Source organism: Taudactylus pleione, unplaced genomic scaffold, assembly GCF_031769625.1.
Source record: "Taudactylus pleione unplaced genomic scaffold, aTauple2 ptg001117l, whole genome shotgun sequence".
NCBI classification, from domain to species: domain Eukaryota; kingdom Metazoa; phylum Chordata; class Amphibia; order Anura; family Myobatrachidae; genus Taudactylus; species Taudactylus pleione.
Window position 1 is genome coordinate 135,935 of NW_028285518.1, and position 60,948 is coordinate 196,882.

The window sequence follows — 60,948 nt, forward strand, 5'->3', positions numbered from 1 at the left end:
CAAGTTGTGATTTAACTGCAGAGTTTCAGATTTAATTTGAGGGTAATTACATCCAAATCAGGTGAACGGTGTAGGAATTACAACGGTTTCTATATGTGCCTCTCTTTTTTTAAGGGGCCAAAAGTAATGGGACAAACTAAACAATCCTAAATCTAACTTTCACTTTTTAATACTTTGTTGTAAATCCTTTGCAGGCAATTACAGCCTGAAGTCTGGAACGCATAGACATAACCAGACGCTGGGTTTCATCCCTGGTGATGCTCTGCCAGGCCTCTACTGCAAATGTCTTCAGTTCCTGCTTGTTCTTGGGGCATTTTCCCTTCAGTTTTGTCTTCATCAAGTGAAATGCATGCTCAATCGGATTCAGGTCAGGGGATTGACTTGACCATTGCATAACATTCCACTTTTTAGCCTTAAAAAACTCTGGTTGCTTTTGCAGTATGCTTCGGGTCATTGTCCATCTGCACTGTGAAGCGCCGTCCAATGATTTCTGAAGCATTTGACTGAATATGAGCATATAATATTGCCCGAAACACTTCAGAATTCATTCTGCTGCTTTTGTCAGCAGTCACATCACCAATAAATACAAGGGAACCAGTTCCATTGGCAGCCATACATGCCCACGCCATGACACTACCACCACCATGCTTCAACGATGAGGTGGTATGTTTTGGATCATGAGTTCCTTTCCTTCTGCATACTCTTCTCTTCTCATCACTCTGGTACAAGTTGATCTTTGTCTCATCTGTCCATAGGATGTTGTTCCAGAACTGTAATGGCTTTTTTAGATGTTGTTGGCAAACTCTAATCTGGTCTTCCTGTTTTTGTGGCTCACCAATGGTTTGCATCTTGTGGTGAACCCTCTATATTCACTCTTGTGAAGTCTTCTCTTGATTGTTGACTTTGACACATGTACATCTACCTCCTGGAGAGTGTTCTTGATTTGGCCAACTGTTGTGAAGGGGTTTTTCTTCACCAGGGAAATAATTATTTTGTCATCTACCACAGTTGTTTTCCGTGGTCTTCCGCATCTTTTGGTGTTGCTGAGCTCTCCGGTGCGTTCTTTCTTTCTTTTTAAGAATGTTCCAAACAGTTGATTTGGCCACACCTAATGTTTTTGCTATCTCTCTGATGGGTTTGTTTTGATTTTTCAGCCTAATGATGGCTTGCTTCACTGATAGTGACAGCTCTTTGGATCTCATATTGAGAGTCGACAGCAACTGATTCCAAATGTCACACCTAGAATCAACTCCAGACCTTTTACCTGCTTAATTGATAATGAAATAACGAGGGAATAGCCCACACCTGTCCATGAAATAGCTTTTGAGTTGATAGTCCCATTACTTGTGTCCCCTTAAAAAGTGGGAGGCACATATAGAAACCATTGTAATTCATACACCGTTCACCCGATTTGGATGTAATTACCCTCAAATTAAATCTGAAAGTCTGCAGGTAAAGCACATCTTGTTTGTTTCATTTCAAAGCCACTGTGGTGGTGAATAGAGGCCAAAATCTGAAAATTCTGTCAATGTCCCAAAATTTATGCACCTGACTGTATGTGTGTGTGTGTATATATATATATATATATATATATATATATATATATATATATGTAAGTTCAGGTGCACATGGCCAAAGAGTGGGTGTGGTTATTCATCCTATGCTGCCTCCCTCTTTTTGTGGCTTCAACAGGAAATAAGGATTTTATGTTCTAAGAAAAACATAGGTGCGCACAGTTGTAGAATGGAAAGTATTTTCTAAACACATAATCTGTCATGTACTGTACATTGCAATAAACATTAATCAGCACTTAACCAGCCTGATCCCACTTGTAATGCTCCGATCAGTCGGTATGACACAGACCGCTCTCCGACAACTCTCAGTGTCGGATAATGGCAAAGACTCCCGAACGCCCGCTGACTGCGGCAAAATCTTTTACATCCTACAACTGTGCGCACCTGTTTTTCCTAGAAAAAAATAAATTAATAAAATATGTGCCAAGAACATATATTCACATATACAGTATATACATTTATACACATATGAATATACACATGCATATTTATTCAAATCTATGCATATTTAGTTATTAAAACATTTTGTGTGCTTTCATACACACATGTGATCAGCCAGCAACACTCTGGATGTAGTTAGGAAGCTGACGTTCGAAATGCCGACCGCCGACTTCCCGACTGTCAAATCCTGGCAGGGGTCTAATGACTGGCATCAAAATACCGAGCGATGACGGGCAGCGGGCACGAACAGCTGCGGGGAGGGGGGGGGTTTGGGTAGGGTTAGGGGCTCCTAGGGGGGCTTAGGGTTCGGCACCCCTAAAGGAGGGTTGGGAGAGGGTTAGAAATAGTTCATTTACTTGCCTTGTCGGGATCTTCACTGCCGGTTTTCCGGCGTCGGGATTTCAGCCGCCGGACTTAGGCGGTTCATACTGATCCGGTTGTGAGCCTGACACCTCTTGGTGGATCAGTCACTCACCCTTCACAGAGCTCATGCTCCTCAGCTCACACTGACAGGTCGCTTTGGTGTTGGACAAGGTTCTTTCTAGCAAGGCTGCTACATCTCAGCACGACCGGTAAAGGGGCGGTACTTATGTGACATCATGCATTGTGATGCAGCATGGAGCGGAGACGCGTAAGTGGCGCAGGGAGGGCTAGAGATCGTTTTCACTACGCTTCCATAGTGTCAGTGTAATATACCAGATGGACAGGACAACAACACAACAGCAGCCACAGGTAACTGACAGGACAAGTGACACAGCAGCACCCACTGAGGAAAGCCCCCCTTTATATACTGCAGCCTAAGCCCCTTTATGGACAACACAGCAGCAGCCTTCAGCCCAAGACCCCGACTGGACACACACACTGAGTGTCTGACAGTGACTGACTACACGTCTGCTAGCTTCTCTCTCCACAGCCAGAGTGAAAATGGCGCCGATCGCAGGGACCTTTATATAATCCAAAACCCACGAAAATCCGACAGCGGGAGGATGACGTTTTGAGATCCGAGTCAAGCGGGAAACCTCGAGCCGCGTTCGGATCTCGGCCCGGACTCAAAGTTCAGGTGGGTCCGGTTCTAGGGGAAGCGGACCAGCTCATCTCTGATTAGGACATTATGTATTACAGGCCCTCCTCTGATGGAGGTATATTAGGACATTATGTATTACAGGTCCTCCTCTGATGGAGGTATATTAGGACATTATGTATTACAGGCCCTCCTCTGATGGAGGTATATTAGGACATTATGTATTACAGGCCCTGCCCTGATGGAGGTATATTAGGACATTATGTATTACAGGCCCTGCCCTGATGGAGGTATATTAGGACATTATGCATTACAGGCCCTGCCCTGATGGAGGTATATTAGGACATTATGCATTACAGTCCCTGCCCTGATGGAGGTATATTAGGACATGATGTATTACAGGCCCTCCTCTGATGGAGGTATATTAGGACATTATGTATTACAGGCCCTCCTCTGATCGAGTATATTAGGACATTATGTATTACAGGCCCTCCTCTGATGGAGGTATATTAGGACATTATGTATTACAGGCCCTCCTCTGATGGAGGTATATTAGGACAGTATGTATTACATGCCCTGCCCTGATGGAGGTATATTAGGACATTATGCATTACAGACCCTCCTCTGATGGAGGTATATTAGGACATTATGTATTACAGGCCCTGCCCTGATGGAGGTATATTAGGGCATTATGTATTACAGGCCCTCCTCTGATGGAGGTATATTAGGACATTATGTATTACAGGCCCTCCCCTGATGGAGGTATATTAGGACATTATGTATTACAGGCCCTCTCCTGATGGAGGTATATTAGGACATTATGTATTACAGGCCCTCCCCTGATGGAGGTATATTAGGACATTATGTATTACAGGCACTGCCCTGATGGAGGTATATTAGGACATTATGCATTACAGACCCTCCTCTGATGGAGGTATATTAGGACATTATGTATTACAGGCCTTCCCCTGATGGAGGTATATATTAGGACATTATGTATTACAGGCCCTCCCCTGATGGAGGTATATTAGGACATTATGTATTACAGGCCCTCTCCTGATGGAGGTATATTAGGACATTATGTATTACAGGCCCTCCCCTGATGGAGGTATATTAGGGCATTATGTATTACAGGCCCTCCTCTGATGGAGGTATATTAGGGCATTATGTATTACAGGCCCTCCTCTGATGGAGGTATATTAGGACATTATGCATTACAGGCCCTCCTCTGATGGAGGTATATTAGGGCATTATGTATTACAGGCCCTCCTCTGATGGAGGTATATTAGGACATTATGCATTACAGGCCCTACCCTGATGGAGGTATATTAGGACATTATGTATTCCAGGCCCTGCCCTGATGGAGGTATATTAGGACATTATGTATTACAGGCCCTGCCCTGATGGAGGTATATTAGGACATTATGTATTACAGGCCCTCCCCTGATGGAGGTATATTAGGACATTATGTATTACAGGCCTTCCCCTGATGGAGGTATATTAGGACACTATGTATTACAGGCACTGCTCTGATGGAGGTATATTAGGACTTTATGTATTACAGGCCCTCCACTGATGGAGGTATATTAGGACATTATGTATTACAGGCCCTCCTCTGATGGAGGTATATTAGGACATTATGTATTACAGGCCCTGCCCTGATGGAGGTATATATTAGGACATGATGTATTACAGGCCTTCCCCTGATGGAGGTATATTAGGACATTATGTATTACAGGCCCTCCTCTGATGGAGGTATATTAGGACATTATGTATTACAAGCCCTCCCCTGATGGAGGTATATTAGGACATTATGTATTACAGGCCTTCCCCTGATGGAGGTATATTAGGACATTATGTATTACAGGCCCTCCTCTGATGGAGGTATATTAGGACATTATGTATTACAGGCCCTGCCCTGATGGAGGTATATTAGGACATTATGTATTACAGGCACTGCTCTGATGGAGGTATATTAGGATATTATGTATTACAGGCCCTCCTCTGATGGAGGTATATTAGGGCATTATGTATTACAGGCCCTCCTCTCATGGAGGTATATTAGGACTTACAGGGGTTTTCAATTTGGAGAAAAAAATTCGGAATCGGCGATAAATTATCGCTGATGATGTCATTTTCGCCAATTTCAATTATCCCCGTATTCAATTTCAAAGACTTTTCCCAGGTTCGAAGTCTTTGAAAAAAAACGGGGATAACGTTTCACCACTGAATAGGTGGCAAAAAAAGTGCAGAATTGGGGTTTAGGGGTGCAGCCTTAAAAAAAATAGCCTGCACCCCTGGGAATGACATTTTAAAAATAACTGTGTCAAAAAAGTTTAATAAAAAAAATAGGGACACCCCAAAAAATTAATTTAAAAATTGGGGTGAAAAAAAAATAAAAAGGGAAAAAAATGTGAGAGGACAGTGAGGGTGAGTAAGGGGCAGTGAGGGTGAGAGGAGGGCAGTGAGGGTGAGGGGAGGGCAGTGTGTGTGGAGGGCAGTGAGGGTGAGAGCAGTGTGTGTGGAGGGCAGTGAGGGTGAGAGGACGGCAGTGTGTGTGGAGGGCAGTGAGGGTGAGAGGAGGGCAGTGAGGGTGAGTAATAGGCAGTGAGGGGTGAGAGGAGGGCAGTGAGTGTGAGTAAAGGGCAGTGAGTGTGAGAGGAGGGCAGTGAGGGTGAGAGGAGGGCAGTGAGGGTGAGAGGAGGGCAGTGAGTGTGAGAGGAGGGTAATGAGGGTAAGTAAAGGGCAGTGAGTGTGAGAGGAGGGCAGTGTGTGTGGAGGGCAGTGAGTGTGTGTGGAGGGCAGTGAGGGTGAGAGGAGGGCAGTGTGTGGAGGGCAGTGTGTGTGGAGGGCAGTGAGTGTGTGTGGAGGGCAGTGAGGGTGAGAGGAGGGCAGTGTGTTTGGAGGGCAGTGAAGGTGAGAGGAGAGCAGTGAGGGTGAGTAAAGGGCAGTGAGTGTGAGGAGGGCAGTGAGGGTGAGGAGGGCAGTGAGGGTGAGAGGAGGGCAGGAAGGGTGAGAGGAGGGCAGTGAGGGTGAGAGGTGGGCAGTGAGGGGTGAGAGGAGGGCAGTAAGGGTGAGAGGAGGGCAGTGAGTGTGAGTAAAGGGCAGTGAGTGTGAGAGGAGGGCAGTGAGTGTGAGAGGAGGGCAGTGAGTGTGAGAGGAGGGTAATGAGGGTGAGTAAAGGGCAATGAGGGTGAGTAAAGGGCAATGAGGGTGAGAGGAGGGCAGTGAGTGTGAGTAAAGGGCAGTGAGCGTGAGAGGAGGGCAGTGAGTGAGAGAAGGGCAGTGAGTGAGAGAGAAGGGCAGTGAGGGTGAGTAAAGGGCAGTGAGTGAGAGAGAAGGGCAGTGAGGGTGAGTAAAGGGCAGTGAGTGTGAGTAAAGGGCAGTGAGGGTGAGAGGAGGGCAGTGAGGGTGAGAGGAGGGCAGTGAGGGTGAGAGGAGGGTAATGAGGGTGAGTAAAGGGCAGTGAGGGTGAGAGGAGGGCAGTGAGTGTGAGTAAAGGGCAGTGAGTGTGAGCGGAGGGCAGTGAGGGTGAGTAAAGGGCAGTGAGGGTGAGAGGAGGAGGATACCAGCTGTTACTATGGTAACCTGTGTTGTGCCTGAGAGGGTGAAGGGGAGGGGGGGGAGGGGGTGAGCGGCCATTTTACTTTCTCCCAACTTCTTACTCGGCCAGACCGTGACAGCGCCGCCCGGGGCAGGTGACTCAAGAGGGCGCCTTTCTCAGGCCGTGCCCCCGGCGGTGCTGAGGTACAATAGCCGGAGAGCGGGCGGGCGGCTGCCTGGTAACCGCTGGTTGGCATCAGAGAGAGCAACGACCTCTGAGGGGCGGGATGTGGGCGGCCCGGGAGGGGGCGGAGCTAGGACGGGGCGTGTGGTGACGTCACGGCCGCCGCCGGGGGAGGGTCAGTATCGGCCTGTGTGTCCGCAGCGCTCAGTCACCTCCGTCACACACACAAAGCTGGGGACACCGGGAGAGACGGGGCTCTACTACCGGTGCCAGCAGGTGGGTTACAGCGGCCGAATCCACCCTGTTACCGGTGACAGCGGGGCCCGGACTGTGATCACTCCCGGGACTTGTACAGAGCACTATAGGAGAGGGGTGGTCTAACTGGTACAGAGCACTATAGGGAGGGGGGGAGGGGGGTGTCTGACTGGTACAGAACACTATAGGGAGGGGGGGAGGGGGGTGTCTGACTGGTACAGAACACTATAGGGAGGGGGGGAGGGGGGTGTCTGACTGGTACAGAACACTATAGGGAGGGGGTGGTCTAACTGGTACTGAGCACTATAGGAGGGGGGTCTGACTGGTTCAGAGCACTATAGGAGGGGGGTCTGACTGGTACGGAGCACTATAGGAGGGGGGGGCTGACTGGTACGGAGCACTATAGGAGGGGGGTCTGACTGGTACGGAGCACTATAGGAGGGGGGGTCTGACTGGTACGGAGCACTATAGGAGGGGGGGTCTGACTGGTTCAGAGCACTATAGGAGGGGGGGTCTGACTGGTTCAGAGCACTATAGGAGGGGGGTCTGACTGGTACGGAGCACTATAGGAGGGGGGTCTGACTGGTACGGAGCACTATAGGAGGGGGGGGCTGACTGGTACGGAGCACTATAGGAGGGGGGGGCTGACTGGTACGGAGCCATATCGGGGGGGTTGTCTGACTGGCGCGGAGCACTATAGGAGGGGGGTCTGACTGGTACGGAGCACTATAGGAGGGGGGTCTGACTGGTACGGAGCACTATAGGAGGGGGGTCTGACTGGTACGGAGCACTATAGGAGGGGGGTCTGACTGGTACGGAGCACTATAGGAGGGGGGTCTGACTGGTACGGAGCACTATAGGAGGGGCCGGGCTCTGACTGGGACAGAGCACCATGGGGGTGTGGGTGGATGGGGACACAGAAGGGGGGAGGTCTGACTGGCATAGAGCACTTTTGGGAGTACTGACTGGTACAGCGCACTATGGAGGGGTAGTGAAAAGCAGACAAGGTGGGTGCTGTCTGACATGGCAGTGGGCGCAAGTTGGCAGGCAGGCTGATAGAACAACAGGCACCAGGTTGGGTGCTGACTGGTAGAGACAATGGGCATAAGGTGGAGTACGGTTGACAGAGTACAGCTGGCACAGTCGACACAAGATTGGCAGTGATCATTTGATAACACCGAATTCAAATTGGTTGACATAAGCTCCAGACTATCTTTCCACAAAGGCTGAGGGACATGTCTATGAAGACCTGGGGGTACAGGGTCTCTGTGAGAAAGGCAGATGGGTACATGCACAGAGTAGGGGGTTATACAGGAGGTACCGGGAATGTTATTTATGCATCCACTTGTACAATCATAGGTCCCTGCCCCATCAGCAATCCTGTGCTTGTGTTTACACTGTGCATCGTGGTCTGAACTCGTCCAACACATCTCTGCTGGTCCCGGCCTCTGGCTTCCATCCTCTGCTTAAATGCGGTACGGACCCAAAATGATGCCGGTAAGTAACTTGTTTCCATCCCGTATACCTATGCTGTTTATTGGTGGCGGTTTCATAGTATAGGTAAAGCCATTGCAGTAGTTATTCCTGTATGGAGACCAGGCCTGTAGTGGGTGATTGGTGAAGTTTCAATGAAATGTAAACGTTTGTAATTGTGCAAGCAGCTGCAGAGAGAGCGCGTTTTCATCTGGTTCGCCGACAGTCGCGTCGGATTGTTCACATGGGAGATTTCGCATTCACCTGGTCACTACGCCGGAGGTGAATACTGTTGTATATCTCAGAGGTGTGATTTACATGTGGGAACCATTATTTTGTAAGGCGCCCACCCTGTGCTGACCGGTTGGCAGGTCGCCCGACTTTTTATCCTCTCTCCATTTATCTGCTCCTTTATACCACCCACCCCCTATAACGCCACCTTCCCATGCCAAACGTGATTGCTCTGGGATTGTGGTGGTAGTGAACGCTTCTGTTTGTGGTGACATGTTGGGTTAATAAGCAACACTCCAATGGCCCCCCTCCGCGCGTTCTCTTGGGGTCAATGCAAATAACTGTCATATGCAGCGCCCAGAATTTAATTGTGAATAGCAAGCGCCAATGAGTACGGGAAACTCTGGCTTCCATTTTCTTCCCTGTTTACACGCTTTCATAAGCATTTATAACCTTCCCACTTGTGCTGTCACTTTTTTGTTTTTGAGCGGTATAGTTCAAATTTCTTGCCGTTCAGTGTAAAGTTCATTCTTGTAGCAATAAAATGGAGTAGGAGGAAAACGGACGTAACTGTTGCGACACCTCGTGTTCATTGTGAGTTTTCCGTGTGATCTGACGGCTCTGGTAATTCTCACGTGCCCACTCGTACCTGTAATTGCTGGAGCGCTGCTCCTTCAGATTTTTATTTTTAGTAGATGTGATATTTTTGATAAATTATTATTTCAAATATTTTTTGTTTTAATAATTTTGGTAAAGTGTAACAGGCCCTTGTATACCTCTGAGATGCCCCAGGGTTACAAATTCCACATGTTTAAGGACCATAAGGTATTCGCTGACTGACCTGATTCATACAGTATAGTAATTTTGATAGTACATATCGTCATAGGATATTACATATAGCCTAGTCAAGGTTATATGGAATCTAATAAAAATTGATGTGCCACCGCTGCGCACACATCGGGCACTTACGGTATCGCCGACTTTGCAAGTTTTTCCTCGCACCTCTATGGGGTCAGCTGGAAAATTTGCGATGCCTGCGGGTGCGATGTTCCTTTCCGGAATGACGCATCGCATCCATTGCTTATAATTTAATTCACCCCCATGGACTTTATATTCCTCCTTAAAAATGCTGTGGATGTTGGTCTTAACTATTTACATAATTTGCAGGTTATTCAGGGAATTTTTAGCAACATTACAGACCAAATAGTCCAATTCGTGGAATGCACATGTATATTAATATAAGTCCAAATTAATTATTTAAAACATAACCTTTATTGGATATCTTTAATAAGTAATAGTATTAAAATCCCCTGTTTGTTTTGTTTTGAAACAGTTGAAATTGGCCTCCTCTAATTGTCGGACAAGTAGACTTTATGTTGGCCTGTTAATTAAGGGACAATGATGGAGAATAAGAATAGCGTTTTCACTTTTTTAATAGCCTGGTTGTATTGTGCGGACCGGTGATACATTACATAACTCAGTGTGTTTCCGTGATTTGATTGGTGTTTGAAGGTTTGTGAATTGTCAGTAGGAGGACTGTAATGTGTGATGTACAGAATGAGCCTGTCTCTGTAGCCGTGACTCCATAATGTAGGCTGTGCCGTCATCCCATAGCAAGTATCGTATACTGGTCTCGCAGGATAAATGCCGTAATCATGGTCCATAGACAAAGGGTTACCTGAAACTGGCAGGTATTGCTGAAGTATCCCCCATTTATATGCTAAGAGGGCTTCGTGCCTCATGCCTCAGTGATCTCATTAGTTTCTGCATCTAATACATATTGTTTCAGCCCTTAACAGAGGATGCGTTTGTATTGCAGGAAATATTTACTACCGCTGAGTAATGCGATCCCTCACCGCTGTCTGACCCTCATAAGTGGATGTTAGGAGATGCAGGCAGCTCTGGAATGACTCTCGCTTTATCTCAGTCTCCAGCAATGTTTGTGTGGCTTAATGCTGTGTACACGCCAACTATTTACCACCTAACAGGCCCTTATCTATGAGGAGTTCTAAGTGGGAGATGGGTTCTAGTAATGTTGTGTACACAACAAATAACAAAAGTCAGAGCCTGTAATTACCTATATCCAGTCAGAGCCTCAAATTACCTGTACCCTGGTCAGAGCCTCTAATTACCTATATCTACTCAGGGGATTCTGACTGACCCCCTGTGGCCCGATCTGGTTGGCCCTGTGGCCCGATCTGGTTGGCCCTGTGGCCCGGTCTGGTTGGCCCTGTGGCCCGGTCTGGTTGGCCCTGTGGCCCGGTCTGGTTGGCCCTGTGGCCCGGTCTGGTTGGTTCTGGTTGGCCCTGTGGCCCGTTCTGGTTGGCCCTGTGGCCCGTTCTGGTTGGCCCTGTGGCCCGTTCTGGTTGGCTCTGTGGCCCGTTCTGGTTGGCTCTGTGGCCTCTCATGGAGCGGTTCTGTACTCTCTGGTGATGCTGTGTACACAGGGCCAGCCATATCCTTGCCCTTATCTTTGTGGCCTGCCAAATAAGAGCTATACACTATAAGCAGTGATGTCAGGCTGACATAAAGCAGGGCTGGAATGAGTGAGTGAAACACAGTCAGGCTGCATGCATTTTAAGTGGGGGGGTCGGCATTATTTATTAACCTTTTTTCATTTTATTGTGTTGTAAATGTATCATTTTAATGACTTGAATATCGGATTACTGCAATTTGCTGCTTTATGTCAACCTGGAAATTGTAATCACTGTCTCACGTTCTATATAGTATCCTCGCCCCATATAGAGCCAATAGAAATCCCTTTCCATGTTTGTCTACTGTCAGTGAAGCTAATCAGCTCTGTGGGCTGATGTACTATGCGAATACGTCCCATCCGTTCGCTAGGAAGCGGCGACATGACCCTGTGTGTTGCCGGCTCCCCCGCGGTCTGGCAGTGGTGGCTGTTTTAATGTGACATTTGTTTATTAGCATTATGTGATGATTTTACTGCTATGAAATCCTATACCTCAAGCTCACTTATGTTTTATGGGTTTCTTCGCTGTGCGCTGCGTAACGCCCGCTGTCTTTCTATAGCCCTTGGCCACAGACTGGAAACACTGCTGCCCGGCGTGAGGTCCTATTGGGCCTGGCGATAGGTCACTTCCAGCCTGGCTGGTAGTGGGCACCTGCGGTGATATTCTGACCTCATTTACCAACATGCCCGATAAGGATTCAATGCATTTTGTAAATATTAGTCTTGTAGATGTTTCCATGTCACGCGCTGCCATGTTGGGCCGATATTCTGATATATATGTTGCAGTAATTATCTTTGGGTTACGCCACCTTTAAAAGCCGTTATCTGTGCGCCAGGTTAAATGTCCTCATTAAAAGTAAATAGCTGGGAAAGCCACTGTCTGACATATAATATATATTAAAGTTGTTGGGTTACTGATATGAATTATATAGATTCAATAAGTGGATCATTTCTACTTCACTGAATATGTCCATCATGCTCAACGTCTGTACTCTGCGTGCTGGATGGAAGGATCTGCTCTGACTGACCAGGCAGAGTTTGACTGACAGATTTGTATACTTTCTGGGGCAAATTATATCAGAGTAACTCAAATGCTTGCAGGATTTTTTTATTTTTTTGGGTTTAAGCATGGGGGTTAATACTTCAGCTTTTTATCAGGTTTGCACCAAACATTGTATTTGACCTCAATCATTCCTCCCTAAAGGTTACAGCTATATGGTTTAGTGGTCTAGATCTCTGCCTTGCACGATCTGTGCATTGATACATCCCATTAATAAGCTGTTGCTTTTGTACAGCCTCGCTGCTGTGAGGATTGGCTTCTGCGCAATGTTTATGCCCTCTCTCCGGGGACGACCATTTGTTGCTTTCATGTAGGTCCGCAGCACAAATATAAATGCAGTTGCTACTGGAAACTTCAGTTTGCGTTAAATGGGAACAGTAATGTGGTTATTACGTACAGAATGTAATAATGTAATGCAGGACAGGTCTGTATTTAATCTGTCTCACATCAGCTTGTGGCTCTCCAGCTGTTGTGGAACTGCAAGTCTCAGCATGGCCTGTTAACCACTTCCAAGTACATTAAGCTGCTCCCCTCCCCTGTCAGGGGTGGACCAATTCTAGTTGAGTCTTTGGCCAATCGCTGCAGCCATCCGCCCCCTCCTCTCCCCCCAACTCCGTGCCTGAAATCATTAGTTTTCGGTGGCCCCCTTGTCGCGTGTGTGTGTTAGTGTGTGTCAGTGCATTGTGGCTGATATAAAAATACAGCTATTCTTGATATTATCCTGTTAATATTGACCATGGGAAAATTTAATTCAAAGCGATACACTGTAACTCATTCATTGCTCCCCCCCAGCACCCGCTCCTGTCATAGTCCTGCCCGCTGCTTGTTTATGAAGTAAGGTGGGGGAAGTAGGGCAGCGCAGTAGGCACCAAGCTAAGAGGATTTCTTCTCTTTTTGTTTTCCAGACATTCCTGGGAGGCAATAAAAGGGGTTTGGCATGAAACGTTGTTGGCCTGATGGTGGCGGGCTGTTCTCTCACATCGGAGCCAAATTCAGCTTGGAGGTGTTGCTAGACCACATTGATGGGTGCCAGTGCATTGGGGGGGCTGAGCCCTCTTGTTTCTGTCTTCTATCTGCTACTGTGGGTGTAATATGTCCAGACTGACCCTCGCGGTGCGGATTGGGTGGTATACCCGCCTGCAGTCCTGTGTGTAACCTTGTATAATACACTTGTGGTGCACTGTATACACTTGGGACAGCTCTTATACAGTGTAACTGTGCCATTAATCTTGCTCCTGTGCGATGTCTGTTCCTGTGACCAACAGATTAGAGCTAACACTTTAATCCACCCCCCCTGGCTTGTCCCGCGTTGAGCCAGGCATTCCGGAGTCAGCGCTCTGCCAGCAGCCCAGAGCCCACTGTAAGCGGTCAGGGAGGGTCCAGCCAGAGCCACCAGCAAAGAGGTGCCGCAGCAGCTGCATATGTGCCAAGAAGAGTGAGCAGTCCCAGGTGTCGGTGAAGTCATCTGGGGTGGTGGGAGTAGCTACCCTTTTACAACCGGGGACCACGTTGGCGTGCAGCTCACCCTCCTTTGGCGAGGGGTTCCGCTTGGCACCAGTAGAAGTTAATGGCCTCTAGTTGCTGAAAATCAGCAGAACTCCTGGAAAGCCTGGCGGAGAAAGGAAAGGTGTACCCAGCCCCACAATCTCTTACATAACGACCCCTGCACGTTTAGCACAACATTTCATCTTATATTGTCGCACTTCTGTTCTGGCCAAGCAGCCGCATTGTCTTCCCATATAATCAGGACCGGGGTGATGACTGCGTTTTCTGAGCAGTACAATGAAGAGGAAAAAGCCGTCATGGGTTATAGAGCGACAGAAACAATTCACACTGATTTTTAAAGTACTTCCTACTGCGCTCCGCCTCGCTGACTGACGCTGGTTGTGTTCCTCGCCTAGCAGTGTGGTACCTGTAACCAGCAGTCGCTGTGTGTAGATGCTCTGCAAGCCTAACGTGACACCTGCACATTCCTCCTCTCCCCTGAGCAGGTGATATTGGATATTCGGCGGGGGCTGTAACCAGAGAGACACTCTGAGGATTTTTGTTTCTTCCTGTTTGGTAATAGAAGAAATTCTGGCGTCTTTTTCTCGGTGTATGCTAGATCGTCAGCTCCTTGGGGCAAGGGCTCCTATTACCTGTCCTCGTTGTTTTGTAGCTTATTACCGTTACCTCCTGTCTACGTTTTAATACTTGTGTCTCGGACATTTATGCTCTTTGCTTACAGCACAATAGAACTGAAAAAGTAGACTTGACAGGGAGGTTAGAGCCACAACTTGGGGGGGGGGGGGGGGGGGAGATGTTACTGTACACCCCCCTGCCAGATCCCAACCACAATTATTAATGTCTGTCCTTTTTATTTTCTTGAGAGATGTAAGACACAGCTTGTGGAGGTGGGAAATTAATAAATTTTGGGGGAGGTAAAACTATAATGTGTGTGAAACATGAAAATTTTGCGCTATAGCAAACAAAAGTCAGCGAGGCCGTTACTCAGGGCCAAGTAAGAGTCCACCTACGGGGTCCCCAAAATTGTCCGATGTGCGACACATTGTACCTGGAACGGTCTCTTTTAGGGTCCCAGAATAAGGCACTATTGCTAAAGACTCGTTCACACAATCACTGTCTCCAAGCCGCGATTCAAAGTAGATTTCACCAGAGTAATTAACTGGAAATACATGGGGGAGATTGACCAAATCCGGGAGAGAGATCAAGTACTAACCAATCAGCTCCTGTCATTTTTCAAATACAGCCTGTAATAAGGTTTAGCTCTCATCAAAACATGATGCATCTCTCCCTGTACCTGTCTTGTGCAGTCCTATTTCAGGACTGACCAGGACTAAGCTGGCGTCTCCTGGGCGTGTGACTCCTAGCACCAGATGTTCATGCTCCGTGGAAGCGTCAGTGACATGTTTCGGTGATATAAGAGTGTGGTGCAGTGTCTGGTTTTCTTCTTACACCTTTTCTGCCTTTGTGAGCTATTTCTGGAATGCCTGGAACGTCAATTAGTCAGTACAGTGTGTACCTGGCGTTACTGCAAACCTCTCCCCCTCCCAGAACTGAGCGTACAATTATACAGTGAGAGGACTGGCACCTCGTGCCTCTGCTAGCCGATCGCCCGTTGTACTAGTCTGTGTGCTGTGAGGCCTCCTGTTCTAGGCGACTGGGAAAAGAGGTTAAAATAATATTATTTTATAAAGGTGGTACACGAACATTTCCTCTCCCTCCTTAGGGCGATCATGCCTGGCGTAACTTTTCCTCTTACAATATGTCTCCCTTTTATTAAATATTTCTTTTATTCTAAATTATTATTTTTTAATATTAAAAACCCACCAGGAGAGCCTGTAATTCCAGGTTCAGTCCTTTTTTTAGGGTTAAATTATCAGCTGGATTGGAACGCTTCCTAGTTGCATAGTTCAGTCATCCGGATACAGCTGTCTGTGCCCAGGAAACCGGGAAAACCAGTTCTGTTATTGGGAAGAGAGCGGACCTGTGACTAATGCCGGCCTGGCTTGTATACCCTGCTGCTGGTTACATCATTATTTGCGGTGAATGTGCTGCTTTTCATGTGACTCACACCGTCCGCTCTCTCGCACATTATGTTACTGTATACATAGAACATGCTGCTTATCTAGGCCGAGCAACGCATGGATTGTGCCTACCAGCCACCCGACGGGTACATGTGCTGTGCCCGCCCCGAGCTCTGCAGATCAGGTAATCTTCCACGTGCAGGCTAGGGGGTGACGGGGTCATTGGCTTACTCAGCGGGGCTGATTGATTTGTTTGTACATTCAAACCGTTTTATATTCAAATTGAAAAATTTTCAGGCTTTCATACGTAAACATGTAAAAAAAACAAAACAAAAAAAGCATAATGGGTGACTAAGAAATGGGTCCGTTCCTGGCTTGTCATCACCAGGCCCTCTGATCGTGGCTTTTTTTTTTTTTTTTTTTTTTTTTTACTACAGGTTGAGTTTCTCATATCCAAAATGCTTGGGACCAGGGGTTTTTTGGATATCGGAATATTCCGTATTTTGGAATATTTGGAGACTATAATGAAGTATCTTGGGAATGGGAGCCAAATTTTGAACACAGAATGCATGTATGTGTTATATACACCTAATACACACAGCCTGCAGGTCATTTTATACAATATTTTCAATAATTTTGAGAATCAAAAAAAGGTTTGTGTACATGCATGAAATTCATTTATGTTTCATATACACCCTATACACACAGCCTGAAGGTTATTGTATACTGTATTTTAATGATTTTGTGCTTTAAAAAAAGTTTGTGTACATTGAACCATCAGAAAGCAAAAGTTTCACTTTCTCAGTCATGCTAAAAATATTCCGTAATTCGAATATTTGGATACGGGAGACTCAACCTGTATATAGTTTTGTCCATCCCAGAACCACAATCACAGAGGAGAGAGCATTTTGTGTAGAGCCCTGTTTGTGCCTTGCTCTCTCCCTGGCAGAGGGGGTCACAGTACGTTGGCCTGGAGGAAGGGTATTAATCACTGGGACACAGTTTCACTTAAAGGAGCTGTATGCCCTGGCACAAAAATAAACCTGTACTTACTAACTCACCTCCCCCTCTGCCTGGTAGATCTTGGCAGGTCCCATTCTAGAATCACTCTTTATACTGGAGTACTCTCCTTTTAGAATTGTGCAGGTTCCATTCTAGACATCCCTGTTACTGGAGTACTTTCTTTGAGTACTGTGGGGGAATTCCATCCTATTCTAAAAATTGTTGCTGGAACAGTGCTGTCCTTCCCTGTTACTGGAGTACTCTCCTTCAGAACTGTGGGAGTCCCCTGTTACTGGAGTACTCTCCTTCAGAACTGTGGGAGCCCCTGTTACTGGAGTACTCTCCTTCAGAACTGTGGGAGTCCCCTGTGACTGGAGTACTTTTCTTCATCAGTGTTGCTCTGGAAACTACTACACAATAGGGTAGAGGGGGGGGGGGGGGAAACTATGCAGGGTCTGAGTGCAGGTAGTATGCGGCCATTTTGCACACTACATACCATGAACATATGTCAGCATTATACCTGCATTATACCATTGGCCTGTACCATTGATTTGTCCCGTATAAGGGATGCACTACCTGTATGACTTGCATTTGTCATCTTGTGATGCTGCAGAATAAGCCGTATAATAAGCGCTTTATCTAATCTTGTATTGCGTCTTTTTCATCTTTTTCTGATTTTAAACTTCTGATCCACAATGGAGAGAAGTCAGATGCTGGAAGGCTGTCTCAGCTGAATGTGACTGTCATGAGACCCTGGTCGTGTGACGTTAAATCCTCCAATGTGTCTCCTTAGGCACTGATTAGTAGTGAGTGTATCAGTAATGAGGTATATATCCTTTCATAGGACGTGCTGGGGAGATGATCTGCAGTAATGTACAGTCATCACGTACAGACCAGGAATTAGCTTATGGAACACGGAAGGGCAGCTCCGCTCTGCAGCTAGATTGCCGCCAGGGCGCTTCTGTTTGCGGAGCAAGATGGGATAGCGGAGTCACCACTCCAGGGGGTACCCTCATGTTACTTACCTCACAAGCCAGAATGTCGGGGCGGAGCTGGTAGCCTATGGGTGGGGGGTTGTGCTGTTTTTTGCATTGATCATGTAAAGCTGTATATCCATAATTCGCACACAATGCCTATTCCGCTGAGCTGACAGAATAATATCTGCTGAGTAGAAATATCCCACTTTCTATATGAGGTTTGTGCAGACGTAACTGCAGTAATTGCTGCGACCTCGCCAACAAGCTCACAGCGGGCTGAATAGCTGCAATAATAGGGCCATGTTTTCCAGGTAACCCTGGTGAGGCTGCATTGTTCTTGTATCCCGGACACATGGATGTCATACGTCTGCCGCGGCGGGCACCCCGCGCACAACTCACCTGTTCAGTTCTCATTTCTGCCTATTGTGTGCGCTGACAATGTACCTGTTTGTTTAAACCTCACGGCTCTTCAATTGCTGATATTTCCTAGATTTTCTGTATTGTTCATTGTTTATACAAGCTCAGGCGCAAACCTATATACCTCATATGTACCTTACACAGGAGATGGTATTGGTTTGAGTGGCGGACGTCAAGCTTGGCTTCACTTATAATCTCTGTACGCCCCAAACTAAGTGTGTGGTGATCATGTCTTTAACCTGGATTTATGTAGTAAGATTTATTTGTACGTATTAGCCTTTATATATTGGCAGCATATATTCTGTTGCACTTTTTAGTTTTGGGCTGACTAGGCCATTTCTATTGCTTAGGAAACAGGACAGGTACAGGACGGGAGTATTGCAATAGTTTATCTGTCCCCGACCCCTGTATATGTGTCTTGTGAGGGGTCTCGCTGTGGCTGTGAGGGAGGGGGGACTCTCCCAGGTCACATCCGTGAGAACCGTCCTGTCATTGACTCGGGATGAATGAGCTACGCTCTGATTCATGGCCAGCCTGTCACTGTACTGCAGAGCGTGAGGTATGAGGCATAATGGATTGCAGCCCCCTCACCATAGGACAGGCAGGTAGTGTGCAGGGAATATGTATTAAAGAGGTGGTGGTGGTGGTGAGGAATGTGTTACTACATGGGGGGGGTTGGTAATGGGTTGCTGAAGGAAGGGGGGTGTTACAGGGAAGAGGGGTGTGATAGATGGATAGGACGGGGAACAAGTGAGTACGGAAGTCAGAAAGGGCCACACGGTAGCTGCGTGACCTGTTACACAATGGGGGCACAATAATGTAGCGTTCAGGAGCCAATGGGCAATTCTGGAAGTCGGGAGGATGTTTCATTGAAGATCTGCACCCATTGAACTTGTTGGAAGTGATTCCCAATACTAAACACCAGATGGCTTCTGTACAAATCTGCAACAATAAAACCGTGTGGCTGTGTAAGGAGCAGATACGCCCTGCTGACACGTGTGCCCGTTAATCATTAATCCTTCCAGTTTCTCTCTTTGGTGTACAGTCACTATGTGGTCTATGTACTAAGCCGTGGAGAGAGAAAGTACCGACCAAGCGGCTCCTAACTGTCATTTTTGAAACACAACCAACCTCCGTCCACTTTATCTCTCTCCAAGGCTCAGCACATAGACCTGGATGTCTCCGTTCGGTATGGTTATCATTCATGTTGACATTTCCATGTAGGTTAGGGACAGAATGATTACAAAAACAAAGTATGTCGGCATTCTGACAGTGGGCCTGATTCAGAGCCGGACGCAATTAGCGCTCGCACGTCCAGAAAATAGGGGTGGCTATTCAAATGAACTGTTCGCTCTTTGCGGTCTTTTCACGCCTCTAGGTCTGAACGAGCGAACAAAACCTGCGGTCGTTTTTTGGAAAAATACGCCCCCTGGCCGCTCGCATCCTACGTCATGTCCGCTATTTATTAGATTAATCGAGTACATCGACCAGCGTATGAACTGCTCGCTATTCTTGTGGTTGGTTTTTGCTACCACAATCTTGCGAGCAGTTCTGGCTATAAAATAACCCAGTGACGTGGTCAATGACGCTGCTGTTTTAATTATGCACACCCATAAAACGCCCGTTTTGACCTTTAAGCACGCCTGCGTTCTGATCTCCACTCCCCGTTTTCAAGCACCTTCCCCCGTTACCACCCACATACGCCTCATTCTGTCACTCAAATTATCAGGCATTCGCTATATTGCGAGCACATGAATTTCGACCGCACTGACTGGTTCGCGCATGCGTATAACTATCCGTATGCATGCGTAGTAGGGCCAACATCGCTCGGAGCGAACGAGCGGCCACTTACGAGCGGCTCTGAATCAGGCCCAGTGTCGGCATGTGAAATGTCAACATAGTGAATGTCTTACTGTTATATTGAACCCCCTTCCTGGCAAGTTGTGTCTGTGTTTTTGGAATATGAGGTCCTTTAGACACCTGAAATGAAACCTACTTAGAAGTCTAGTTCGTAACCCTTTATAGCAGTAAGTGTTGTAAAGTGTACACTGTGGGGGCAGCCATTTTGTGGGTGGAAGCAAATTTATTTATCTACAAAAATGTCTTCTTCCAGAATATGCTTTTCCCTGCTCCTTGCTCTACACTTGGTGTAATAATATTTGACGCTGTCTTTCACAGATGTTCCTCACGGTGTATCTGAGCAACGAGCAGCATTTTACTGAGGTACCGGTCACCCCCGAAACCACTTGCAGAGAGGTGGTTGAGCTTTGCAAGGAGCCAGGCGAGACGGAGTGCCACTTATCGGAAGTTTGGCGAGGCACAGGTACGGGTCCTATTTACTGTGGTGTGCGTCAAATTGGAGAGAAATGCCATTACAGTTTGGAACAGTCCATACTATGCAAGTGTCATTATTACACCCAAAATATGTATCAGACTTGCAGAAAACTGTGGGCCTGATTCAGAGACGGACGCTCTGAAAGAGCGCTCGCTCAGGGCGTTTTTTTTTTTTTTTTTTTGGAGCGGCCTCCTGGTCACCCACAGCTATAGCGAGCTGCCAGGTTGATGGTCGCGATGGTCAAGACCATCACGACCATCGGGCTTGCGACGAGACCCTTGTGGTAGGGTCTCGTGGCCGCAAGCCCCAGAGAGTTTCTGGCTCTAATAGACTGGTGATGTCAGTGGGGCCGTCCCCAAACGGCAGGCGTTCGCTTGGGAACGCCTCCGTTTGTGAAGCCACCCCCCCGGCCACGCCTACCAAACGGGGCGAGCTGTCAATCACCATTGACAGCTCGCCCCCTTTGGTGCGAGACCCGGAGCGACGCTAGCCGGGTCTCACGCATGCGCACGACGGAGCCGGCTCCGTCGTGCGCATGCCCAGTGGGCAAACATCGACCCGGTTGCGAGCGCTCAGCGCTTGCGACCGGGTCTGAATCAGGCCCTGTATCCACCTTTTCAGGGTCATCAGTGCAAGAAATTAAACCCATATATTTTGAAGTGCAGGACTTGAAGCATACCTACATCTGGTGACCAAAAACAGATCTTCGCTTTAGGGAGCCAAATAGCCCTTCACTGTAAATAAGTTCACCCCTGAAAGTCCTGCTGCCTGCATGCAGCGGGGGCAGCCATTTTGTGCAGAGTTCATGTCTCTGTATACTTCTAAAATTTGCATCCAAAACCAGATCTTTTTGTAGACGCTAATCCCAGTCAGTGGCAATCTGCAGGGGGGTCACCCTTAGACCATTTTTTTCATGCTGTGACATTTCCTGGGGTCCATTATACACAAAAGGCCTTACGCAATAGTCTGCGAGATGCAGGCACGGGCGCAAGTCACAAGAGTTAGCCAATATTATTAAAGCTTCAATAATTTAAAATGCAGATCTAGGTTAGTTTTTGCCTTTTTAAATTTTTGCTGCTTTGAAAATACAGGGTAACACTCTCGTGCATTGTGCCTTGTGCCTGCACCTCACAGGCTATTCTACAAGGCCCAAGGTGTGTTCGGATTGTCTGATATATACGTGGCTACTGATGTGTTCTCTGTACATCCCCAAATTCTCTTACCTGCCGCGTGAAGTCTGTACATGTTACAGAGCAGATGCTGTGTCTGCTCCTTGTTACAGACTGTACACGTTTGCCGTGACCGCCCCGATTACAGTGGTTGCTGACAGCTGTGAGACCGTAACCCTGTCATCGGATGTAGCGCAGTGCTGTTGGGATCAATATGATTTGCAGACCGTGTGTATATACACCCTCCTGGGAAGGAGGGGGACTGCCGGATGGTGACCCCCCAAATGTTGTGACTCTCTGCCAGTTTTCCAGGCAGTTATACAGTGTTAGTGGGCCGCGGTCTCGCCAGTCTTTTGATAATGGGGAGGGGTAAGTTACCTCCCCATGATAGAGGTGTAAACCCCCCCCTCTAATGTTGTTGTGTTGGTTTTCTCAGCGGCCTCAGTGTAAAATGCTGCGGTGGGGAAGTGTGTGTAGCTGGAGATTGTGAGATGCCCTCCTGTTCCCTGTATCCAGCAGAGAAGAAAGGGGCTTTGTGTTCATACATTAGTTTTTGGCACAGGGCGGGGAATAATTCCCTTTATTCGTGGGGAGAATGTGAGAGCTGAGCTTGGGCAGAGCCGATTCCGCTTTTTTTAAACCTGTTTTCATTTCATTCCGGCAAAGAGTTTTTTTTTAAAATTTTTGAAGCCGAGGAATAGACGGCCTGTTTGCGCCCATCTCCTGCGCTCGCGTGTGTTATGATTCGGGAGACCTCATTATCCTGGATGTCTGGCAATGGTACATTCTCTCAATGTGTAAATTAATGCGAGTCATTAAATGCCACATTCCTTATTGTGCGAGTTATTGGTGCAGGAATTACGGACTCCTGGCTTTCCTTCCCTGGGGCCGGTGTGGCTTTCTGTAACTGAGAGGGGTGAGGCAGGTCTAGTCGCTATTCTAAAAATGTAACCTGAAAATGTCCTCTGTCGCTGAAAATATAATTGCAGAGAGCGCGCTGGTAGCGGCAATAACTCTCCGAGCTTGTACAGTGGCCGTAACAAAAATGTATTCACCTTCTCTTGTGATTTATTATTTATTTTTCTTACATTGTGGAATAAAAATGAATGTATTCTAGAATTGTTACCATTGGCTTAATGTAAAATTCACAAATGCTAAATGATGAACACAAATTGTTTCTTAGTGATGTATCAATTATTCTCTGATTTAGGTATCACTATCTGCTTTGCTAAAATATACCTTAGTTCATTTTAAATTGGCGACTTCATTTGCCATTTAGTTCTCCCTTTGCACAATTGGTGTTTTTAATTGAGTGCAAGTTAAAAATACCTGTCTGTGAGGTCTAGCATTTGGTTAGTGCAGAGCTTCATCATGAAGATCAAAGAACATTTTAGTCATCTGATAAAAAGGTTATTAAAAGCCCCATTCAGAGGAAGGATAGAAGATTTTAAAAGACTTGTTTTAATAGTCCCCAGAGCACGGCCAAATCTACCTTGAAAAGTAATGAATGCAGAAAGTGTTAATTTGTCTGCAGGAGGTTGTCCTTTGAAATTACTCTTGTTAAGGGGGAATGGGTATGAAATACCGCTGGCCGCATGGCCGGCGGTTCGATTCCCGTCAGCGGCAGCCCGACATCAGCAGAGTTTGAAGCAGCGGAAGCCCAACAGCGCTGGAAATCCCGATCGTGGATAGGTGAGTATCTACTAACCTAACCCTAATCCTCCTTAGGGGTGCCTAAGCCTAACTTCCCCCCCAAGTGCCTAACCCTAACCACCCCCTTCCCCGCTGCCTAACCCTAAGTCCCCCCCCCGGGGGTGCCTAACCCTAAGTCCCCCCCCCGGGGGTGCCTAACCCTAACCCTCCCTCCCCCTAGCCTAACCCTAACCCTCCCGGGGGGGGGTGCCTAACCCTAAGTCCCCCCTGGGAGCCCTAAACCTAACCCTTCCCCCCGCGGCTGTCCGCTCGTGGCGCCCGGCATCACTACGATCAGGGCGCCGGTCTCCCGGCGTCGGGGAAATGCGGGCGTCTACATCTAGATGCCTGGCATTTCACCCTTGCCGGGATATGACAGTCGGGAAGCCGGCTGCCGGTATTTAGGCAGTCGGCTTCCCGATTGCATACCTGTTAGGGGGACCTCTGAGAGACCTATTAGTGCCGGTGGTCAGTCCTCCATGGCAGAGATGGGCAAAAACAACAGTAGCTTATGTACAGCTCAGACAAATTCCATAATGAGGAGGGGGGGGGCAGCTGGGGGCAATGTCTCCCCTCCCAATGCTGAAAAGCTTGCCTGGAAGTTGCCGTATGCTTGTGGGGAACAATCAGCAGGTTCTATGGGGTGTGGTATAGGAGATACAGTTACAAGGTCGACAATGTCTAGATAGACACCAGATGTTAGACAGGTACAAAAGGTCGACAGGGACAAAAGGTCGACACACTAAAAGGTCTACATGGAAGAAAGTTGATAGGATCAAAAACTCGACACCAAAGTAGTTTAAACCCTAATCTGCGCCTTAACCCTTCCCTTGGTCCCTAACCCTCCCTCCTGGTGGCTAACTCTAACAAGTCGGTGTAGGTGTCTGACCCTAACCATCCCTTCTAGTGTCTAACCCTCCAGTAAGTGCCTAACTCTGAGCCTAACCAACAAAAAACAAGGCGCCGGCCATTTTTTGCGTCGACCTTTTGACCCGGTCGACAGTTTGTAACAGCCGGCCTTCTTCCATGTCGACTATTTGTCCCTGTCGACCTATTGTCTGTCTAAAATCTGGTGTCTATCTAAACACTGTCGACCTTTTCACTGTCTGTCTATAGTCCGGAAACTGGTTCTATGGTCTGATGAGTACAGGATTAATGTTTTTGTCCCTAATGCTGGACGCTATGATTGGTGGCAATTCGCAAATGAACATTACCCTTACACGAAGCATGATGACAGGGGAACAATGATCTGGGGATACTTCTCTGCTTCAGTAACTGGGGAACAAAATAACTCTAGGAGCAGAACCTGCTGTGATCTGCAGGAGACCTGGGTGAAGGACAGTGGGCCTGATTCAGACCCGCTCGCAAACGGGTCGATGGTGGCCCAGTGCGCACACGTGGCGTGTGCACTGCACGAGCCCCGGAGCGAGCGCAAAAAAGCGTTCGCTCCGGGACTCACTACAAAAGGGGCGGCTGTCGATGTTGATCGACAGCTCAGCCCGTTTTGTAGGCGTGGCGGGGGGGTGGGGGTGGCTTCACAAACTGAGGTGTTCCCATGAGAACGCCTGCCATTTGGGGCCGGCCCCACTGTCCTCACGAGTGATGTTAGTGAGAGAGATTCCGGCTCTATTTGAGCCAGAAGCTCTCTGGGGCTTGCGGCCACGAGACCCTACCATAACTGTCTTGTCGCAAGCCCGATAGTCGCGATGGTCTTGACCATCGCGACCATCATCATGGCCACTTGCAATAGCTGTGGGTGGTAACCCACAGCTATGCGAGTGGCCAAGAGGCCGCAACTGAAAAAAAAAAAACCTGCGCCTGGCCTGATTCAGAGCGATCGCTCGCTTTTTGCGAGCGCCTCTGAATCAGGCCCAGTGACCCAAAGCATTGCAGCTAAGGCCTTGCTGGAGCCACCTAGGGTAAAAAAAAAAAAAAAAAAATCTTATTAACAAAATGTAAATATAAAAAAACAAAACCTCACTGGCCCATAATGGCCCAAACTCATGACCTTATTTCCTTATGAGAATCTGTGGGATGATTTCAGATTTGCTGTTCAGACAAAGTCCTAATACAACCTGGTGGGGCAATATTGTAGGAAAAATGGGTAAAATAGCAATATGGGCACCGTCCTGGATAGACTCTTGGCTGTAACTGCAGCAAATCGGCTTCTGTGATTAGTATTAATGCACCGGGGTGGGGGGTGAGTAATTATGTCGCCCATTATTGCCTGATTGTTATATATGAGAGTGTTTGAGCTGCGTGTGTGATTATTTTTCTTGCTTGGCACTGCTGATCATTGGTAATATTTCGGGAAGAGCCATAGGCCCTGATTCAGAGCCGGACGCTCTGACCAGAGCGCTCGCTCTGAATCAGGGCCCACCTCCATAAATATGGAGCGTCCTCCCGGACGCTCGTATAGCTGTGGGTCACCACCCACAGCATATACGAGCGTGCAGGATGATGGTCGCGATGGTCTTGACCATCGCGACCATCGCCACTGCGAGCAGAAGCCTGCGGTTGAGTTTCTCAACCGCAAGGCCCGGACTGATTTTGGCTCTATCAGAGCCAAAATCACTCCCACTGACATCACTAGTGATGTCAGTGGGGCCGGCTTCTGACGGTAGGCGTTCCCTTGGGAACGCCTCCGTCTGGCAGGCACGCCCCCGGCACGCCCACCAAAGGGGGCGTGCTGTCAATCAACATCGACAGCACACCCCCTTTGATCAGACACTACGAGCGAAGGAAAGTCCTTCGCTCGTCGCGTCTCGCGCATGCGCACGACTGAGCTCCCTCCGTCGTGCGCATGCGCAGTGCAGACCATCGACCCACTTGCGAGCGGACAGCCGCTCGCGAGTGGGTCTGAATCAGGGCCATAGTTTTGGTCCCATGACGAGAGATGTGAAAAATTCCAAAGAGGGCAAATACTTTTTTAAAGCCATTGTACATGTGTTTAGGATGAAATCAGTGGGTTGTATATATTTTACATGAGTTGCATTATCGCAGTGTTTCCTAGTGATGGTTTATAGTGTGAGAATCCTCATCCTTTATATATAAGGTACCACAAATCCGCATCACACCGGACAGTTGGTGCAAACACCTAATCATACATAGAAATAGACCAAGGAGAGAGGAGACGGCCCGAGAAGGGGCAGGGAGGGCCCTCGCCACCAAAATTTCCTAGTACAGAGTTTCCCAAACTCCGCCCTTTACGGTCCATGTGTGAGTCCAGATTGTTCAATCAAATTGTCTGGGGTACTGATTAAGGGGTCTATTTACTAAGCAGTGTTAGGAGACAGAGTGAAAAGTGATAAGGTACCAGCCAATCAGCTCCCAACTGTCATCTCACAGGCTGTGTTTGAAAAATGACAGTAAATGGAGCATACACACGGTCAGATTTGTCAGACTTGTCAGATTTGTCAGATGAACGATTGAACGATTTGAACGATTTTACCAAAGTTTTGAACGATTTGAACGATTGAACGATTTTTGACTGCATTAAAATGAATGGAATCGTCCAAGTCTGACTGCAAACCCATCAGATGTCAGATATCGTTATCTGACCATCGGGAACGCGCATAGTTGATCGTCCATCGTTCAGGCATGTCAGATATGAACGATTTTCCTTCAGATATGAACGACTGAACGATTTTTAAATCGTTATCGTTCATATCTGAAGGAAAAATCTGACCGTGTGTATGCACCATTAGGAGCTGATTGGCTGGCACCTTATCACTTTCTTATCACTTTTCACTCTGTCTCCTAACACTGCTTAGCTTTTACTGATGTGCTTATTCCGATAAATCATTATTTTCCCTGCAGCACAGACAGTGACCGCGGCGCTACAGCGCTTTGCAGTGACGTCGCTCCTCGTTTTCAAGTATTCAGCGATTGTAGATTTGCTTGTCCTGTGTCGTTATAGTATTTGTTCTTCATCAGTTCCTGAGCTACAGCTAGCTAAGACATTCTCACCTTGTCTAACTTTTGACTTTTTGTTTTTAGAGCGGCCTGTAGCAGATAACGATCGGATGTACGATGTTCTGCACAAGTATGGGACACAGCGGAATGAGGCGCGGTTCTACCTGCGCCATGAACGTCCTCCGTCTAGAGACTCTGGTAGGTTGGGTCCCTCCCTGCTTATCAATAGCAAACGTTTGCCTTACGTATTGGTCAGGTTCTCTGGCCCAGCAGATGGCGCGATTGGCAGAAATGGGGGGTTAGGCCACATCTCCGTAGATGGGAGCGCTGATAGACTAACGCACAGGTCCTCAGGACCCCAAACAGTGCATGTTTTCCTTGGCCATGATTATGCTAAAAATCTCTATTGATTGCAAAATTGTACTGCATTTATATATATTATTAATAATTTGGAGTTGTGCAACTGAGATTTGTCTGTTTCTGTGCCTGCAATTAGTCTCATCAGGTAGCACCTCCCATTACATATATATATAGTCAGGTTGTGCAGTCCAGGAATCTTTTCCATATACTCCATTTAATGTGCTTTATTGCACACCTGAGGGAAAGGAGACGCCCCCATTCTGGACTAGCACCCCTCTCTTATTGGTGTAAAAGCATGGAGTATGGTAATGTATATGTACACTGTATTAGGCACAATTCTAGGTAAGTCCTACAAGTTATATACTGTAGTGCCACTTGGTTCATTTTTGGGGTGTGGGTCCCCCTGGATTGCGTTGGTCAATCTGTCTCAGGGCACCGCATTATAACACATTTTCCTTTATAACACATTTTAACCCTTCACTGTGTGTTTATTATACATGTACTTCACTTTTTATTTTCATTCTGTATATGCAGCTGTGGCTGCTCCTAACTATCTCTTTACACTGCACTTTTCTTACTATGGTGATGCCCTGAGGCGGCTTAGCTTTGGGGGGTCCTGCACTCTGGATTTGAACCCTAGTATGCTAGGGACCTTCCCTACAGAGGTTACCTGGATATGGCCCGTAACCTTGGCCATGATTATGCTAAAAACCTCTATTGATTGCAAAATTTTATTGCATTTATATATATTATTAATAATTTGGAGTTGTGCACCTGAGAGTTGTCTGTTTTTGTGCCTGCAATTAGTCTCATCAGGTTCTCTGGCCCAGCAGATGGCGCGATTGGCAGAAATGGGGGGTTAGGCCACATCTCCGTAGATGGGAGCGCTGATAGACTAGCGCACAGGTTCTCAAACTCTGTCCTCAGGACCCCAAACAGTGCATGTTTTCCAGGTCTCCTCACAGAATCGCAAGTGAAATAATTAGCTCCACCTGTGGTTCTTTTAAAATGTGTCAGTGAGTGATGACTGCACCTGTGCACCTGCTGGGTGACTTGGAAAACGTGACCTGTGTGGGGTCCTGAGGAGCGAGTTTGAGAACCTCTGGACTAGCTGGATTCATGGGTCTGCATCAGCTCTCTATGACTTTGTATAAGCTACTTGTCACTTTCGTATATAATTAGTGCTGTAAGTTCATTTGGGCAGGGAAACTGGGTAAATTATTATTTTTACTTACCTAGAGACATCTATATGGCTGCGCACATCGCTCAGAATTACGCTAGCCTAGTAACACCGATTCTCCTGTAACCTCAGGCCTGGGGGCTGTATAAGGCCCCCGGAATCATTTGGTCCGGCCCTCTGGGCTTTTTTCTGCTAGTCTCATCTGGCTAGCAGGGTACCTAGAACGGCTCCCTGCAGCTAGAATCTATGCAGCAGTGCTGCCTGGAGATACCTTTAGACGCTTCAGATGGTCACACCGCTGCCCTTACAGCTCCCCGGAGCATCCTGAGGATGCTCCGGGCATTGCTGTAATCACCGGCGATTGTGGCCCCGCTCCGTGTGATGGCACACGGTGGGGGCATGGCCTGCACCAGGTCCACGAATAATGTTCTCTAAATCAAATTGCCCCTCCACGGAAAAAAGGTTCCCCACCCCTGCCTTATGGGGCTGCGAGGAAGAATATGTGATGTTTCTGGCAAAACGGTGGGAACGTCAACAGCTTGCAGACGTCCCTTGGAATTGAATTGCCCCCTAATACTAAATATCACCCTAAAGTTACATGGTCTGCCCTCTCCTTGCAGACTTGGAAATTAATTTATTGCCATTATACTGCAGAGTTATCCTCATCTCGTGGTTACACCCAATTACCTTCTTTTCAGCCACTTTATCAGTTTCCTGTCGTTGGTTTGATGCGCTATAACTGGTAACGGGCGACTCGTTCCTCTCCATAGCACACAGCATGTAAAGTGCAGTGTCCTAGTGTGTAATCCCGATTACAGGAGCCCCTTTCATTTCATGCTGCTTGTTAATACCGTTGTGTTTTGTATGTGAACAAACCTCTGAATCTCAATGAGCCGTTCAGACAGGTTTAGCTACCGGCACATATGAAACACAGCTGAAAGTCTTTGTCCTGATAGCAAATGCCAGTGAAAGGTATTTATACAACTGACACGTCTGCAGTGCGAGCAGAGAGAGAAGGATTAATATTAATTGATACTAAATAATAAGGGGGCGTCCTTATCTCACCATTCTAACCAAGCACTCAGTGGTAAATGTATTGATGCTTTCAGAGTTTGGCTGCGGTCTGATCTATACTGTCTCCATGGTGGAGTGATTAGTCTGCTCCATGACGTGGTGATGTCACTAGTTCCTGGCAAGTGGTTCGTCCTCTCCATGCATCGTAATGGCACTAGTTCCTGGGGAATGGATAAATCCGCTCCATGCCTCACAATGTCACTAATTCCTGGGGAATGGATAGTCTGCTCCATCTCTCGGTGATGTCACTAGTTCCTGGGGAGTGGTTAGTCTGCTCCATGCCTCAGTGATGTCACTAGTTCCTGGGGAGTCAGCTCTAGCCACAGTGATGTCACTAGTTCCTGGGGAGTGGTTAGTCTGCTCCATTCCTCAGTGATGTCACTTCGTTCCTGGGGAGTGGTTAGTCTGCTCCATGCCTCAGTGATGTCACTAGTTCCTGGGGAGTGGTTAGTCTGCTCCATGCCTCAGTGATGTCACTAGTTCCTGGGGAGTGGTTAGTCTGCTCCATGCCTCGGTGATGTCACTAGTTCCTAGGGAGTGGTTAGTCTGCTCCATGCCTCGGTGATGTCACTAGTTCCTGGGGAGTGGTTAGTCTGCTCCATGCCTTGGTGATGTCACTAGTTCCTGGGGAGTGGTTAGTCTACTCCATGCCTCTATGATGTCACTAGTTCTGGGGAGTGGTTAGTCTGCTCCATGCCTCTATGATGTCACTAGTTCCTGGGGAATGGATAGTCCACTTTATCCCTCAGTGAGGTCACTAGTTTCTGGGGAGTAGTTAGTTGTCTCAATGCCTCAGTGATGTCGCTAGTTCCTGGTGAGTCAGCTCTAGCCTCAGTGATGTCACCCAGGCCTCAGTGATGTCACTAGTTCCTGGGGAGTGGTTAGTCTGCTCTATGCCTCAGTGATGTCACTAGTTCCTGGGGATGGTTTGTCTGCTTCATACCTCGGTGATGTCACTAGTTCCTGGGGAATATTTATTCATCTCCGGCCTCATTGATGTCAACTTCATAGCGAACTCTGAACTCATGTATATGAATACACCCATGTCTATGTTAGGTTGTTAGCATTATTTGGGGTTTAAAAACCATTTTTCCCCCATTATAGGGAATGCACAGAGAGGCCATGACCCTAATGTGAAGTGGAATGGAGTCAAGCCCCCCACCGACAGGAGGATAGAAAATGGGGTAAGTACTTTAAATGGGTTGATTACAACTATACTATACTATACGTGCATTTTATATTTTTTACTATTGGTTATTTGCTAACAAAATACAAATGTGCATTAGCTCAATACACCCAATACAACTTGTGTTTTATAGAAGGAAGATGATTTAGTTTGATTGGAATTTGTTTTTTTTCTCTGTAAGGAGCAGTAAAGGACGTCTTTAGTTGTGTTCTACGTCTGATCTATAAAACGGTAAAAGCAAACCCGCCATCTTGGCGATGCCCATACCTAACACCTGAATTATGTACAAACCCAGCGAGCTATACAGGCATTTACACACACGCGTGATCATATTGTGTGAAGCCTGGTTTATAACTGTATATATCTGCGTGATTAGTGCAGATGCTGGTCAAACGCCGAGCGACCAGTCCGGGCAATGTGGTCGTTTTTCAGTAGATCGCACCAAATTTTTATTTCTTCGTTCATCCATTGAGGGGGCACTGGAGCTCTATCGAGCGCAGTACAGACACCCAGAACAGATGGCATTTATTAGCCAGTGGGGGTCAGTGGTCATTGGCCAACCAAACTGCATGGGGACCTCCTTTTGTTTTTGGGCTCACAATAGGAAATGCAAACAACTAAATCTGTGCGGGTTGACCAACCACATTGGTCACAGATGCTATTGCCAGCATGAGCGAGGCTGCCGAGGAGAGGGGCAAGGAAACTAATCTTCTCTGTGTGACGCAGGTTAATAGCCCCCGTATGGACATGACGCTGGCGGAACTTCAGGAGATGGCGGCGCGGCAGCAACAGCAGATTGAGAACCAACAACTAATGCTGGCTACAAAGGTGCGTTCCCTGGGGGTCTTTCTGCCTAGAAGAGGAATATCCCGACCACAGTGCCTCCTCATTTTGCCGGTTTCAGATTACAATGGCACAAGCAGCATGGCAGCTGTCACTCACCAGTATATATTGTGCAGATAAATATGACCTGTGTCGTGTGTGTGTGTATATAAGCTGTATTTTAAACACTCATAAAGTGAAAACCCTCTTTATAACGGTCCTTATACTTAGCGGTAATAATGAGAATTGCGGTGAGAGTGCAAATGTCCGGTCAGCCTGTGCCGCCGCCATACAAATAACATGGCTTCCGTGGTTACTGTAGGAGCAGCGGCTGAAGTACCTCAAGCAGCAGGACCAGCGCCAGCAGCAACAGGCCAGTGAGCAGGACAAGCTGAAGCGGCTGCGGGAGATCGCGGAGAACCAGGAGGCCAAGCTGAAGAAAGTGCGGGCACTGAAGGGTCACGTGGAGCAGAAAAGGCTCAGCAATGGGCGATTAGGTGAGACTATGCGGTTTGTTTGGTCGGATAAAAATGCGCAAATGCCTGGACTGTTATACTAAGTTACATATGATTATACACCAAGCTACAAGAAAAAATAAATTCATATATGACCAGTTTATGTTACCTATTGGCATGTATTTGTCATTTGCTTTTACATCACTTTGTTTGTTTTCTCTCCTTATGTAACGTTTATGTGGCCTCTTACAGCTTTAATGGCCTTTTTGTTTTTTGTTATACTGCCTCCCTCCCTCCCTCCCTCATTATGTGGTCTTTGTGTCTCTCTCCCTCCCCGTCTGTCAGTGGAGGAAATCGAGCAGATGAATAACTTGTTCCAGCAGAAGCAGAAAGAGCTGATGGTGGCCGTCTCCAAAGTCGAGGAGCTGAACCGCCAGCTGGAGATGCTGAAGAACGGACGCATCGAGGGTTATCACGACAACCAGTCCGCTGTAGCTGAACTTGACCGCTTGTACAAAGAGCTTCAGGTGAGCTGCGGGAAGCCGCCCTTTTGCGGGCCGGGGCAATATCCACGAGATAGCAGATTATTAATTTAACAGGACGAAGACAGAACGCGATACAGTTCGGGCAGATTTGATCTTCGTAACATTTTTCTTCCTTTTCTACATTATTGAAACTTTGTATTTCTAGATGATCAATTTGGAATTTTTTTTTTTTTTTTTTTAGCGCGATAGAAATGTTTCCCGTGTATTTGTCCTTATTATTTAGCAGACGTCCATTTATAGTTCCCAGAATATTCCCTATATAGATGTACTGGATTCGTGCTCCTCGTCTTGTGTAGATTAGCATTCAGGGCTTGTCTAGCTGCTCTCCTAGAGTCCTCTGTCTAAGCTTTTTCTCCTTGTGTGACTGCATTCAGCTGAGGAACAAGCTGAACCAGGAGCAGAATGCCAAACTGCAGCAGCGGAGGGAGAGCCTAAATAAGCGCAACTCCGAAGTGGCTTCCATGGACAAGCGTGTCAGCGAGCTGCGAGACCGGCTCTGGAAGAAGAAGGTGGCTCTTCAGCAAAAGGAGAACGTACCAGTAAGTGACGCACTGAATACGCCGCCAGCAGAACTCCTTGCTGTATTAACCCAGGCGCAGCTGCTTTACTCAGTAATATCCAGCAGAATCGCGTCTCGGCCTCAAGTGATTGCAGGTAGGACAGACTAACGCAGAGGGCCGACTTCGCCTCTGGCAAACGGGGCGATGATCCTGTATAGGACTGATGCTGGCTCAGCATTAGTGTATTTCTCACAGGTCACATGTCCGCTCCTTGGCGCCAATCAAAACCATTCCTGTGCGTTCTCTATAGAGGTAAATGAGCGATCTTCGCTTAGTAAATGGTAATGCAGGGAATTTCTAGGATTTAGATAAATAAAAATAAAATCCATCTTTTCACCTGTCCTTACATTTCGATGCCCCCTAGAAACATGCACAAGAAAGTACAGAGATAAATAGTGAACATAACTAATAAAACGTCTTCTGAATGTTCAGATAACCCGATAGAAGACTTAAACATCAAGTACGTGACCACAGAAGCCTCCTGACTGCTGTACTGAGCACGATCGTGATGGCGAAGCTGAAAATGTGCTGCTTTATGTTTAGGGGCTTATTTACTAAACGTCGGCTTCTAACACCCGGCGCTTCCCTATCGCGTTTATGCCTGAGATTTAATAGGGCAATGATCTTACTAGCAAAGCACGGGTAGTGTAACGCAGCTGGTAAAGGCATTGCCCTTTTACATTTCTGGCATAAACCGGTTCGGAAGTGCCGGGCTGTAGAACCCGACGCTCAAAAGCGCCTGATTACGGGTATATTCCAATCTATCAGCTAGGTTTCTTTATAGTAAACATGCTGATAAATAAGGTATATAGAGCGCGTGCCGCCATGATTGTCCTTAGGACATGTCCGCCAGCTGTGTGGCCATAGATCGTCGTCTGCCACACTGGGGCTAACGTACAGCACCGCATCACGCGTTCAGGCTCTGCCGCTAAATGCGAAATGTAGCCGCTGCTGGGATGTGGTGACGGAACAGGTTGGGAATAATCAAACTAAAACTTCGCCTTTATATTGAAGCAATTTTTGTAGTTTGGGACTTGGCTCCGTATTATAACGATGGTGTTTGTGGAAGGTCACAGAGCGCTTTGTCCATCTTTCGGCCTTTACTGGTCAGTGCTGTATCTTCTGCTTTACCACTGTATGACCTACCCCCCCCCCACCTCCCCTCTATCTGTAGTATTGCTCTGTGCGTGTGGGTGTCTTGTGTTGAAAAGCTTGCAACCTCTCTTTAATTTAGATTTCATCTGATGCGAATCTACCTCAGCAGGTAGCGAGTACCCCCAGCAGGGTGGCAGCTGTCGGCCCCTATATCCAGTCTGCCACGATGCCTCGTCTTCCGTCCAGGCCCGAGCTGCTTGTTAAACTCCCCTACACCGAGGGCACCGCCACCACACAAGTGCCTGACGTACCTCTGAAGTCCCAAACCTTACCCAACATGAAGACCGCATCCCAGGGTAAGGCACTGCCTGGTAATGATCTCACCCGCCAGCAAAGGGCAGCTGTAGTAAGGGATGAGTTAAAGGGACTTCTTTCTGCCTATAGACTTATCATAGCAGCCGAAGGTGGTCACATAAATGTATCGGCAAAGTTTCACTCCTGCGGTAACGTTTTCTGCTGACTGTAAAAGAGATCGTCTGTAACAAATGGGGAACCGCCACAGCGCAGAGACTGATTGTAGTGCGAATTGTTTTTATAGATCATTTGGTCATTTTATGATGCAATAAACAAAGTTATTTAGTTATTAAGCATCTTGAGTGTAACTTTTTATTTTAAAGCACATTATAGACTTCTGCATTATTGTCCAATAAAAATGAAATGTTAGGAAACACCATTTTTTATTATATATTTTTTGTTCAGATTAGAGAGGATTATCCTACAGAGCGTCCTGGCCAGTGCCTTTGTGGCTGTACATAACACGATACACCCATGTGCTGACCTCCTGTATATGTACATTGTTGTTTAAAGACCATGAAACTATAATGTTTATAAACCCAGCACAGGGTTAAACGCCATATTGACTGGGCCACCACCTAGGATTATACAAGAGACAGATGCCGGTTACTCTCAGCCTGTTTTCTGATAGATATGTTTGATCATTTAGTGCATTTTGCCTGGATATAAGTTGTTGGATGTATATTTTGCAGTAGTTCTCCTCTCGGGTTCTTGTGTACATTGTTGTATAATCAGCCCTATTGATGGCATTGCCCCGTTGTAGTGAACTCCTTTGCTGTTTCCATGCACATGCTGTGTCCTCATAATTTATGCCCCATCCAGATGGGCAGAGAATAAAGGGTTTGTTGTGACTCCTGCGACTGCGCTAGAAACACCACTGAACAGTGCGCATTGTGTTTAATGTTTGTTTATGCTGGTTGTGTTTCCCAGGCACGGGGTCCCACACACACAAACATCAGCCGCTTGGCACCGATTGGAGCACTACTAATGGCGACAGTCAAGGGCCAGCGAAAAGCTCTCTCAGTGCCACCGGGCAGGGTGAGTGGAAATAACCATGATTAGTACTATAGTGATAATAGTGACCTGGATTTATCAGTAATGTAGATTATATACCCTGAGGCACTGATGTCCTGTGTGGTCGCAGCAGAGGGTTCTTTTGGCAGCAATAAATCGCTTTTCATTTAATATCAATTAGCTGGGGAGCAATAGGCACATCCTCAGAGCTAGCTGAGAATTCTCCAGAGCGTAACAGTCGAAGCCTATAGGGTCCTATATAGGGGCAGAAATATATCTGTTTGTATCTAATAATATAATATATGTGTGTGTGAACACAGGCAGCCCATGTGATTTTGCCCATGAGTATGGTAGATAACGGGAAGATGAATGTGTATAAGTTCTCCGTTTTCTCAGTATGTTGCTCATTTATACTAATCTGGTGGAGTAACATTGCTCTTGAATGGAAATGCACTTTATTATTTTTTTGGATGTTATTTTTGATGCTAGATAAATGAGCTTTTTGCTTGATATTGGATGTGCTGGCTCTCACTTTACTCTTGAATATCAAAATATGAGCAGGGCTCTCCTTAAGTGTTTGTGTGTGTGTGCAACTGGTCGTGTGTGCGTGTGCAACTGGTCGTGTGTGCGTGTGCAACTGGTCGTGTGTGCGTGTGCAACTGGTCGTGTGTGCGTGTGCAACTGGTCGTGTGTGCGTGTGCAACTGGTCGTGTGTGTGTGTGTGTGTGTGCAACTGGTCGTGTTTGTGTGTGTGTGCGTGCAACTGGTCGTGTGTGTGCGTGCAACTGGTCGTGTGTGTGCGTGCAACTGGTCTCGTGTGTGCGTGCAACTGGTCGTGTGTGTGTGCGTGCAACTGGTCGTGTGTGTGTGTGTGTGCAACTGGTCGTGTGTGTGTGCAACTGGTCGTGTGTGTGTGCGCAACTGGTCGTGTGTGTGTGTGCGCAACTGGTCGTGTGTGTGTGTGCGCAACTGGTCGTGTGTGTGTGTGCGCAACTGGTCGTGTGTGTGTGTGCGCAACTGGTCGTGTGTGTGTGTGCGCAACTGGTCGTGTGTGTGTGCGCAACTGGTCGTGTGTGTGTGCGCAACTGGTCGTGTGTGTGTGCGCAACTGGTCGTGTGTGTGTGCGCAACTGGTCGTGTGTGTGTGCGCAACTGGTCGTGTGTGTGTGCGCAACTGGTCGTGTGTGTGTGCGCAACTGGTCGTGTGTGTGTGCGCAACTGGTCGTGTGTGTGTGCGCAACTGGTCGTGTGTGTGTGCGCAACTGGTCGTGTGTGTGTGCGCAACTGGTCGTGTGTGTGTGCAACTGGTCGTGTGTGTGCGTGCAACTGGTCGTGTGTGTGCGTGCAACTGGTCGTGTGTGTGCGTGCAACTGGTCGTGTGTGTGCGTGCAACTGGTCGTGTGTGCGTGCAACTGGTCGTGTGTGTGTGCGTGCAACTGGTCGTGTGTGCGTGCAACTGGTCGTGTGTGTGTGCGTGCAACTGGTCGTGTGTGTGTGTGTGTGTGCAACTGGTCGTGTGTGTGTGCAACTGGTCGTGTGTGTGTGTGCGCGCAACTGGTCGTGTGTGTGTGTGCGCAACTGGTCGTGTGTGTGTGTGCGCAACTGGTCGTGTGTGTGTGTGCGCAACTGGTCGTGTGTGTGCGTGCAACTGGTCGTGTGTGCGTGCAACTGGTCGTGTGTGTGTGCGTGCAACTGGTCGTGTGTGTGTGTGTGTGTGCAACTGGTCGTGTGTGTGTGCAACTGGTCGTGTGTGTGTGCAACTGGTCGTGTGTGTGTGCGTGCAACTGGTCGTGTGTGTGTGTGTGTGCAACTGGTCGTGTGTGTGTGCAACTGGTCGTGTGTGTGTGCAACTGGTCGTGTGTGTGTGCGCGCAACTGGTCGTGTGTGTGTGCGCGCAACTGGTCGTGTGTGTGTGCGCGCAACTGGTCGTGTGTGTGTGCGCGCAACTGGTCGTGTGTGTGTGCGCGCAACTGGTCGTGTGTGTGTGCAACTGGTCGTGTGTGTGTGCAACTGGTCGTGTGTGTGTGCAACTGGTCGTGTGTGTGTGCGCAACTGGTCGTGTGTGTGTGTGCGCAACTGGTCGTGTGTGTGTGTGCGCAACTGGTCGTGTGTGTGTGCGCAACTGGTCGTGTGTGTGTGCGCAACTGGTCGTGTGTGTGTGCGCGCAACTGGTCGTGTGTGTGTGCGCAACTGGTCGTGTGTGTGTGTGCAACTGGTCGTGTGTGTGTGTGTGTGCAACTGGTCGTGTGTGTGTGTGTGTGCAACTGGTCGTGTGTGTGTGTGTGTGCAACTGGTCGTGTGTGTGTGTGTGTGCAACTGGTCGTGTGTGTGTGTGTGTGCAACTGGTCGTGTGTGTGTGTGTGTGCAACTGGTCGTGTGTGTGTGTGTGTGCAACTGGTCGTGTGTGTGTGTGTGTGCAACTGGTCGTGTGTGTGTGCGCGCGCAACTGGTCGTGTGTGTGTGCGTGTGCAACTGGTCGTGTGTGTGTGTGCGCAACTGGTCGTGTGTGTGTGTGTGCAACTGGTCGTGTGTTTGTGCGTGCAACTGCTCGTGTGTGTGTGTCTGTATGGCTCCCGGGCATCACTCTGTAAGAGCTCCTACCGTAGGGCCATATGAAATTCTTTCAGGTTTTGGAGTAATTGTTCCCTTTCATTACAGCTGGAAACGCTGATCCCTCTGTGCGGGACAAGGATAAGAAAACCCGGCCCAGCTCCATGTTGGACTCCGTCCAGCCGCCTCCTGGGCCGCCCAATTTTGGAACATTAAGAAAAAATCAGAGCAGTGAAGATCTCCTGAGAGAAGTCCAGGTATGTCGTACATCCCCCCTCCCCCATATACTGGAGAAATGGAATTGTACAGACGTGGGGACACATACAGCTAGCCTCAGTACGCCATGTGCGGCGAGGGAGCCGCCAGGGCCTGTGCGACTCTGCTAGTGCCAGGCGTCCTCTTCACATCTTTTTACCCAAAAATGCACCTTATGGTTCACTTGTATATCTGTGTGTGACTCCGTCTGTAGCACAACGGAACATTGACGTGGAAAAAAGCAGCAGACACTGCTTCATAGGATTCCGTATACAGATTCACACTCCGTCGCACACAGATATCAAATTAAGCAGCATGATCTCCTGGCGTGCCCTTGGCGCATCACATTGCGACCTAAGCATTTTCAGGTAAAAAGATACAAAAAAGATGCCCGACGCATGGGACTTGGCTCGCCAAGAGGGGCTGTTTGGCGAGCCTGCAGCAATAATGTATGATGAGACCTCTGCATAACAAGTGATGAGAGATGTTATTTCACGTGCTGTCTAGATGGATCATTCCACTAATGTTATAGATTATAAAGCTTTAAACAAAACTGCGCTCTTGTCTATGGGTAACGCTTTTCCTTGTGACTGGACGCCATCAGTCACGTAGTGCGGAGGCAGCCATTAGGTCACCTGAACCAATAATGATCATCCCTAGCTACATTCTAACTATCGGTTGGTCAGACTGGCTGCCTCCGCTGTGGGCGGGGCCTGATTAACAATGTGGCGGATAGGGCTACAGCCCCAGGCCTGACGCCACGATTGCCAGCCACCCACATGTCGGCCATAAACCATAAGTATTAATATTGTATTCCTATGTTCCTCACAAAATGAGGCCATTTTTCCCGCTTTTGCATATTTAGGGAGACGTTGGGGCTGATAGTGTAGGGGGGTGTACACGCCCACATGGCACTGGCCATGCCCACAGAGCACTGGCCACACCCACATAGCACTGGCCACACCTCTTCCTTATACAATAGATTTTTGATCATTTTCAGCCCAAAGTGCCCACTTAATCTGTCCCTGGCTTTGTGTAGGTGAAGGGTGCTACACAGTCACTGGCAACACGCGTCACGGGCACTGCCTGTTATATCTATAGTCTACAGCGCAAATAACTGAAAGGCTGTTTACCACCTTTTTTCCCTCTTCTTTTTCCTCCCCAGGTATCTAATAAAAACGTGGTAAAGGTCCCGCCACCGGTCCCTTCAAAACCTAAACAGATGCACCTGCCTTATTACGGACAAGCCCCCCAGGCTGCTCCTGCCGAAGCCAAGGCCCAGCTGGTCCCGCCTAAGGCGCTTGCAAACAAACAGAAGGGGGCGTCTCAGCAGAGGGTCCCTGCGCCCCCTAGCCAGGAACCTCCCACGCCTGCCAAAATGGATAACCCACCCGCCGTAGCTGTTCGTCCATTCACGCCTCAACCAGCAAAGGAACCACCGCCCCCGCCGTTCCGCAAACCTCAGATGGTGGCCGCTAGTTCCATCTATTCTATGTACACCCAACATCAGACGCCTGGGAAAATCTACCATGTGCACAACGCCCTCAGCAGAGCCCAGACCCGACAGCATTATCCCAGTGGTGAGATCACTGTCGTACATCTATAATTCTCTCTGACGTAAGGTCTTCTGCTTCATTGTCTCCGATCTCTATTCTTAGGTTGCGTTATACGCAGGAAACAGAGGCTCTATCTATAGGAAATTATATGTTTGCTAGAGTCTAATTGTGCATTATTTCCTTTATTTTCAGTATACGGTAAACCAGTCATTGGCGGCGCGGGAGGTCAGAACCAGCACAACGGTAATCTGCTGACAGACGGCACCTTAGTAGATGGACACGGTAAATCGGGCAGCCCTGAGCCAGAGACCGAGGTGCATGCGCCTGCGGGCGACAACCCAGAGACTGAAAGAATCCCCCGTCCACTTAGTCCAACCAAGCTCCTGCCGTTCTTGTCCAATCCTTACCGAAATCAGAGCGATGCCGACTTGGAGGCTCTCCGAAAGAAACTTTACAACGCCCCCAGGCCACTAAAGAAACGCAGCTCCATCACAGAACCCGAAGGACCCAATGGGCCGAACATTCAGAAGCTCCTGTACCAAAGGACTACTCTGGCTGCGATGGAGACCATCTCTGCCCCTAAACAGACCTCTGTGACCTCTATCTCTGAGAGCTCGGCGGAGAGCCAAGGTGCACAGGTCTCTGTGGACCTGGAGACTGAAGCTCCCTCAGAAACCGCTTCGACTCTACATGTCTTGGACATTGTCCCGCCGGAAGAGGAGGAGGAGGATGTAGCTATGTTTCCTGAGGAAATAGAGGTCCTTTCACCACAGCTAGGCCCTGATAGTATACCCGAGGGCATTCCCTTTGAAGTTCTTGCGCCTACAATTGAGAAGCCGGAGCAGAGTCCAGAATCGGAACAGCCGTCTCTACCCTATGTTGAGGAGTACCCACCTTATCCTCCACCGCCGTATCCCACTGCTGGAGACCCGGAAAGCCTGGCAGAAGACTCCAATAGCATGCGACCTCCAGAGATCACCGGACAGTTCTCTCTCCCCCCTGTAAGTACCGTGCGCCTCAGTCCACAACACACACTTCAGGTTTAGCCTCATGCCTCCATCAGTGGTCTGCTAGTGAGGTAACATGAAAACGTGGCCATGCAAAGTTCATATCGGGGGCCCGACACTTCTAATGATGGGGTCCTAGGCATGATTAATAATAAATTTATATAGTGCTTTTCTCCAATAGGACTCAAGGTGCTTTGCAGATAGTATGAACATAATACAGAGGTTTAGATTTGCATAAAATACAGACACCACGAACATAATACAAAGGTGCGGCGGCCATTTTGGGTCAACAGTTATGCCACATACACACTAGACTATAAGTTGAATGATATCCTCATCATTCATCGCTTTCAATGTCGTCCAGTTTGTATGCAAGACATCGTTGACTATGTGCACTCCCGCAGGTCGTTACTATGTCTTTCATCGCCTGTACTTGCAGGGCAACCTGACGATCTCGATGAGGGAGGGTGCCATCACTGAATGATATTGTTAATGACATTGAGCCCGACCGTGCAGGGGAAACCCTTAATGATATCGCTCATGGAGCACATATCGTTAAGTGTGTATGAGCCTATACAAGGATTATTAATTCTACCCACAAAGGAACCAAGTGAGGCAGCCATTTTAGGCGTACTACATTCATAGGATTACACTGGGCAGTATAGGCAATGCCTGGAATTGATGACACATAATGGGGGAGATAAAAATATTAGTGGAGATCTTGGCAAAATTATCAGAACCATGCATTGTTCATTCAAGAGAGTCCCAGGCGTGGCAGCCATATTGGGCGCACTACATCGGTTACAGTGTGCGATAAGCAATAATGGAAATAAGACATACAAAGATGAAATGAACAATGACTAAGAGGATACCCCCTGCATAAATAGCTCAACGGGTTATTCATCCTGCCTGTGAAAGTGCCAGTTGAGGCAGCCATCTTGGGCGCACTACATAGGTTACAGTGGGCAGGATGAGCAATTCATAGATGTGCAAAATGCAGTGGGGAATTACAGAGAAAATAAATAGAACAGTAGGTAGAAATGGGCAGAGATACTGAGTAAAAGGGATAAGGAAGTAGGGTGACGGGAGAGATGGTAGAGGAGGGAGTCCACAATGCAGCGGACAGGGGAGGGATGGTAGAGTAGGGAGTACATGATGCAGCAGTCAGGGGACAGGGGAGGGATGGTAGAGTAGGGAGTACATGATGCGGCAGCCGGGACAGGGGAGGGATGGTTAGAGTAGGGAGTACATGATGCAGCAGTCAGAAGAGGGATGGTAGAGGAGGGAGTCCACAATGCAGCAGACAGGGGAGGGATGGTAGAGTAGGGAGTACATGATGCAGCAGTCAGGGGACAGGGGAGGGATGGTAGAGTAGGGAGTACATGATGCGGCAGCCGGGACAGGGGAGGGATGGTAGAGTAGGGAGTACATGATGCAGCAGTCAGAAGAGGGATGGTAGAGGAGGGAGTCCACAATGCAGCAGACAGGGGAGGGATGGTAGAGGAGGGAGTCCATGATGCGGCAGTCAGAAGAGGGATGGTAGAGGAGGGAGTCCACGATGCGGCAGTCGGGAGGAGTGGTAGAGGAGGGAGTCCATGATGAGGCAGTCAGGGGAGGGATGGTAGAGGAGGGAGTCCATGATGCGGCAGACAGGGGAGGGATGGTAGAGTAGGGTGTCCATGATGAGGCAGTCAGGGGACAGGGGAGGGATGGTAGAGGAGGGAGTCCATGATGCGGCAGACAGGGGAGGGATGGTAGAGTAGGGTGTCCATGATGAGGCAGTCAGGGGACAGGGGAGGGATGGTAGAGGAGGGAGTCCATGATGCGGCAGACAGGGGAGGGATGGTAGAGTAGGGTGTCCATGATGAGGCAGTCAGGGGACAGGGGAGGGATGGTAGAGCAGGGAGTCCATGATGCGGCAGTCAGAAGAGGGATGGTAGAGGAGGGAGTCCACGATGCGGCAGTCGGGAGGAGTGGTAGAGGAGGGAGTCCATGATGAGGCAGTCAGGGGAGGGATGGTAGAGGAGGGAGTCCATGATGCGGCAGACAGGGGAGGGATGGTAGAGTAGGGAGTCCATGATGAGGCAGTCAGGGGACAGGGGAGGGATGGTAGAGGAGGGAGTCCATGATGAGGCAGTCAGGGGAGGGATGGTAGAGTAGGGAGTCCATGATGCGGCAGACAGGGGAGGGATGGTAGAGGAGGGAGTCCATGATGCTGCAGTCAGGGGACAGGGGAGGGATGGTAGAGGAGGGAGTCCATGATGCAGTAGTCTGGGGACAGGGGAGGGATGGTAGAGGAGGGAGTCCATGATGCAGTAGTCTGGGGACAGGGGAGGGATGGTAGAGGAGGGAGTCCATGATGCGGCAGTCAGGGGAGGGATGGTAGAGTAGAAAGTCCATGATGAGGCAGTCAGGGGAAGGATGGTAGAGGAGGGAGTCCATGATGAGGCAGTCAGGGGACAGGGGAGGGATGGTAGAGGAGGGAGTCCATGATGAGGCAGTCAGGGGAGGGATGGTAGAGGAGGGAGTCCAAGATGCTGCAGACAGGGGAGGGATGGTAGAGTAGGGAGTCCATGATGCGGCAGTCAGGGGACAGGGGAGGGATGGTAGAGGAGGGAGTCCATGATGAGGCAGTCAGGGGACAGGGGAGGGATGGTAGAGGAGGGAGTCCATGATGAGGCAGTCAGGGGACAGGGGAGGGATGGTAGAGGAGGGAGTCCATGATGAGGCAGTCAGGGACAGGGGAGGGATGGTAGAGGAGGGAGTCCATGATGCGGCAGTCAGGGGACAGGGGAGGGATGGTAGAGGAGGGAGTCCATGATGAGGCAGTCAGGGGACAGGGGAGGGATGGTAGAGGAGGGAGTACATGATGAGGCAGTCAGGGGACAGGGGAGGGATGGTAGAGGAGGGAGTCCATGATGCAGCAGTCAGGGGACGGGAGGGGTGGTAGAGGAGGAGGTCCTTGATGCGGCAGTAAGGGGACGGGAGGGATGGTAGAGGAGGAAGTCCATGATGCGGCAGTAAGGGGACGGGAGGGATGGTAGAGGAGGAGGTCCATGATGCGGCAGTAAGGGGACGGGAGGGGTGGTAGAGGAGGAGGTCCATGATGAGGCAGTCGGGAGGGGTGGTAGAGGAGGAGGTCCATGATGCCGCAGTCAGGATGGTAGAGGAGGGAGTCCATGATGCAGCAGTCAGGAGAGACAGGGGTGGGATGGTAGAGGAGGGAGTCCGTGATGCAGCAGTCAGGAGAGACTGGAGGGATGGTAGAGGCAGTCGGGAGGGGTGGTAGAGGAGGAGGTCCATGATGCCGCAGTCAGGATGGTAGAGCAGGGAGTCCATGATGAAGCACTCAGGGGACAGGGGAGGGATGGTAGAGGAGGGAGTCCATGATGCAGCAGTCAGGAGAGACAGGGGAGGGATGGTAGAGTTGGGAGTCCATGATGCGGCAGACAGGGGAGGGATGGTAGAGTAGGGTGTCCATGATGAGGCAGTCAGGGGACGGGAGGGATGGTAGAGCAAGGAGTCCATGATGCGGCAGTCAGAAGAGGGATGGTAGAGGAGGGAGTCCACGATGCGGCAGTCGGGAGGAGTGGTAGAGGAGGGAGTCAGGGGAGGGATGGTAGAGGAGGGAGTCCATGATGCGGCAGACAGGGGAGGGATGGTAGAGTAGGGTCTCCATGATGAGGCAGTCAGGGGACAGGGGAGGGATGGTAGAGTAGGGAGTCCATGATGAGGCAGTCAGGGGACAGGGGAGGGATGGTAGAGGAGGGAGTCCATGATGAGGCAGTCAGGGGAGGGATGGTAGAGTAGGGAGTCCATGATGCGGCAGACAGGGGAGGGATGGTAGAGGAGGGAGTCCATGATGCTGCAGTCAGGGGACAGGGGAGGGGTGGTAGAGGAGGAGGTCCATGATGCCGCAGTCAGGATGGTAGAGGAGGGAGTCCATGATGCAGCAGTCAGGAGAGACAGGGGTGGGATGGTAGAGGAGGGAGTCCATGATGCAGCAGTCAGGAGAGACTGGAGGGATGGTAGAGGCAGTCGGGAGGGGTGGTAGAGGAGGAGGTCCATGATGCCGCAGTCAGGATGGTAGAGCAGGGAGTCCATGATGAAGCACTCAGGGGACAGGGGAGGGATGGTAGAGGAGGGAGTCCATGATGCAGCAGTCAGGAGAGACAGGGGAGGGATGGTAGAGGAGGGAGTCCATGATGCAGCAGTCAGGAGAGACAGGGGAGGGATGGTAGAGGAGGGAGTCCATGAAGTGGCAGTCAGGAGAGACAGACACAGCAGTCAGTGTATTGCACATAGAAGTACAAGGTAAAATGGATTAATAACGGATACCGAAATGTGTGGATACAGAACGCAGTAATAATAATAGTTTATGTTAAGAACAATGTGTCACATCGCCTGGGGAGGCTGCATGGGGTGGAAATGAGTAGTAGCGTGTGTGGTTAGTACTTTAGACTCCTGTTATAACTCTGTGTCCTTGGAATGACCTTAGAATGCAGCTTTCACAAAGTCTGACCGAGGCCTGATCACTGATTGGCTACAGGTGGATGTAACGGTGACATGATCCAGCTTTGTTACATGAGCTGTAAGACGCGGCATCGTCCATGCGGAAACGCTCTCATGTGACGAGTAACACGTGACAGCAGCAGCGATTCTTCTATACCCTGCGCTCCGCTAACAAAGCGGCGGCCAATCTCTGCCGCGTGACCCGTAACCTGTGCCAATAAGGTTTCCCTGAGCGTATGGTTACGGGTGATCTCTCTCTTTCCAGGGGAAAAGGACAAACCTGCGGAAGAACGGCTCAGAGCGGATCGCTCATGGGATGAGAGTGCGCTTCAACCCGCTCGCCCTGCTCCTGGATTCCTCATTGGAGGGCGAGTTTGACCTCGTCCAGAGAATAATCTATGAAGTGAGTGGTGTTACCCTATTGTCCCAAAGCTTCAGGACTCCCTAATACATGTAACCCTTTGTTCTCTGTCCCGCTGACTAAACCAGATCAGTTCATAGGTGTCTCTCATATTAATATTTGTTTAAAAGACATTTCCAGTATTTGGGAGAAGTCCTTTTACTACCCCAATCCCAATAATGATGGTCCCTCCCGAGAACCCGTCTTCAGTCCCGGGGAAGAAATAAGATTGTCTTAAATTCATCAGCGCTCTCTGTCTGCTCCCCAACACTTATAACGCAGAGAGTAAATACTGGTGCGGAGACTTTCCGATCTCCTTAGTTTATCTCCTGTGCCGCTGATTTACCGGCTGTCCCCTGAATGCAGAATTAGGGAGAATCCACGGGATAGAGACCCCGTCCTACAGGAGCAGGCGGATGGTGTATGTACGGTTTCATGTCTACGCGAGAACGCTAAACGCTGATCTCTGAGAGTTCTAGATCATTGTTGGTGTAATTACAACCTATTTTGTTTTTAATGTATAGTTCTGTAGAATGCAAAGTAGAATCCTTAATTTAACCAATTACAGATAAGTGTAGCCAGTTACTTTGAATTGTCAGGGATGTCTGGGAATGGCACTATAGACCCAGCGTAGCTATGTACCGTACCACAGTTCATGCAGCAACATTCCTTACTATAAGACTGGCCTAGTATATTTTGTTGACATTCATCATGTAGACAAGGGATGGGGAACCTCCAGGCCCGAGGGCCGTATAAGGCCAGCGGAATCATTTTGTCTGGCCCTCTGAGCTTTTTTAGAACGACCCCCTGCAGCCAGAATCTATGCAGCAGTGCTGCCTGGAGTGTCCTTAGGACACTTCAGATAGTCACACACGCTGCCCTTACAGCTCCCCGTAGCATCCTCAGGATGCTCCAGGCATTGCTGTAATCACCGGCGATTGTGGCCCCGCCCTCTGTAAGGGGGCGTGGTCTGCACTAGTCCCGCGAATAATGTTATATATATCAAAATGGCCCTCAGCAGAAAAAAGGTTCCCCACCCCTGATGTAGACACTGATGAAATGTCGACGTGATTAGGAGGTCGACAAAACATCCTTGGTGGACCAGCATCGACTTACCTGGTCTGGCGGCGCCAACGATGTTTAATATGCTGTAGCGTTCACCTCCCGTAGGCTAACCCTAGCTCTCTCTCAAGTGCTTAACCCTAACCCTCCCATCTTGTAGCCTTAGCCCTCCACGCCCGTAGCCTTAGCCCTCCACGCCCGTATCCTTAGCCCTCCACGCCCGTAGCCTAACCTTAACCCTCTCTTCCCGCAGCCTAGCCCTAACCCTCCACTAGCGGCCCATGCAGAATGTCATGTCGACATTTCATATGTTGACATGTGAACATGTCAACATTCTTCAGATACCAATGTTAACATTTAGACATTGTGATGTCGCCATTATGACTATATACTGAGTGTGACTCCTGAATGTCCTCCGCTGTTATGTTAATTTGCATCTATACCCGGAATTGATCACCCGTCTGTGCCCTGATATCAGGTGGAAGATCCCAGTCAGCCCAATGACGAAGGTATCACCGCCCTTCACAACGCCGTGTGCGCCGGTCACACCGAGATTGTCAAGTTCCTGGTACAGTTTGGAGTGAATGTGAACGCAGCAGACAGCGACGGCTGGTACGCGACTTTCCGCCATATTCTGTAAAACGTGTGCATTTAAGTCTGTTGTATAATGTTGCAAAAATCCAGAAAACCGTGCGCACTTGAGAAGCTGTACGTGCGACCTTTTATTAAAGAGTACTGATCGCCTGCGCACTTTGGAGGTGGACATTTTTTTTGCTGCACAATATTTGTGACAGCGATCACCATCAATTCACAAGGGACTCAGGCCTCAACGGTGTCACTAGTTCAGGGGTGGGCAATAAGCAGTCCTCTAGCTGCTGTGGGACTACACATCCCAGCATGCCACACCTGCACTAGTGCATTCATAGGCTGCATTTACATGAATATAATTAGTTCAGGCCCTGCAAATAACTGCAATCACTGGGAGTAACAACAGTAATCCTTACATCAGTTGTGTCTGTGTCATTAGCGTCCGCCAGGTCTGCGCCAGTCATAGTAACACGTGGTGCTGGGTACTTATTGCAGGACACAGTGTATATTCTGCTTAGGGTATTAGGGATGTCTTGGCTAATGTTCTTTGTCTTATTCCGGCAATGCCAGGACACCGCTCCACTGCGCCGCCTCCTGTAACAACGTGCAGGTATGCAAGTTCCTGGTGGAGTCCGGGGCCGCCGTGTTTGCCATGACGTACAGTGACCGACAGACGGCTGCCGACAAATGTGAGGAGATGGAGGAAGGGTACAGCCAGTGCTCCCAGTTTCTCTACGGTAAGTGCGGACGAGGCGCCGTTATGTTGCGGGTGAGTGTGGGAAGTATTTAGGTGCTGTCGGGGAATCGTCTCTCGCACCTCCTAACGATCTAGCACTATTTTAGCCTGTGGTTGGTAGAAAAGTGCTCTCTCCGGGGACGGATGAAGACTATCTAAGGCAGGGTTTCCCATACTCTCTCCTCAAGGGGTCCTAACAGTCCAGGTGTTAAGGATATCCATGCTTGTGTAGAGATGGTATAATCATGTTGACTGATATACGAATTCAGTCACCTGTGCTTAACCACGGATATCCTTACAACCTGGACTGTTGGGGTACCTTGAGGACCAAGTTTGGGAACCACTGATCTAAGGCAACAGCTTGGGCTGACCGGGCACTAGGAAACGCGCCCCAGCTTCTGTGTGTGATGGTCCCTCCTGTAGGGTTAGAGGGGATCTCCAGCTTTGCAGATGATCTGTGTTGTCTCTGATATAACCGGTGCTCACAGATCCATTCATAGCAGATCTGACGTTCCCAGAGCAGCGTTACCCTGGCGGGAAGACCAGTCAGTGAAGGTGGAGCTTTGCACTTTAAGGAGGCCGGTTTGGAGGCTATGAGGTCCTGCTGTAGGAGGATATGTGAGGTTCTAGGGAAGTCGTTTGTCGGTATAATGGGTTCCTGATGGGATTATACAATATCGCTAATATTATTTGGTACAGAAGCTTGTGGCAGAGGCGTCACTGGGGTTGGTGTCACCCTTTCACCCCCTCATCAGTTGTCTCCATCCATTTGCCGAAGACATGCAAAAAAGGTGTGGCTTCAGCCCACTAAGCCACGCTCCCTGATGAATGGCGTTTTGGGTGTGTGACTGCATGTCAGACTCCCGTTCTCATCACGCTTGCCTAGCGCCCCGAGAGCTGCAGGGCAGCCCCCCAGCCACTACGGACCGCTGCTCAGTGACGCTAAAATATCGGAGCAGCTCAGTCACCCATCACCGCTGCTCCTGGCTCCCAGTGCGCGTATTAGCGGCTGCAGTAGCTGGCTCCCAGTGCGCGTATTAGCGGCTGCAGTAGCTGGCTCCCAGTGCGCGTATTAGCGGCTGCAGTAGCTGGCTCCCAGTGCGCGTATTAGCGGCTGCAGTAGGCGGCTCCCAGTGCGTGTATTAGCGGCTGCAGTAGGCGGCTCCCAGTGCGAGTATTAGCGGCTGCAGTAGGCGGCTCCCAGTGCGCGTATTAGCGGCTGCAGTAGGCGGCTCCCAGTGCGCGTATTAGCGGCTGCAGTAGGCGGCTCCCAGTGCGCGTATTAGCGGCTGCAGTAAGCGGCTCCCAGTGCGCGTACTAGCGGCTGCAGTAAGCCGGCTCCCAGTGCGCGTACTAGCGGCTGCAGTAAGCCGGCTCCCAGTGCGCGTACTAGCGGCTGCAGTAAGCCGGCTCCCAGTGCGCGTACTAGCGGCTGCAGTAAGCCGGCTCCCAGTGCGCGTACTAGCGGCTGCAGTAAGCCGGCTCCCAGTGCGCGTACTAGCGGCTGCAGTAAGCCGGCTCCCAGTGCGCGTACTAGCGGCTGCAGTAAGCCGGCTCCCAGTGCGCGTACTAGCGGCTGCAGTAGCCGGCTCCCAGTGCGCGTACTAGCGGCTGCAGTAGCCGGCTCCCAGTGCGCGTACTAGCGGCTGCAGTAGCCGGCTCCCAGTGCGCGTACTAGCGGCTGCAGTAGCCGGCTCCCAGTGCGCGTACTAGCGGCTGCAGTAGCCGGCTCCCAGTGCGCGTACTAGCGGCTGCAGTAGCCGGCTCCCAGTGCGCGTACTAGCGCCTGCGTGTATTCCTGGCGATAGACAGGAATGTGACATATTATAGGCCTCCGGCTTTCACTGCTTGGGGCTGAGAAAATAATCGTCTGTGTGCTGATTAGATTACTCACAAGTGATCGCTTACATTTACTCTATAGTAGACTGACACAATGCTTGAGAGGAACTAATCCCATTACACATTACTGAAATAAATGCCAGGAAGACGGTAATGTAATCTGTTTAGTGTGTGAGAGTGCGATGGCTTCAGTGAATGTAGAACAACCCAGGCAGCCTATATCCGCTCCTCTGCCGTGGAAGCACAAGTCCCAGCAATTCCTTTCTGCTCCTGTATATCTCCAAGTGCTAAGCCGGTCTTTCTCTCTCCATCTCTTGTGGAACTACAGGTCCCAGCATGCCAGTCTAGCTTTGGCTCGCATAGTATGCTGGGGCTTGTAGTTCTACAGCAGAATGACTTTAGAGACATGTCATTGAGGATGTGAGTATGTTACTGCTTGTGGCCCCAGATTGTCATATTACACAAGAGAAGAGGACAGTGTGTGTACAGCAGCTACGTAGTCCCCAGTCCCGTATACAGGGTTATGGCAGAAGCCCCTAGATCCAAAGCCGTCCTCCAGATAGGATGCTCTTCCCAATGACGTACTATAACATACAGCGTGTTGTATCCACAGGCGTACAGGAGAAGATGGGGATCATGAATCGCGGCGTTATCTACGCTTTGTGGGACTATGAGCCGGAGAGTGACGACGACGAGCTGAGCCTGAGAGAAGGGGACTGTATGAGTGTTCTGCGCAGAGAGGATGAAGATGAAACAGAATGGTGGTGGGTTCGCCTACAAGACAAGGAAGGATACGTCCCACGCAACCTTCTCGGGGTACGTACCGTTTCCATCCGCTGTCGTTTCTGTCATATAGTCCACGTGCCCATTGCACAGAATGCCGTAGTGTGGATTTAGGATCACAGTTCGTGTTTCAGTACATGAACGTCCACCAGCCGTGTAGTAGAGATTCAATTGGAAGAGACACAGGGCCTGATTCAGAGCCGCTCGTAAGCGGCCTCTCGTTCGTTCCGAGCGATGTTTGCCCAACTGCGCATGCGTACGGATCGTAATACGCATGCGCGAACCAGTCAGTGCGGCCGAAAATCGTTTGTTCGCTAAATAGCGAATGCCTGCTATTTTGAGTGACATGAGGAGGTGTGTGTGGGTGGTAACAGGGGAAAGTGCTTGAAAACGGGGAGTGGAGATCCGAACGCAGGCGTGCCAAACGGTGAAAACGGGCGTTTTAAGGGTGTGTATAATTAACAAAGCAGCGTCATCGTCCACGTCACTTGGTTGTCTTTTAGCCTGAACTGCTCGCATGATTGCGGTAGGGAAATGCTACCACAAGCACTGCGAGCAGTTCAGACGCCTTTTGATGTACTCGATTAATCTAATAAATAGCGGAGATGACGTAGGATGCGAGCGGCCAGGGGGCGTTTTTAAAAAATAGCGAGCGCATGTTTCGTTCGCTCGTTCAGACATAGAGGCGTCAACAGACCGCAAAGAGCGAGCGCTCTATTTAAATAGCCGGCCCCTTTTTCGCAAATAGCGTCCGGCTCTGAATCAGGGGCTTGCGGAAGGTGGATTTTTCACGATTTTTTTTTCAACTTAACTTTAGCAACTATAAATATGCTGACCCCCATTTTCACGTCCCCCAAATGTGTTGGGATAAGTTATTTTCTGCAAAAAAGCCTCCAGAATACTATTCTGCATCACTTATAGAAAAACGCTATTTAGCAGCTATTGAGCCCGTTTACAAACACCAAATACCTTCAGCAACTCAAATCGGGGGGTACCATAGGGAACCCCCATGTCAGAGCATCTATTGGGGGGTCTCTGGCTGATTTCTGCAAATCTGACAGGACTTTCCGCTTGTTTAAGATTGGCCGGGTCCCGTTTTCGCGCACTTTCAAATTGAATACGGGGTAAAGCAGGCACGTTCACGATACTTTTCAGCCTACAAAACACGCGATGTAGGGGAAAAGTCCGGGAGGCGGAAAAGTATCGCGGGTCCGCTCAAATTGAATACGGCTCATAGTTGGACAGACATCTCATCTTAGTTTACACTCTAAAGCCGGCCACACACTAGACCAACTTTCATCCAACCAGCCAACTAGTTGATTGGTTGGAATGAAAACCTGGTAAGGGATGAAAGCAAATGACAATCAGCAATTTGCTCCCAAACGCCGGAAAATGGACAAAAACTGTTATTTGAAAAAATTGTGTAGATCAAAGAGTTAACAAATTTGTCTGACGACCATTTTTATCTGTTTTCTGGCATTTAGGAGCAAATTGCTGATCCTCATTTACTCCCATTCCTTCCCAGATTTTCATTCCAACCAATCAACAAGTTGGCTGGTTGGCTGTAAGTTGGTCTAGTGTGTGGCCAGCTTTAGGGGGTAATTCACTTACTAGTAAAGTCCTGTTGATCTTCGCCATTATGCTCAGTGGCTCACATATTGGGCAGTTGGGGTACTGCAGAGCATCCAAACAACAAATGGCAGCTGCTCAATCAATCTAGCAGCACTAATCAGGTGCATGAAAGGGAGGGGTCATACTAAGTAGAAAAAGGAGGGGGGTTTAACCCCCTATTGTTCCTCAGCACACTGAATAGCACCTGCAACAATATATGAAGACTATATGGTCATAGAAATCAGAGATATTAGTTGCATGCATTTGCAAATACATGGGAAGCTGCTAGGCCACGTCACGGCTTCTCTGTTACCAGCAGTCCCTAACACTAAGGGGTTCACGTCCGGGGCGCAGTGCACCCTGAAAAACGTCCAGCCCAGGGCATCACACGAAAAATGGAAAAAGAGTGACAGTGCAGTGTAAAGTATAGCTGTGTAAGACTAATTAATGAGTGTTGGAAAAAGGGGTTAAAATATATGTGAATTATTACATGAAAAAAAATACAAACATAATATATGATGTAAAAAGCAACTATGTGTATTAAGTGGTGATGCCATGAGGGGGCCCAGCCAGACCAGCCCCGGGGGTTTTACGCCCGAACGCTCACCCCAAATGTAAATTATACCAATTATAAGGCCTCCTGATAAAGGCACATATAAATTTTGTCAAATGTATGGCATGAAGGAGCCAGCATTAGTAGGGCATGCTGGTTCTAGTAGTGCTAGTTGGAGTTCCCAGGGTTGACTCCCAGGTAAGCTGACTCTCAATGTGGATGCATTTATGTATGTGCCTTTATCAGGAGGCCTTATAATTGGTATATTTCTCCTTCATCCACTAGGGGACACTGGAGTTCAAGACAGTGGGGTATAGACGGTGGTAGAGTAGAGCCTGGCACCTTAAATAATTCTGAAGTGTAACTGGCTCCTCCCCCTCTATGCCCCATCAGCCCCAGTTTTTAGAATGTGCCCGAGAGAGCCGGTCTCCAGCCTTTCTCATATAATTTTTGTTTTTTATTTAACAAGCTGAGGACAGGCAGGCTGCTTACTGTGGCAGTCTGCCTGCTACGTGGGAGCCGCCGGGAGGGCACCACACGGCTACTGCAGTCTGTGTCCGGTGACCCTGAGGGGGGACTTTAAACAGAGTCATCGGACTCCATGAGGACCCGCCACAACTGAAACCGGTTCGTGTCCGGGTTTCCTCATTTGCCCCCCAGCCCAGCAACCCGGCCGCAGCAGTCCGTAAGTATATCCCACCACTCCTGACTAGCTGGAGTGGTGGGCCAAAACGCTGGGCTCAGGGACAGCGCACACTGTATGGCTGTCACACACGGCTCCTTCCCCCTGCCAGTGAACGTGATAGTGTCGGAGCTGCTGACGAGACCTGCCGCTGCACTCGACAGTCAGCGTCCGGGTCTCTGGCTTATTCCTAGCCATCCCCCTCCTATTAACGAGGGGATGGAGCGCGGGCCCCTGCAAGTGCGTGTTAAGCGGCAGTGATTCCGTGACTGTCACTGAGATCCTCCCTTCTCTATATGGGTGTAGAAACGCTGGGCGGTGTGAGTAAGATCACACAAATGACAGACGCCGCACCGCTGCTCACTAAATAGTGCAGCACAGACGAGGTCCTGCCATCTGCCACTGGTAGGGTAATGGCCGGCTTCAGGAGGCCAGACGCGTCCCTTTACATGAGGCAGTGCAGCGCTGACAAGCAGCGCGATCCTTGGTAGCAGGAGTACCCGCGTAAAGAGGCTTCCCTTATTGAGAACAAGGGCCCAGCCTCATAAATGTGTCTGCTGATGACTCCCGTACCCCGCTCAGAAGGGCCGGGAGGAAGGTTGTCTTCCCTACATTACGCCCAGCCCACTTTTTCCTAGTAAGTGGGCAGAGGCGAGCCTTACAGTGCACGCGCACACACACACTGATAGCCGGTATTTTAGGGAAGGGCGCATCATGCATAATAGCCGCGCCATCTGTAGTCGGGCTCGTGCTCTAATCCCTCATCTGAGAGCAGCGCGGTCTGCCGGTCCTTTAGAGCTGCTGCATTAGTCCCCCCGTGAAGGGACCTCAGAGGTACCTGGGAGGGCATCCTGCCGCATCTAGAGCAAGCATCAGCAGCCACCCCAGTATTAAAATGGCGGCCGCACTCGGGGCAAAGCCACGCCCCCTTCGCGGCCCTAATCGCGGGCGCGCAACAGCCCAACCAGCGGGGCAGCCACCACTGCCTGCCGCTGGTTAAAGATGCAGTACAGACCAGTCCCTGAATGAGCGTGGCTGCCTCCTAACTCCTGCAACAGGGTTAATTAGCGTGGGTATCCTACGCGACTCCCTCCCCCTCCCATGCTGGGAGTGCTGCTAGCACAAAAGTAGAAGCAGAGTATAGTGCTAGCTACAAAATAAGTATCAGCGCAGGGCTTGGATCTCTCCACGGCTCTTGGTGTGTGGAGTTTGTATGTTCTCCCGGTGCCGATAGCACTGTCTTTGCTTAGGCTGGTCTTAAAAATTAGCAACGCTCCTCATCTAAATCTCAGGAGGAGATGCCGCGTCCCGCAGCTCCTGGCTGGGCTGAGCAGGCTTCCCTGTTAGCACATAGGGCTATTAGCCCTACGTTATACCAGCACAATGCAGCTCCCCGATGCAGCGCTGTATGACCATCACACTCCTGTCACAGCAGGACAGCATCACCGCTTTATACTATTAAGGGGGCTAGCAGCTCTGTACTGACTGGTGTGTAGCAGTTTGCACACGCACAGTGCGGTATTCATGAACAAACAGCGCCCCCTGCTTCCCTTTTAAGGACTGTAGTTACTACTGCACACAAGCATGATAGCTCAGTGCACTACCTGCAGCAGGGAGTGCTTTAGCGTGGGTCTCTTACGCCTACCACACTGGGTGTGCTTCAGCGCAAAAGGTAGGGGAGGCCCTGTCTAGTGCTAGCTACAATGCATAGCTGGTTGCTAGCTGTATGGGAACTAGCCCAATTCCCTTTTACACCATAACACCACGTTAGGCGGTTCTGAAAGAGGCCAGTTCAGTCGATGTATCAAGGGGTTGACGAGACAGTCCCGCCAATGCAGCGCCGCTTGGCAGGCTTCCCTTCGTTCTATAACAAAGGGCGCCTAGCTTAATCTAATGACTTGGTATCTCAGCCTGTGAAGTATCATAGCCTCATGGTGTATTAGCTCTACTGTTCTGGTGCTGCTGCCAGAACTTATGGTTATAGCATACCCTTCACCCAGGGTTAGCACATTTTGGCGTCCCATCCCCAGGCTTATGCCTCACATGGGCTCGCCTTAAAGAGGGGCAGTATCTTCCCATGCATATATGTGGCAGCACATATACTACATTATAGGCTGGTCTTAAAACCTTTCACCAGTTTTCTGTGCTTACCTTAGAAGGTATGCATACGTGCATCTATTTATATCTCATGTGTTCCCTTCGGCAGCACATACAGGAAGAGGTTAGTAACGTGCGGCTAGTGTAGTTGTTGGCATTACTGCCTCACAGCACTGAGGTAGTCTTTTTGATTCCCACTTTGAAAAATGGGTTAATCTGGCGCTAAAATGGCTCACCTGCTAAGGCGAGTACACCTGTAACAGAAAGGTCCCAGGATCGTAACCAGTCTGGGACAGCACGCAGCTAACATATCCTGCCCCTGCGCAGTAGCAGAGTGACGGCCACACGCGGTACATGAGCAGTCCCCCTGCGTGGGGGTAAGCCACGTGTATGGTATGTGTATATGTATGTGTGTGTGTGTGTATATATATATATATATATATATATATATATATATATATATATATATATTTATTGTATTTATACTAGCCCTGCAGTAGAACATATACATGCTGGAGTGAATTTTGTCCTTGGGCTCAGTTCCTTCCATGGCTTTAATTTTTGCTCATGTTCTAATTTTACAATATTATCGTCACCTACTAAATTTGTATGTAGGTATGCGTATGCATATGTGGATATCGCTTCTTATCCTTACCATAAGAGCAGGGGTAGGATATGTTCTTATCAGTTTTATGTCTGATACCTAGCATATTGATAGAAGGCTGCGATTGGAGGCTGGACTCCTGATGCGGTAGTTGGTACAATAACTCCGCTTAACACGATCTCTTTCCCGGGGGATTGGGTTGTGTGTGTATATACATGTATATGTGTAGGAGGCCTATACTTCCACAAGCATTAGGTTACCTATAATACCACGCATGGGAAGCTGCCTGGGATTACCAGAAGCTGTAGGCTATATCCATACATATTATATGGTGGCTCTATAATTTAAAGTCATGTGCTGCAGCTTACATAGTGATAGTCACAATTCCCTAAGGCATTGCTTCTAGTATGGACCCTAGACATGTCGCATGTATATAAGGATATATACTTATATAGCTTGGTTCATGTCAGTCTATATCTATGGCTCCCCGTTTCGGTGGACCTATTATCATTACAGTGATGGACTTGGTAGCAAACTTGTAAGACGCCCATTCCTTGTATGTATATTTCCTAATAATTGGGAAACAAAAACCTGTTTTCTGTTTAACCCTACTGGGGTTATCACTACTGATATCTCCCTTCTTTGCTTGGGATAACTAACGAGTTCTATGTCTAAGTACAGGTACCCTTCTCAGTATCGATTCCGGTACTCCATATTATTGTCGCATATCTCAATAGAATGAGTCTAAAGGGCCCTTGGGTACAATTAATTAGATTGGTGGGCATAATACACATTTACACATACTTAAACTAGCAGACCGTTTTTGGGGTATAAGTATAATCTACAGATACACGTCTCTAATGGAACAGGCTCAGGTATAGAGTCCTGTTTTACGACCTTCTTGTCTCCACTAAAATTCTGCTAGTTTCCACAGTATTTTCTACTGCACATCTCCAGACTGAAGTACGTGCTGTAGGGCATTGGTCTTAGCCCACTGAAGCTACTCTCTATTCCTAATGTGGCGGGTTGCTTTGCGATAGAACAGGTCAGTGACATTCTACATTTCGGGCCAGAGGGCTTCTGGTCGCTCACAGGTGAGAGCTTACCCACTAATGCCTCGGTAGAGGCTCCTATTTCATGTAAACTGACATACATAGAGTTCTTCTCCCTTACTGCCTCCTAGCAGCCATCCGCTCTTTTAATCAGTTGGCTCTACACTTTAGAATTTTCCTGGAGTGTGGGTGCATAGTTACAACATTGAGAACCAATTCTACTAGAATCTGTTGGCGTTATGGACCAAAGCACATCTCTGGGCTACTGCACATCTTTACATAGAAGTGTGACAGTCACTATGTTCCACTCAGGGGGCCTGGTGGGTTTCCTGTTCAGTATCTGTTGATATTTTTATCATACTGACTGGTATCTTCCTGGTTTTTCTCATGCTATGTTCAGGCCAGCAGTTACTACTGCCTATGCACTTCCATCATGTTGGAAGTTGTCCGTTGTTTTCTCTTTAGCGTCAGGGTTTCAGTTGCTGGTTTATTCCTGTTCTCAGAATGGGTTGTACTGCGGTCTGACCCTCTGAAAGGTATTGTAATCTCAATCCTCTCGAAGCCGCCTCGGCCTCATGCCCAGGGTGATCTCCACTCGTTGGAGTTTTCTATGGTCTCATCCTTCCGCTGGTTAACAACTTTGTAGTAGTTGGACTTTCAGAAGGGTTCAGGGTGACTGTGCGGCCTTAACTTTTACCTCCCTGTATACTCTTTGTGAGGAGTCTGTGGACTCTCTGTTTTTGTGGATTGGTATCGTTATACTTCTATCTATTTGAGTTATGTCCAGCAGTGCTGGTATTCTGCTATCTGCAAAATGTGGCAGCTTCCTGTTTCCGAATCTGGTATGGTTTCCTCGAGGTTTCTTCTCGGGTTACTGCCCTTCTCCTATGGATTCTGGTTGGAGTTCTCTGCTCCCAACAGTCTGGCTTGGTCTGTTTTCAGCTGAGTTTACAGTGTTCTGATGCTTCTCATCTGAGGGTGTTTTCTCGCTAGCCGCTTATTCCATTCGATTACTGTACGTTGTGGTATTCTGTGTCTGTTCCGCACGGAGTTCTGTTTGTCTCCTGGCTCACGACACTTGATTCTCAGCTCTTGCCTTCCGTTGAACCTCCGGCTCTATGCGGTCCCTGTTCGGTTGGCCGAAGGGTCGGCATGTTCTCCGCGCTTCCAACCCGGGAGGTTGGCTTTGGGACGTCCCCACTGTCTTGAACTCCAGTGTCCCGTAGTGGATGAAGGAGAAAACAGGATTTTGGTACTTACCGATAAATCCCTTTCTCCGATTCCACAGGGGACACTGGACGCTCGCCCGGCGCAGCGTACCTGCCTGTTGTGGGTCTTTATATAGTTGTGTGACTGCATGTGTTCCCTGCAGTGGTTTCCTCTGTTCTCCTTCAGTTGGTCTTGTTCCGTTCTGTGGTCTTCTCCTCGTTTTCCTGTTGTCCTCCGTCTCCTCTCGGGCTCAGTTCTTAAACTGGGGCTGATGGGGCATAGAGGGGGAGGAGCCAGTCACACTTCTAAATTATTTAAGTTGCCAGGCTCTACTCTACCACCGTCTATACCCCACTGTCTTGAACTCCAGTGTCCCCTGTGGAATCGGAGAAAGGGATTTATCGGTAAGTACCACAATCCTGTTTTTACATTTGGGGTGAGCGTTCGGGTGTAAAATTCACATATTTTACCCCCTTTTTCCAACACATTAATTAGTCTTACACTGCTATAGTTTACACTGCACTGTCCCTCTTTTTCCATTTTTCGTGTGAGGGGGATCCTGGGCTGGACGTTTTTCGGGGTGCACTGCGCCCCGGATGTGAACCCCTTAGTGTTAGGGACTGCTAGTGACAGAGAAGCCGTGACGTGGCCTAGCAGCTTCCCATGTATTTGCAAATGCATGCAACTATCATCTCTGATTTCTATGACCATATAGTCTTCATATATTGTTGCAAGTATTATTCAGTGTGCTGAGGAACAATAGCTGGTTAAACCCCCCCTCCTTTTTCTACGTACTGCAGAGCATCGCAAGTTTTCCTGGACCCCGCTAAGGGATGTGAAGCAATTCCCCCCTTTAAACGTTGCCTGTTCTTCTGTATTATGAATTTGGCTATGTTGTTGCATATTTTTGAGTCTTATCTGGTTCTATCAACTTTGTAATATTTATTTTTTCTTCAGCTCTACCCAAGAATTAAACCAAGACAAAGAACTTTGGCTTAAACCCTAGTGTGGGAAGTGCCGCGATGAGGAACCTTCCCAGAAACACCTAGATAGAGATAATTGAGAACAAAGTACGTTTGCCAAACAAGTGAAGGAATGTGACATTGGCTTCGCCTGCACATACATACATACCATGGATTGGATTTCCGCTGCTGAATGGACTCACAATGGCTTCTGCGTCTATAAACTCTCTGAAAATGCCGCCTGCGCTACCTTATCAATCGTCCTTATCAGTTTGTGACTGGGGCTCATTCCTAAATCTCCGCTCCTGGACATTCCCGCGTTGGAGTAGAGCAGGGAGGCCGTTTCTCCATCGGTCCGTGTATGGACCACTTTCTATGAATGTTGACTCAAGAGTCATTTTATTTTTATCACTAATATAAGGCGTATACATTTTGTGACCCATTTCTATATTTTCAGTATTTTACTAAAACATTGTTTTATATTTATATTTTTTTCCTTATTTCCAAAAAAATATGTAGCTTAGAAATACCATGTAAGCGTAAAAGGAAAAGATTTTAATAAAAAATGTCAAGTTGTGATGTGTAAATTGCTGATTGGAAGTGATTATAAGGAACTAAGCTGGGGTACATGGTGTTGCCCAGGTTGAAGAATGGACCTTGATTTACAGCTGCAGTCTCGGTTTTATACATTGGAGAACATGGTATATGAGAATGTGCTGGGAGGAAATGAGTAACTGTCAGTGCAGGTGCAGTGTGACAGTTGATCCTGACTCGCTGCTCTTCTGTTGAAGCTCTGCCTGCCCCCCCACTAGAACATACCAGCCTGTGCCTTCAGATCAGTGCTGGTTTAGACACTGGAAGACATCCTGAGTGAATTTGCTTAAACCAAAATTTCAAATCAGAGACTCCACGGTCTAATTAGTGGGCACCATGTAGACCTCCATGGCCCTGACGAAC

General features: G+C 48.7%; 1 protein-coding gene across 4 annotated transcripts; it reads left to right on the forward strand.

Moving 5' to 3' along the window:
• Positions 1 to 6,733: 6,733 nt before the first annotated feature.
• TP53BP2 (tumor protein p53 binding protein 2) lies at positions 6,734 to 60,549 on the forward strand. 4 transcript variants are annotated; one of them, XM_088461855.1, is made up of 19 exons: positions 6,734 to 6,783; positions 8,378 to 8,515; positions 20,357 to 20,501; positions 27,374 to 27,487; positions 31,008 to 31,087; positions 31,816 to 31,917; positions 32,234 to 32,408; positions 32,712 to 32,893; positions 33,286 to 33,450; positions 34,706 to 34,922; positions 35,851 to 35,958; positions 38,592 to 38,740; positions 39,904 to 40,318; positions 40,487 to 41,295; positions 46,079 to 46,216; positions 47,754 to 47,887; positions 48,434 to 48,600; positions 51,052 to 51,254; positions 59,987 to 60,549. In XM_088461855.1, the coding sequence occupies exons 2-19, from the start codon at positions 8,489 to 8,491 to the stop codon at positions 60,026 to 60,028; spliced, it is 3,372 nt and encodes a 1,123-aa protein (XP_088317981.1). In that variant the 5' UTR covers positions 6,734 to 6,783; positions 8,378 to 8,488; the 3' UTR covers positions 60,029 to 60,549. The 4 variants fall into 4 exon arrangements, with proteins under 4 accessions (XP_088317981.1, XP_088317980.1, XP_088317982.1 ...); XM_088461854.1 differs by lacking the exon at positions 6,734 to 6,783 and adding an exon at positions 6,922 to 7,039; XM_088461856.1 differs by lacking the exon at positions 6,734 to 6,783 and adding an exon at positions 6,922 to 7,039 and having other exon boundaries at positions 34,733 to 34,922.
• Positions 60,550 to 60,948: the final 399 nt, after the last annotated feature.

Coding starts and splice junctions, on each gene's coding strand:
- TP53BP2 (XM_088461855.1), top strand. CDS start 8,489: ATGCGGTACGGACCCAAAATGATGCCG. Junction 31,918..32,233: donor AACTAATGCTGGCTACAAAG/GTGCGTTCCCTG, acceptor TGGTTACTGTAG/GAGCAGCGGCTGAAGTACCT. Junction 33,451..34,705: donor AGCAAAAGGAGAACGTACCA/GTAAGTGACGCA, acceptor TCTTTAATTTAG/ATTTCATCTGATGCGAATCT.